This window comes from Papaver somniferum, chromosome 8 (assembly GCF_003573695.1).
Source record: "Papaver somniferum cultivar HN1 chromosome 8, ASM357369v1, whole genome shotgun sequence".
Taxonomy (NCBI): Eukaryota; Viridiplantae; Streptophyta; class Magnoliopsida; order Ranunculales; family Papaveraceae; genus Papaver; species Papaver somniferum.
This window is the reverse complement of record NC_039365.1, coordinates 40,860,483-40,932,571: the sequence shown is the minus strand read 5'-3', so window position 1 is coordinate 40,932,571 and position 72,089 is coordinate 40,860,483. Positions and strand designations below refer to the sequence as shown.

The 72,089-nt window shown below is 36.0% G+C and overlaps 3 protein-coding genes across 6 annotated transcripts; 1 reads left to right on the top strand and 2 right to left on the bottom strand.

Moving 5' to 3' along the window:
- The first annotated feature begins 15,653 nt into the window (after positions 1 to 15,653).
- Positions 15,654 to 16,359, top strand: LOC113306721 (ferredoxin-like). The gene has a single exon (XM_026555637.1). It carries the CDS (start codon positions 15,730 to 15,732, stop codon positions 16,171 to 16,173), a length of 444 nt encoding a protein of 147 aa, XP_026411422.1. The 5' UTR covers positions 15,654 to 15,729; the 3' UTR covers positions 16,174 to 16,359.
- Positions 16,014 to 20,006, bottom strand: LOC113306720 (MLO-like protein 4). 3 transcript variants are annotated; one of them, XM_026555633.1, is made up of 15 exons: positions 19,709 to 20,006; positions 19,538 to 19,595; positions 19,169 to 19,425; positions 18,966 to 19,082; positions 18,828 to 18,885; positions 18,587 to 18,678; positions 18,366 to 18,440; positions 18,132 to 18,217; positions 17,995 to 18,044; positions 17,850 to 17,890; positions 17,563 to 17,736; positions 17,433 to 17,468; positions 17,246 to 17,313; positions 17,099 to 17,159; positions 16,014 to 17,019 (listed from the first exon to the last, which is right to left on the bottom strand). In XM_026555633.1, the coding sequence occupies exons 1-15, from the start codon at positions 19,829 to 19,831 to the stop codon at positions 16,594 to 16,596; spliced, it is 1,722 nt and encodes a 573-aa protein (XP_026411418.1). In that variant the 5' UTR covers positions 19,832 to 20,006; the 3' UTR covers positions 16,014 to 16,593. The 3 variants fall into 3 exon arrangements, with proteins under 3 accessions (XP_026411418.1, XP_026411420.1, XP_026411421.1); XM_026555635.1 differs by having other exon boundaries at positions 17,566 to 17,736; XM_026555636.1 differs by having other exon boundaries at positions 19,169 to 19,377.
- An 18,474-nt stretch (positions 20,007 to 38,480) lies between these two features.
- Positions 38,481 to 47,025, bottom strand: LOC113306719 (TOM1-like protein 5). 2 transcript variants are annotated; one of them, XM_026555631.1, is made up of 11 exons: positions 46,578 to 47,025; positions 46,370 to 46,437; positions 45,547 to 45,708; positions 44,727 to 44,805; positions 42,790 to 42,888; positions 42,586 to 42,699; positions 41,870 to 42,033; positions 40,937 to 41,012; positions 40,194 to 40,279; positions 39,596 to 39,757; positions 38,481 to 39,222 (listed from the first exon to the last, which is right to left on the bottom strand). In XM_026555631.1, the coding sequence occupies exons 3-11, from the start codon at positions 45,645 to 45,647 to the stop codon at positions 38,877 to 38,879; spliced, it is 1,227 nt and encodes a 408-aa protein (XP_026411416.1). In that variant the 5' UTR covers positions 45,648 to 45,708; positions 46,370 to 46,437; positions 46,578 to 47,025; the 3' UTR covers positions 38,481 to 38,876. The 2 variants fall into 2 exon arrangements, with proteins under 2 accessions (XP_026411416.1, XP_026411417.1); XM_026555632.1 differs by lacking the exons at positions 46,370 to 46,437; positions 46,578 to 47,025 and adding an exon at positions 45,858 to 45,917.
- Between the last annotated feature and the right edge of the window lie 25,064 nt (positions 47,026 to 72,089).

Genomic DNA, 72,089 nt, shown 5'->3' with positions numbered 1-72,089 from the left:
TGTGTATTTTACTTCTAATTATAATAAAATAATTATAATTGCGGAAATAGAAAAGTAAAAGACACAACAAGATTTTGTTAACGAGGAAACCGCAAATGCAGAAAAACCCCGGGACCTTGTCCAGAATTGGATACTCTCAGGATTAAGCCACTATACAAAATAAAACCAACTTCGTATAGTTGAGACCAAGCAACTAAACCTATAGTTCACCTAGTTCCATCTGTATTCCCACGCCTCCAACTTATGAATAAGTCACGTACTTGGAACAATTCCTTTGGTTCGTATTCCAAACAGTAAAGTAACAACAAATCTGTTTGGTATCAACTCTTTTCAACCAAGTGATGTGAGTTCGACAAAAGGATCTTCCGTTTATCTCAATAAACTCCTTTGTCAGGTCCGTAGATCTATCCACTAACGACTACCAAAGTAATCGCATAGATTTTGCAATCAATACCTTGAATCACAAAGAATCGTATTGATGCCAATCTACTCAACTAATTAATCCAATCTACCACAAGGGTAAACTGATTATAGTTGGACCCTCTTTAGCCGAAACAAGTATTGTGCACACCAAAGATTATGAACCCAAATCATAAATCTTCAAAGTTTTTTTTGTCTTCAAATCTTCTTAGATCTTCAATAAACACCTGCACACAATCAACTTGAATCTCTTGTGATCAATCACGTACAAAACAGAGTCTGTTAACAACGGATTATGACAAGACGTCTTTAGATCTACAAACAGTCTAAAGATCCCCGTCGAAACTTCGATCTAGTTTGAGTGAATCTTATATCAGAAAAGAAGATTCTCAAGCATATAGAAACAAGGTGCAATCAAAGTTCAACAACCGTTAGTCAATCAAATCAATCAAAAAATAATAATAAACAAGTTTCCCACCAACGGTACTAATAGAGCTTCTCAATCCCGAATAAGTCTTTAAACTGAACGGCCGTATGAGATTTCGCCTAATTAGGTTACTTTCCTCTCCGAATAGGCGGTTCCACCAGTAACAACACAACTAGGTAGTTTTGCTGGCTCTGAGGATTAGTTTGCTCGAAATGCAAACTTTGGTATTATAGACCAAGGAAGTTTGGACACCAAGGAATTCCCAAAACCGAAAATATTCTCAAGATATGCAATATATTCCAGATTCGGTTTCCATAATTCTTGGAAATGCTTTGTACAAACAATGACCGAAAATCTCTTAGAAAATCTCCAATTAGTAAATGCACATTACCAATTTTCATTTTTCTAAAAAATAAAATTAACAACCTTAATTAAAAGATTCTTAATTTATATTTCGATCCAGTATTTTCCTTTCGCTATTAAGAAATATCTTTGAACAATAAAAGATAAGCGTTACTGCACATGTTCAAAGAATGTCGACATTTTTACTTTGTAAGTCCTCTTTCATACTTACAATCTTGAAACCGATTTGCCACACTTCCAAACAAGTTTAGAATTGGTTCATCTGACTTTCAAGAACTATGTGATTCATTAAGAACACTCAATCACAAATCATGGGTTTAATCGTTCTACCAAAACATGTTTCGGTTCTACCTCCATGTGAGTACTGTGCATAGTCACACTAGTTACCAAAAATTCAGTTGACTAGGTACTAAGATCGGTTTCCCACATACTTATGGTAACTACTTGTATTTACTGCACATGTCCATAGGATCGGTTCCCCTTTCACTAAAAACGTGTTGCACATGTTCATAGGATCGGTTCCCCCATATGCTAAAAACGTGTTGCACCTCTTACAAGGATCGATTCCCCTTTTGTGATCGGTTTCACCTCTTCATAGGATCGGTTCCCCTTTGCCTAGAGTTGGTCATACCAATAACACTAAATCGATCATACCATCTCAGGTGATTACTTAAGATCGGTTTCACTAATAAAAGTCATACCGATACAAAAGTCAGGCCTTGTGAATAGTTTTACCAAGAACATAAACAAGTCATGAGCGGTTATACTAATCACACATATTGGTAGTTCAAAAGATATGCAATGAATCAAAATACCAATAAGCCTAGCGATATTCCTTTCGATTCACAAAATGAGTTCATGAATTTAATTCCTTTAAACGAATGTAAAACATTGTTTCCTAGGATGAAATCTTCACCTCATACCCATACATAATCACAATATCATTCAAACGATTATGTCGATGTCTTATATACAAAGTTTAACGGTTAAGCAATAAACCTCGTATTGTATTCCTTAATAATACGTCTAACTAGAGTATAATCATTCATGCTTCGCAGTTATGTTTTCAATATGCACGACTTGAAAGATACGTTAGGGAATGAAACAGTTCAAGTCAAATATCACTAACCTCAAGTGGAAGGATGATGTCGTCGTTGTAGCTCCTTACTTCTTCACTTCTTCAAGTCTTCGAAATACTTGTAATGTCTCATATCCTAATACTTTCAAGCTAACCTATACGAAGTTGACTCTAGTACATAATCAAGCGACTCTTTAAATGAGTTTTGGTTCACTAAAATATGATAACCAAACTTGACATACCGACGCTTGGTGGGTTCAACCGATCTATGCTCTAACAATCTCTCCCTTTGTCAATTTTAGTGACAAAACTCTTACATCATATGGATAAGAAAATTACAAGAATTCATTACACATACGCTTGATTCCGAATTTCAACAGCACAATTACCTGTATACATTCAATCCATAAATGCCGATGTTGACATTATAATAACAAAGTTAATGCCCCCCCTAAAGGTAAGATAGGTAGATTTTCAATCTGCACGTCTTTGTTATTCCTTTGTAGTCCATATAACTACAAGTATCATATGATATGCTACTCCCCCTTAGTCTATGCTTTACTCTTTTCGTTAGATAAACGTTTAAGCACCATTGTCCTTTCCCTTAGTGATACCAATCAATGTAAATCAATACCAGTATCACTTGTTTACTCCATATATTTGTCCCCCTTTTTGTCACAAAATGACAAAGAAATGAAAAAATAAAAGACAAACCGAAATGATCTTACAAATCTCAAAATAGACTTGCAAACCTATAAGAGTTAAGCACGAGGGTTCCACACACCAATTTTGATAACCAATATCAAAATCGAAACTACAAAGTAATTTTGTTTTGATATGTTACCAAGGAAACTATTGCTCGAAGAAATTTTCCCTAATAGTTTAGAAAACCAAAAATCGACTAAGCACCTTAGTTCCTTTGCTAAACCAATTGTACAAATACAATCGCTTGTTCGACAAGACCAAAATAAAGATAACTCTATTTTTCTCATCAGGTTATAATTATCCATATAACTTAGACCTTTCAATTTTAAACAAGACAAGTACTAGGTTAGTTAACTAGCATTCCTTGTTAAGGCATTCGATTAGACTTGAATAACCGAAACCTCCACTTTGATAAGTCTAACTAAGATCAGAATTAACTTAGTTTCTCTTATTCGGAATCGAATTGGACTAAACAATTCATCCCGTAAACCTTTTCTTTCGTTAGGCCATAAACAATTCATACAAACTAAATAAATCAACTTGTATAATTATTCACCTCAACCGGAAGCAATTGAAACAACATAGACATTGAAGCACCGCAATTGCACCGAAATTTTGTAAGCCTAAACAATTGACACCAGACAATAAATCAAGATAACAATAGTTTTTCTTAACCTAAACCAATTGAATCACACACACATCCATACACAAATAATGGAATAAAAAATCAATTGTACCGAAATTTTGTTAAGCAAAAGCAATAAATATATGCAATAAACTCGGGCTTTTCTTAAACAGGAAAACGATTAACTAACAAAGTCGTTACCTCAAATTTCACATCCACTTCTCCAATATGTTTGCATATTCTTCTAGAGAGAACTGATATCGAAATATCATTATGTTGTCATCCTTATGCAAAAAAAAAGAATAACAACAACCAACCTTTACCAAAGAAAGGTTGAAAACCGGTTTTAACTATTGCAAGCAAAAGTTGAAAACCTTGAAACACATATGCTTTTATGTTAAACCAAACGATTCAACATATTGTGAATTTTTCACATATTGTTTCAATCAGAACCCCTCATGATCCTTTGATAAAGCCTACCAACATGGGTTAGAACTTAATCCTGCTAAACCAAAAAGTCACCTAAACCATAAGGGTTCACAATGTATGTGATCGAATATCAAGGTTAGAAAACCGAAATCAAACATCCCATACACATACATAACAATAAGATAAAGCATTCAAGCACAAGCTATGTAATCATAAACTATCAAATAATTTTATTCATAAGATAATATTATTCATAATAGACCTAATACAATCATTGAAAGAAATCAAAAATTGATGTCTATTTTCTTGCAACTCAGTCCTTCATATCAGTGCTGAATGAAGGCGGATTATTACTTTCAGTCCCCAGCTTGTGAATTTCTTCAAGTAGATAACCTTGTTGCTTGACCATAATTTCTTGCAGGTGAGAAATTTTCGTGAAGGATTCTGCAAGAGCATGCAATTTTGTCTTTGATTGAACACAAAAGTGTGTCAAAGCTTCAATACACTGATCTTTTTTCAGCATATTCTCTCTTTCCTTCTTGCTAAGCCAATCTCTCTTTTTTGATTTTGCTCTTAATATCAAGAGAAGATCCAGACTTAATCTTAAGTTGATCTTTCTGATCTAGCATCTTACACAGAGAAGATGTTGGATCCGGACTCATGGTTCGGACAAGAAATGACCAAAGAAGGAGAATGATCTTTTTATAATTTTCATACTTCCGAAAATATAATATTCCTATAAATATGAATATATCAAATATTTTTCAAATACTAGATTTTATTTTCATAATATACACATAAGTGCCTTGATGTTTCTTCGTCCTCACTCAAAATTCAGCACACATGGTGAGGAAAGAATTCTAATACCGATCAGGTGGTATTAGTATGAGATTTTCTCTCATTATGGAATTTTGAACAACCAGAGTTTCCTTGATCAGTATCGTATGAGAAATTATCCTCTTGTTACCTCGAACCAGCGAAATATCTTGAGATTGACTTAGGTTGCCTATGCAACTTTTAGCAATTCTGTTGTTGAGACAGTTTTTGCATCTTGTCTTACTTCTCCCTTTACCATTAGATGATTTAATATCATCTGAAGACATGTCCATTTTTAAAATGGGTAAATCACTAATGGAGGAGGAAGAAATAAGATTGAAAACTAATGCAATATTAGCTGTTTCCTCTTCTTCTGAATCATATGAATCAGAGCTCTCATCTAGAGTTAAAGCCAGAGCCTTGCTTCCAGTGTATTTCTTAAGATTGGCACAGTCTTTAGCAATATGACCAAACCCTTTACACTTGAAGCACTGCGGATGACAATCATCATCTTCTTCATGATCCTTTTTGACAGGAACTCGATCATGTGGACGAGAAGATCGATGAGTATCCTTAATGAATCTCTTATTTTTTTTCTTTAAGAGATCTCGAAACTGTATAGTAATCAATAATAATGATTGTTCAATTTCATCATCATAATTTTCAGCAATATGTTCATCTGAATCATCCAGCTGTCTATTCCTCTCCATGGGAGCTTTTCAGAATGTTGGAGCTTTAAAAACGATTCCTTTACCTTGAATAGACTGTGATTCATGATCAAAGATCTTTAACTTTCCAACGAGTGTGCTTCGTGAGAGAGTTGAGAGATCATTTTCTTCTATGATTGCATGCTTCTTAGAATCGTATCTAGATGGCAACGATCTGCGAATTTTGCATATTATATCCTTTCCAGAGATAGTCTTTCCAAGAGAGAAAGAAGCATTAATTATTTCAGAGAGTTTAAGATGAAACTCTTCAAAATTATCGTTGTCATCCATTCGAAGGTTTTCCCAATCGGACTAAGAGTTTGAAGTCTAGATTCTTTCTATGAAGTGTTTCCTTCGAATACGATCTGAAGATTATCCCAAGCTTCTTTCGAAGTTTGACATGTTAATACATGATATTGTAGATCACGGCTTACAACATGTATTATAGCATTCAAACCATCTGAATTATGCTTTGCAAGAGCCTTTTCTCCGTTTGAAAAATCTACTAAGCATTTAAACTCACTTTTCGAATTTTCTATCTTTGGACGAATATAACCATCGACGACTAATAGCCATGTATTAAAGTCTCGTGATTGAAGAAAATATCTCATAGAAGATTTCCACCATAGATAGTTTTTTCCGTCAAATCTTGGCGGTACGTTAATTGAAGTCGATTCATGAGAACTCGAGTTCATTCTTACAGGTTGGATCGCACCAAACACATATTGTTAGATCTTTTCGTGTTTGCCTGCTCTGATACCAATCGAAAAGACGAGGGTACCCAAATATATCTCAATCTAAAATTTTTCCTCTTCTTCAGAATCATATGAATCAGAGCTCTCATCTAGAGTTACAGTCAGAGCCTTGCTTCCAGTGTATTTCTTAAGATTGGGACAGTCTTTAGCAATATGACCAAACCCTTTACACTTGAAGCACTGCGGATGACAATCATCATCTTCTTCATGATCCTTTTTGACAGGAACTCGATCATGTGGACGAGAAGATCGATGAGTATCCTTAATGAATCTTTTATTTCTTTTCCTTAAGAGATCTCGAAACTATCTAGTAATCATTAATAATGATTGTTCAATTTCATCATCATAATTTTCAGCAATATGTTCATCTGAATCATCCAGCTGTCTATTCCTCTCCATGGGAGCTTTTCAGAATGTTGGAGCTTTAAAAACGATTCCTTTACCTTGAATAGACTGTGATTCATGATCAAAGATCTTTAACTTTCCAACGAGTGTGCTTCGTGAGAGAGTTGAGAGATCATTTTCTTTTATGATTACATGCTTCTTAGAATCGTATCTAGATGGCAACGATCTGCGAATTTTGCATACTATATCCTTTCCAGAGATAGTCTTTCCAAGAGAGAAAGAAGCATTAATTGTTTCAGAGAGTTTAAGATGAAACTCTTCAAAATTATCGTTGTCATCCATTCGAAGGTTTTCCCAATGGGACTAAGAGTTTGAAGTCTAGATTCTTTCTATGAAGTGTTTCCTTCGAATACGATCTGAAGATTATCCCAAGCTTCTTTCGAAGTTTGACATGTTAATACATGATATTGTAGATCACGGCTTACAACATGTATTATAGCATTCAAACCATCTGAATTATGCTTTGCAAGAGCCTTTTCTCCGTTTGAAAAATCTACTAAAGCATTTAAACTCACTTTCCGAATTTTCTATCTTTGGACGAATATAACCATCAACGACTAATAGCCATGTATTAAAGTCTCGTGAATGAAGAAAAGATCTCATAGCAGATTTCCACCATAGATAGTTTGTTCCGTAAAATCTTGGCGGTACGTTAATTGAAGTCGATTCATGAGAACTCGAGTTCATTCTTATAGGTTGGGTCGCACCAAACACATATTGTTAGATCTTTTCGTGTTTGCATGCTCTGATACCAATTAAAAAGACGAGGGTACCCAAGCAACTAAACCTATAGTTCACCTAGTTCCATCTGTATTCCCACGCCTCCAACTTATGAATAAGTCACGTACTTGGAACAATTCCTTTGGTTCGTATTCCAAACAGTAAAGTAACAACAAATCTGTTTGGTATCAACTCTTTTCAACCAAGTGATGTGAGTTCGACAAAAGGATCTTCCGTTTATCTCAATGAACTCCTTTGTCAGGTCCTTAGATCTATCCACTAACGACTACCAAAGTAATCGCCTAGATTTTGCAATCAATACCTTGAATCATAAAGAATCGTATTGATGCTGATCTACTCAACTAATCAATCCAATCTACCACAAGGATAAACTGATTATAATTGGATCCTCTTTAACCGAAAAAAGTATTGTGCACACCAAAGATTATGAACCCAAATCAGAAATCTTCAAAGTCTTCTTCATCTTCAAATCTTCGTAGATCTTCAATAAACACATGCACACCACAACATGAATCTCCTGCGATCAATCACAAAGAGAACTGAGTCTGTTAACAATGGATTATCACAAGATGTCTTAAGATCTACAAACAGTTCTAAAGATCCCGACGACACTTCGATCTAGTTTGAGTGAATCTTATATCAGAAGAGAAGATTCTCAAGAATAAACAAACCAGGTGCAATCAAAGTTCAACAACCGTTAGTCAATCAAATCAAATCAAATCAAATCAAAAACTAATAATACTGCAATTATCTAGTTTTCCACCAACGGTACTCGTAGAGCTTATTGATCCCACAGAAGTCTTTAAATGAGCGGTCGTAAGAGATTTCACCTAATTAGGGTACTTTCCTCTCCGAATAGATGGCTCCAGCAGTAACAACACAACAAGGTAGTTTTACTGGCTCTTAGGATTATTTGCTCGAAATGCAAACTTTGGTATTTACAGACCAAGGAAGTTTGGACATCAAGGAATTCCCAAAACCGAAAATATTCTCTAGATATGCAATATATTTCCAAATGCAGTTTTCATAATTCCTAGAAATGCTTTGTCCAATATTAACCGAAATTCTACTAGAAAATCTCCAATTAGTAAATACACATTACCAATTTTTATTTTCCAGAGATATGTATTTTAATTGCTGGTAATTAAAAGCATATAAAATTAACAACCTTAATTAAAAGATTCTCAACTTATTTCGGCCTGAGATCTCCTTGAGTTATTAAGAAATATCTTTGAACAATGAAAGATAAGAGTTACTGAACATGTTCAAAGTATGTCGACATCTTATTTCTTTGTAAATATTTTTTCATATTTACAATCTTGGAACCGATTATCTATACTTCCAAACAAGTTTAGAACTGGTTCATCTGATTTCCAATAACTATGTGATTGATCAAATCAACACAATAATCATGGGTTTACGGTTCTACCAAACACAAGGATCGGTTCTACCTTAATATGGTTACTGGGACCGGTTACATCAGCAACCAAATTGGTTACATCAATTACTAGGACCGGTTACCATATTCTCATGGTATTACTTGTGATCGGTCACACCAGTTACCAGGATCGGTTACACCAATTTCCAGGACCGGTTACACCAATTACAATGATCGATTAAAACTCTTTTGTGATCGCTCACACCAATTACTAGGATCGGTTACACCAATTACTAGGATCGGTCACACCAATTACAAATATCGATCATACCATCTTAGGTGATTACTTAGGATCGGTTACACTAATAAAAGTCATACCATTACATAATTCAGGTACTGTGAATAGTTTTACCAAGACACATAACTAGTTATGATCGGTTCTATTAAATCACACATATTGGTAATCCAAAGATATGGAATGAATAACCATACCAATAAGCCTAGCGATTTCTCTTTCGATTCATAAAACAAGTTCATGAATGTACTTCCTTTAAACGAATGTAAACATGGTTTCCTAGGACGAAATCTTCACCCATACCCATACACATAATCACAATAACATTCATATGATTATGTCGATGTTATATACGAAGTTCAAAAGATAAGCGTTATACTTCGTATTGTAATTCCTTAATATTATGTCTACTAGAGTATAATCATTCACAACTTTGCAGTTATGTTTTCAATATAACACGACTTGAAAGATACGTAGGGAATGAAACAGTTCAAGTCGAAATGTTACTTACCTCAAGAGGAAGGATGATGTCTTCGATGTAGCTTGTTACTTCTTCACATTCTTCAAGTCTTAAATTAATACTTGTATGTTTCATTATCCTAATCTTTATAGTCTAACATATACGAAGTTTTCTCTAGTACATAATCAAGCGACTCTTAAATTGTGTTTTGATTCACTAAAATATGACAACCAAACTTGACATACCAACGCTTGGTAGGTTCAACCGAGCTATGCTGTAACAAGGAGGCATATTGGTTTTAAAGTCTTTAATGCAACTTTTAGGTTGTCAAGGACGTCAGCTAAGGGAATCAATTGCGCGGAGTCCTGCTAGGATTCAAGAGGCGTAAGGAGCGCGACTGTAACTGAATTGCTATGACGGTTTAATTCGGTCTCAATTACATTCCAGACTGAAGTTCTAATAGTAGGCTAGTGTTTGTAGCGTATTCATACATTTTGGTGTTCAACTTGGACTAGGTCCCGTTTTTTTTTTTTTTTTGCATTTGCATTTGCGGTTTCCTCGTTAATAAAATCTCCGGTGTCTATGTTATTTCTTTTTCCACATTATATTGTTTATCTTTATAATTGAAATATTACAGGTTGTACGTTAATCAATCAAAATACATATATCCATCATTGTTTGTTGGATTCGACTTGATTGATTTTTGGATATTGATCTTTGGAATCGTCCAAGTACTCTCAAACATAATCAGGTTCACAGACTTGCTTCTGTAAACATTCTGGTTGTGATATAAAGAGATATAAGCTTTTCATATAAGTCCTTAATTGAGATTCATTAAGTTGAACTCTCGGAATTGTATTCGAGTTTAGTCCATACTCCATATAGGTTACCTAAGAAAAAGTTGGTGGTGTATTTTGGTACCCCCACGTTTTCAATGTTGTTTTCATATCTGAAACCAAAACTCATCATGCTAAAACTAACTCTTTTATTATACATTTTTACTATCCTAATTATTGGTCGCAGTCCTCAATTGGTCTCACAGGGGTATTGGTATTACTTTGGAAAGATGGCATGGGATTGAAAATAGTTAATGAAAATAGAAATCGAATTGAAGTATTGTTCATAACTAGTCCTCAAAATGTGCAATGATTACTAACTTGTCTCTATTGAAGTCCAAGATATAATGTGAAGAAGACTATGTGGGAATCTATTGCCTCAAGAAGTGAGAATGTGACAATCCTCTGGATAATCATATGAGAATTGAACATCACCATCCACTCTCAAGAAAAAAATTCAAAGTCAGCACCTCCTCAATCCCACATCAACAAGTGTATTAAGGATATGTTTCTTCAAATCGATCTAATAGCTGTGAAATTCTCGGGTTATCCTTATACAGTACATGGAATAACCACAGACACAACATCCCACGTTTCTACAATATCTTCAGTAGTATCAGTACCACCATCATGGTGATTTTTACGTACACGTGATTTTTATCACCCTGACGCTGATTTGAAACACCACCATCCATGTGCTGATTTTCAATAGTTGTATTTTCATTTTTCTCATCAACTTCCATCTTTTTACTCAGTTTCGATTCATGTTTCAACTTCTTCAATTGCACTTTAAAAACCTTCTTTTTAGTTGGGTTTGTTAATTTACTCTTTAACTTTTTTTTTCCAGTCATAGTCAGCCTGTTTGCACCCACCAAAACAATGTATGATAAGCCCACATTGACTATAGAATTTAGGTCTGTTCAAAATTTCAACATTATTGCCAGAAATATACTTCCCCTTCTGGTATGATAAGGGACTTACCTTTGATATCTTCATAGAAATCGATATCTACCAAAACACTAGCGAAGAAACCATATTCATAACCTATTGTTTTAGCATCAACAACAACATGCGTGCCTAGAGTTCGACAGATACAAAGTAAAACCTCTTCATCCTAGATACAAAAACGGTAAACCATGGAATCTACACAAAACTGTTGCCCTTGAAAATTTCAGCTTCTCAGGATCAAACCTAGATGACCATTAATTCACGAATCTTCAGAGTTTGCTTTCTGTGGAACCATGGACCATCATAACTAATCCTCCTTCTATCGACTTTATTACTTAATTAGATTATGAATTAAACTTTAACCAAGGTATGTGTTAGAGCATTACTCGGTCGAACTCTCACGCGTTACCATCTCAAGCTTGTTTGTCATATTTAGTTGATCAAAACTATAGTCTTGATTTCTAGTCTACCTATAGGAGTTTAGGTCTAGGATACATAATATAGTTGAGCTTTAGACTTCACGACACTCACAACTAAAGACGAAGATCTACTGAAGAACTCAGAGGAACTTCATCAACAAAAGGTATGGGGTGACTAAAACTTATCTATCCTCAGAAGTCTATTATATTCTTAATTGTCTCCTATCGAGACAAAAGTTGTATACGATATAGTCTTTCGTATCATACATATTTGATATTTCGAGACGATTATAACTCGCTTATCTATTTATCGAAATACGTGTTGGTATATTTCTATCTTAGCTACATTCATCATTATTCTTGACTTTATGTCAAATATAATCATGTGGAAATTTCCTTGAAACATCTTACATGATTTGTGTGAGACAGTCATTTGATGTCGACTTGGAAAGTTTCGTATTGATCATTCGATCACTTGAAAATTGCTTATTAGATAATGGTGTGTGTGAGACATCCATTGTCGTCTTCTAAGAATGTTTCAATGATTGAAATGGGAGTTAAGAGCTAAAAACCATGTCTAGATACATTACGATTTGTGTACTAAGTGTCCGAACTGTTTTGATATAATTCAGGACTGGAAACTAAGTTTGCATACCCGTTCGCAAATTGTTTCAACTGTTAAGTTAGGGTACTTAAGTTTGCAAACTGATTTAACTGTTGAAGTTCGGGAACTAAGTTTGTATACCCGTTTGCGAACTTACTCACCTGAGTTTGGTCCGTAACTAAAGTTTGCGTACCCGTTTGAAAACTGTTGGTTTATGACCAATGTTCGGAACTTAGTTTTGCATACCCGTTTGCAAACTTAAGTGGTTCAAGTTCTAAAATTGGCAAAGTATGATTTCATACTCATGAACAAATAAATTTATATAACAGGGAATGCAATCTTTGCAAACCGTGGCTTAAATGTTCATGAATTGATTCTTTTGAATCATTCCGATTTTACTTCAATTGGATCATATATACTTCTATGTGATTGCTAACAATTGAAAAACTCTATGAATAACACAATTAGAATCTTTGATTATCATTCATGATTGATTGATCATCATAATTGATCTAGATGTGTTAGATGAATGTTGATTAGACAAAAGTGTTCATATGGCTAACTTTGGTTAACTACTATTAAACCAACCTTATGTACACGTTTAGGTACGGTTAACCATATCTAAATGAAGCATATTTCATTTGTGTGTGACAAACTAAGTCCATCTAACAGCGGAGAGGTATTGCTTTGGTTTCAAGAAAAACTTAGCTTGCATCTTAAATCAGGATTTCATCTAACGGTGAATAATGAATGCTTTGTTTCTAAGCTAACTAAGCAAACCCTGATTTGAAAGCTATATAAAGGAGAACTCTAGCAACTGGGAAACCTAATCCCCACACCTCCTGTGTGATACTAGTTGCGTACTAGAGTTGGTTCTCCATTAACCTAGGTTTTTCCTAAAACCATTTAGGTTAACGACTTGAAGACTTCATTGGAATTCTGAAGCCAGATCCAACTATTTTCTCTGTAGTTGCATATTCTGATGTTACTTGTTCAACCGTATTGAGTACTGTCTTCTCTAAGATTGGCTCGAGATTTATCTCCAATAGGTAAGATATAAAAAGAAATCACAAAGCTCTTTGTCTCATTCTTTGTGATTCCACAATAACTTGTTCTACTACCATATAGTTAAGTTATTGGAAGTTGATTGATATTTCTAGGCTGTTCTTCGGGAATATAAGACTGGATTATCAATTGGTTCCTGTGCACCTTGATTTATTATAAGACGGAATAAAACTTCATAGGCATTTATGTGGGAGATAGATTTATTTATCTAAATAGACGTTTCTGTGGGAGACAGATTGGTTTGTAAGTCTTCGACTTTGGGTCGTAGTAACTCTTGGTTGTGGGTGAGATCAGCTAAGGTAATCAAGTGCGTAGGGTCCTGTTGGGATTCAGAGGCGTAAGGAACACGACTGTACCTTGATCAGTGTGAGATTGGTTAGGGCTCAACTACATTCCAGTCCGAAGTTAATCTTGTAGTAGGTTAGTGTCTGTAGCGGCTTAATACAATATGGTATTCAATCTGGACTAGGTCCCGGGGTTTTTCTGCATTTGCAGTTTCCTCGTTAACAAAACTTCTGGTGTCTGTGTTATTTCTTTTCCGCATTGTATTTGTTTATATAATTGAAATATCACAGGTTGTGCGTAGTTCAATCAATTGGTAAATCCAACCTTTGGTTTTTGATTGAAATTGATTGACACTTGAACATTGGTCTTTGATACCGTTCAAGTTGTTTCTCATAATAATCAGGCTCACGGATTCTATATGTTTGATTTGATGATAACATTGAGAAACAAAGATGTAACTCTTGGATATATTTCCTTGATTGAGTCTGAGTGTCTAGTTAATTCTCTTGAAATTGTATTGGAGTTGTCTATACATATTTCCAAACGAAATATTGGGTGTGGTTGTTAGACCCCCGCTTTTTCAGTATGAATTAATCATGACATGTTAGCTTTTGTTTGTTTAAATTTCGTTCTAACATCTTCAAAAGCTAGGTTTTTAAAATCCAAACGACCAGCCAAACTGGAATTTCATTGTTCCCTAGCCCTAACACGACTAGGTTTTGGTAGCTTCATCCAAAATAACCGGCATGATTCACCGAAGGTGGATAAGACAAAGAATCAACATCAAACTTAGATAAAACATGTTTACGCTTATAAAAAAGAGACGCAAAAGACAGACCTTCACCATTTCTAGGGCTTGAACTAGTATATTTGTTAACTTCATCTTCTTTCCCATCCATGGAAGAACTAGGTTTAAGAATTTGTTTATCATTACAAGCCTTTCCAGTACTTTGAATGTGATTGGATTTAGCAATCCAAGCACCATTCTTTGTCGTAATCCTGTTCGCATCAGGTGGTTTATCACCTAGATTCACCATCATGAACCAGAGCAATGATCCAAAAGACAAACCAGTTAAGAATTTTCGCAAACCTAGCACCGAAGAAACCGAAACTCTAAGGATTGTTCCGCTAACGATTTTTTAATGCGCTCTATGCGAAGCAACATATTTAGAGGGCCTACATATGTTTCTACTCTTTTGCGTTATGCATGCAGATTATTGGTTCTAGCTAGGCATTGTCACCATGGATGGCAGTCAAATGAGAAATCTCACAACAACAATTTCGAACCATATACTAAGTGACTCTATGGATATAGCATATCCTTGGTAATTTTTCTCTGTTGACTAAATGATTTTCATGCTTCACAAAGAAAAAAAAAGGCAATATGAAATTTGAATTCTTGAAGGCGGAATATTTCTTTTTTCATGTTTGAGTTTTTTTTTTTGGGTTATTATATACTCCCTTCGTCTTAGTTTATTTGCCAAAATATTATTTTGGAAAAACTTGAAACAAATTCAAATTACTTTCACATATGCCATCAATCTTCCAAATTATTTGTTTACTATATTAGTTTTTATATCCTAGTTTTTATTTCTTTCTTAATAATTAGAAAATTTTAGTGGAAAATATTATAATTTCTTGGTACATTTTTGCTAAAAAAACTCCATTTTGACAAGTAAACTAGGACGGAGGAAGTACATTTTTTAGTGAAACCAATATGTTTGATTTTATTTTAAAATTTTTAAAAAAATGGCCAAAATGTAATTTATTGGATAATAAATGGACTCACTACGAGCTGCCACCTCGGCAAGATAAGGTTTCCAAAGAAATTGTACTTAGGCACTGTTTTCACCAATGGTGGCCTTATCATTATCTACTACTAGTAAGCACTAGTACATTACTTGCTCTCTCCTCACAGTTCATCATTGTTCAGATTTCAGTCCAACAAAGAGAAATCAGCAATTCATCATGGCAGCAACTTCAGCTACATTTTCTAGCACCATTAATCTTAAGTCCTCATTTATCAAGCGCAGGCCAGCAGCCAGCCTAGGCTCCTTTGCAAATGTCGGCCAAACTCTTTTCGGATTAAAAGCTGACCATGGACGTATAACTCTAATGGCAACATACAAAGTGAAGCTGATTACACCAGAAGGACCTCAAGAATTCGAATGTCCAGATGATGTTTACATTCTTGACCAAGCTGAGGAACTCGGTATTGATGTTCCATACTCTTGCCGTGCTGGTTCTTGTTCTTCTTGTGCAGGTAAAGTTGTGGCTGGGAAGGTAGATCAATCCGATGGTAGTTACCTCGACGATGATCAGATGGACGAGGGATGGGTTCTAACATGTGTCGCATATCCACAATCTGATGTCACTGTTGAGACTCACCAGGAAGAGGCACTCATGGGTTAATTCTGTTTAAGTTCATTGTGTTCTTTCATGGACGCCAAAAGATGATTAGGAGTTATGCTCCATATATATATGACTTACTCATTATGGTTTTGATTTCTTGTTCAAACTTAAGTTTTCAAGGAATTGATTTGTATGTTTGGAAATAATTGGCAAATGATGAGATTATTGTGTTATTTCTTTTGTTCATGTAATTGCTATTGTAAAGCCAACTTGTTTCATCCTTGTATGCCATACATGGTATGCAAATCATTTGGCTAACAAAAGCTGTATCGCGAAACTGGAACACGATTATGCGCACTTCATATTATAAGCAATTCAAAGTTGCCATAGTTTTTTGGCAAAAGTTATGAGAACATAGCAAAGTTCTGCACATATAAAGAATGAATTCCTAAATCCTAACTCAATAAAGAACGTAACAGTTCATGTCTTCTTAAACAATTCAAGAAGAGTATCCGGTTTACACTCAATTTCGCTCTTGTTGCTATCTGTATTGCCAAAAGGAAGATTATCCGATTCTCTCCTGTCATCTGAATGAGATGAATATTCTGGAATTGGAGAGGAAACATCAAATGTTGGGTTATCTGTTATCTCAAAAGCTGTTTCGTGTTTTTCGTTGCTTATTTCAGGGATGTTGTCTAATGAAGCAATTGAGCTAGACCGAGATAGAGTGCCGGAACCAAGTGTTATAGTTTCGTCTCGTTCATCTATTGTTGAGTCTAGTGAACAAACAGACCGCGTTGTTCGGGAATGTACAGATTCGCGTCTAGTTTTCGCTCTTTTACACCAACTGTGCAGTGATTCTCTTACACTTTCAGCTACTAAGGCTTTTTTACACCTGGAACCCATCTGGAAACACGATCACAAATGTTAGAATTGAATGAATCACAAGTATTGAAGCACATATTGTCGTGTTTGCTGGGTGAACCTGCGTGATAATGACGTTCAGCGGCACTGTGCTATAGCTGCACCAAAACTGAACAAGTACCCTGCATCTCCCAAATGTTATATTGTTATTCATTTGCACCGCGATCACTAAAAAGCAAGTTATGTCGGAAAAAGAAATCAAGATTACCCCGAAACCAAGCGAATTGTGACCATTGCGTGGTTCTTCATGAAACAATCTCGCTGCTTTAGTCCCCACTAGAAGAAGAAACAAGATTTGTTCAATAAGACTACATTTACTAATAGCAGATTGTTGTGTGTCAGATATACGCGTTATAATCAACTTGATAGCACAAACAGGGCGTCCATAATCTTACCAGAGACCATAGAAATGTCGCCATTTCAAAGGCATTCTGCATAGACAGAGATGAAAAATCCATATTAGAATGATGCAACAACACGCAGAATGAATAACAGCGAAACGTATCAAAGGCGCACATTGAGCACAACCTGAAAGGAGATAAACTGTATCAACCATAGCAAAATTTCAGGTTTTCTGAACCAGAAGTGATCGTCACGTGGTTTTACTTGCCCCGTTCCTGCAGGACCTGTTGCCTCCACGATTTCAAGGGCTAATAGGGACACAACATGTCTCAGTTTTGTGCCCACCAACATGACCAGCTTTATCATATGAACCATACATAACATGGAGAAGTATTAGCAGAAGCTTTGAGAGAATCAAACAAATTTTACTTGGTTTACAGGGAGAGAACGAGTAAGTTTGTTGCGCTTACGATAACAGGGATGAAGGAGAGCCAGAAGTAGATGTTAAGTCCTGACGGAACATATAGAGAATTAGTTGCATTCTGAACTGAAAAAGAGCTAGAATGTGAAGAAAATGACTGAAGTTTCAGTTAGGCGAACTAGTGATAAACTTACCATGGATATTTACAAAGATGCATAGTATGACATAACCCCAAAGAGGCCAACTGCAAAACAAACAAAGAAAAATCTGAACTTGTGAACTAGAGGAAATTTTATATGTTGAACCAAACCAAGTCTTTGTAGAGCGTTACCTGATACCCACAATTCCATGAAACTCGTCCTCCATGCTTCGGACCATATACTTGTGGAAGTCGTAAGAGAGTGGCAATTTGTGATTCTGAATGGTCATATTAAGAGAAAATGAGACATTGCTCCAAACTAGTTTTTCAAAATGTTCGGACACTTATGAACTAGTGAGTGAACCTAACTCCAGGAGAAACTCTGGTAAGCAAATATGAAAGGATTTCAAAATAAAAGACACTTACAGTGACGAAGCCCAGTCGTAATGCAAAATAGTCTGCCTTCTCTATGGAACTCTTAAATTGCCGAAAAAAGCAAAGCTGCATCACAAGTCATTTCCCTTAGCAACTTTGGTTTACTAAACCTCAAATATTCATCCATTCAACTAACACATAGAACTGAGCTGCATTTTGATACGAGAAAAACAGAGAACGGAATGAAACAGGCACAGGTGTAAGAGTTTCACCATCCATATGAGAATGCTGCTCCTACTCCATGGATGAGATGTCTGATGGGAAATAAACGTAGACTGCCGCCTCATTATTTTGTACCTCTTTGCTAGGAGGGGAAAAAAACACACTTTCAAGATTATAACGGTCAAGGCATTATACTAGATTTGAGTGATTTGGTATAACAATTTTCTAAGGAATTATCAGATAGCTCAAATGAAGCTTCAATTAGTGTTGGTCTCTTCAATTTTTTCTCACCTTGCATCTCCACGGCCAATATGTATGCCTGGCTTTCCCATTTCCTCCAGCTATAAATCTATTTGAAAAACAGAAATCTTCATAACTTTATTACACTGTAAGTGAGTTTCATAGAATAGCCAAGAACAGATAACACACCTTATACATAGCCAAACCAATTGCCACACCACTATAGACTACATGTGTTATTCCGAGAACAAACAAGAACCGGTGGAGTTGCTCGAGACCTTCGTACGAAACAAACGGTTCACGCCCCTACACAACAAGAATAATGGAACTGAGTATCACAACTGAAGTAAACGAACCCGTGAAGAAAGAAATTAAGCACAGAGAAATTTTACCTTACCGCAGGTATGTGACGGTGGTACTGAATGAACAATATGTTCTGATGGATGTTTACTGGCAACTGTATGATTTGAATGATGTGCGTCTTCTTCACGGATTAAATGCTGAATTGGTTTAGGTTGATGAAGTCCATAGTCTTCTTCTGAGCAAAGATAAAACCGACTATCGAAAAGAGATGAATCAACGCATATCTCAGATATCCACCCTGCCCATTGTACCAGCAACAAAGATATAAGCCCAAGAAACATCAATTCTGAAAACAAACATGAAAAGGCAGGGAAAATTTAGAGGTGAGTATTGGAATCCAATTCGATGATCCAAAAAACAAATGAAAATCACTAGTACAACTGTACAAGTAGAATTACCTTCTTTGATCTTTATTAAAGATGTTAAGAGAGCTTTCCTCCTTGTCCTCTTCAACCACTACAAGAGGGACAGCAAAGAAAAAGAGAAACAAATTTGTCAGTTGACTGAGAATCCTAAACTTCATTCTATCAAATGCTTGTCTCTAAATTCTAACTTAAAAACTTGCGAACCTTTCCGCATCGAATAATAGATCTCTGGGCAGCTAAACAAACAAAAACCATGACAGTAGTAACAGTAGCAACAGCCCATGTAGGAGTTTCTGCTAAAGACCTTCCTTCTAATGAACTCTCCATTTTTTTCCAACTTTCACAAGAACACTCGCTTCCGTATCAATCACTTGAGGTAGTTAGATTCATAAGGTACTTAAATCAGACAACCATTTCTATTTTTTGTTTTTTAGGCACCACCCCGGCACCCCCTTTGTCTCTGACTTCCCCAAATCTCCATTAGTTATATATTATCCTTCTTCTTGATATTCATTGAAATTGCTGCAGAAGATGGTGTCTTCTTTCTCTCTCTGATTCTTTGCAATAGCTTACTGCCTTCCTCTTGTCTTTTCTCTTAATTGTTACGTGCAAAACCACAAAGAACGGCCAAACTCACATGTTTACTACTAAGAAAAAGTAATTAAAAATGCTAAGTCCAATTAGAGAGAATCAGAACAAATGAATTCTTTCTTATTTAAATGAGTTTCAAATATACAGATGGGAGATTATTTGATTATGTTATATGTGATGAAGGCAGCAAGGGAAACAATACTTGGGACAGTTAGTGATAGACAAAGCAGTGAGGTCTCCTTACAACTGTTCTTTTTTTCCTTCCCTCAAGTAATGTGGGAACTGCTGAGAGGTTCTTTAAAAGACAAAACAGTCATGGGTTTTTGTTATTGGCCATGGTTAGTTATTGGGTATCGGGCAAAGGTTGAGATTTATCAATATTTTCATTTGTTGTTTTATTAATTTAGTACAAAGGAGTATACTAGTTTTATTTCATTTTGTCATGGAAAATCGTAAATGTGGATCCCTCATCTTCGCAACTGTGATGCTTTTCATTTTTAACCCACATTTTAATAATATGAATTCACTTAATATTTTGTTTTCTCAATTTTTACTCAGAAGAGAAAAGATCTAACAAATAACTTGTTAACGATATTTCTAGAAAATTTCTTAATTTACACGACTGCATTATATTTGAGATGCAGACGCCCAAAAATGGGAAAAATATCGTTAGGTCCTTTTTTAGGTTGGCCTATGTCAGTTTAGTCCTTTGGAAAAACACCTTTACTTTTTGGTCCATAATTATTTAAAAATATTAAATGGACAAAAGTACCCTTTCGTGTTAAATTCTACTTATTTTTTTTGTAGCGGTTCATTCTTCAAAATGAACTCCTGTTAATTTCTACTTATTTTTTCAGAAATCACCTAAAAAAAACCAGAGTTCATTCCAGAAATGAACTCCATATAAAAGCCTAAAAAAACGACGAAAAAACATACAAATCTTCATCTTCTTCGTCGTCTTCAACAACAGCAACAACAAGACAAAGATCTAAAAATCAAGATCTTCAACACCAGCAGCAAGACAAGATCGTCATCTTCATCTTCAACACGAGCAGCAAGACAAGAGTTCATTCTTTTCAGATCTGATGTTAGTTCATCCTTCGCAGCAAATATCAATATCGTCATCTTCATCTTCATCTTCAACACAAGCATCATCTTCATCATCTTCGTCGTCTTCAACAGCAGCATCACCAAACAAACCCTAAAAACTCCGTCGTCTTCAACATCACGAGTTCGTCTTCAAACATCATCATGAGTTCATCTTCAAACAACAAAAAAAAAACATCATCACGAGTTCATCGTCGTTTTTATAAAGATTCATTATCTTCAACCGCAGTAGAAGATCAAGAAAAGCAAGGTTCATCTTCAACATCAGCAGGGAAAAGAAAATTCTAGAGCAAAGAGATTCTAGGTCTGAAAAACAGGAAGAGAGAGAAAGTAAAAATAAAAATAAGATATTTTCAAGGATTTTTTTCTACATATGTGGTCCCAAAAGGATATTTTTGTCACCACACAATGACAATTACATCATCCATGATGTCACCCTAGGACCAAACTATAATTTCTAGGACCAAACTATAATATATTTTACCAAAAAGGACCAAACAGACAGTTGACTCAGTCAACTGGACTAGACTCATCCTAATATATTATTTCCAGGACTAATAGGTATTTCCTACCCCAAAAATATGACCCATCCGTCAAAAAAATCTGCATTGACTTGCTTGCATGATCCATTTTAGTTGTGCTGCAAATTTTGGTTCCAGAGTTAAATCTGGAATTAAAGTGACAAATTTACACTCTTTCGTCCTAGTGTAGTTAAAGGTTCATATATTTTCTAATAGATTAGGAAAATGGAGAGAGACTTTATTTTCCCCTAACATACCCTTTAATATAATTTTTCTAAAATATTTAAATTTTATAGTTTTTTCTTTGTTTCTAGCGATTGATTTTGTGCAAGGACAATTTAAGAAAAGTTTGGAGAAAATATAAAAACCTTAATTTATTTAGGGACTAAAAATAAACCTTAAACCTTAAACTAAATGGATGCACAAGATATAGTACTCCTTCCGTTCCAGAAAGATTGTACGCTTTGGCTTTGTCAAAATATTAAGGAGACCATAGTATTTTACTTGATTACCCTTAGTTACTTGTCTATTCTATTTTAATAAAAATGCTAGCAGTAAAAACTGCCTAAAATTATTAAGGGGATTATAAATACGAAATATAAAAGGAAGATTAATATGATATCAAATTTATGGAGTATAAACTTTATATGGAATTTAATTGTTGGAGCCAAATATATATTCTCTTAAAAGGAATAAATGATATATTTGTTTTCTTAATTATATAGTTTTCTTTAATATCTTAGATCAAGTCCCGTTAACAATAAATTTATGAATATAAAAGTTTTAAGGGTATATTAGAGAGTTCATTAAAAAAAATATGACCACAAACAGAAGCTGGACACAATTTTGAGATGGACGAAAATGGAATAGAGGACAGTCTTTTTGAAACGGAGGGAGTATATTTTTTGGGTCAGGAGCAAGGTAGTCAACATCGGTTGTATCAGACAATATTATAGGTTTTTACCGTGTATCGGGAAAAACCTTTACGACATCTAAAATATCGGCGATACAAGAGTGAACCATAAAAACGCTCATATTGGCCGGTACAAACCCGAGACACTGATAGTATTGGTAAGGGTATTTGCTACAATAAATTATATAAATCTCAAAAAATGTAAAAAATACCCTCCCTCCTAATAATATCCTTCTTTTGTACCCTTGAGAACTCGATCATTTGAAATTTTCAACAATTTCATTCTTTTAAAATGTTTCTTTTCCTTGAAACAACTATGGTATTTTATTGCTCATTCTATTTTTTATTCAGAAGTTGCCGCTTCTATCTTTGTTCTTGAAATATTTTGATCAATTCTTGCTACTGATATTGCGGATTTGTTTGTCAGAGAAGCTCCCAAGACTGATGCTATGATCTTTGAGTTGAATACATAGCTTCCTTCTTTAATTTTGGTTAGAATTCTAAGCCGCTGATAAAATGAGGGCACCTAGTACACCACTAATTTTTCGTTCGTGAACCTAACTATATAGATAATCTTTAGGTAAGCCTAATATGTACCCGAATGTTACAAGAACCGAATTCCAACAAAAACAAGTCTTGCAATCACTATTTCAAGATACGAATTTAACGAGAATGAGTCTTGTAGGTTTTTTTATGGTTGATCTAACCATATCTAGGTTTTACGATGCACCTGTGATATTTCAATATAAAGATAAAACAATATATTGCATAAAATAAATAATGTACACCAGAAGTTTTGTTAACGAGGAAACTATAATCTTGTAGAAAACCTCTAGCTAGATTGAACACACACTGATTTAAGTTATCGGTTTTCTACACCTCTTGTCTACTATCATACTTCATACTAGATGTAAAAGAGATTGTTAGAGCATTACTCGGTTGAACCCACCAAGCGTTGGTATGTCAAGTTTGGTTGTCATATTTTAGTATCAAAACTCATCTAGAGTCGCTTGATTATTTACTAGAGTCAACTTCGTTTAGGTTAGACTAGAAAGTCTAGGAATGTTGAGACGTACAAGTATTACTCTGAAAACCTCAAGAATGTGAAGAAGTAATGACTGCAAGGAAGACATCATCCTTCCTCTTGAGGTAGTAATATTCACTTGATCTTGTTTCCAATCCTAACATATCTTTCAAGTCGCTTTATATTGAAAGTGTAACATGCAAAGCTGTATTTTTAATACTCTAGTGATTAGACTTGGTCATAACATTATGATCAAAGTATCAAAGAAATATATTACTAAGTATAACGCTTATCTTTTGAACTTTGGAAATACGACATCAACATAATCTATGTATTTAATTACTTGATTATGTGTAGATATAGGTGTGATATCATCCTAGGAAACTATGTATTATTACATTGGTTTAAGGAAGCAGATGTATGAACTTGTTTTATAATCGAAAGGGAAATCAAGTGTGTTAGTTCGGTTCTTTATTGAATATCATTTGAATGACCAATAAAAGATGACAATGTAGAACCTATCTTGACTTATGTTAAGAATCAAGGTATAACCGGTCGTAACCTATAGTGTGTAACATGTTGTAATCGGTCACAAACTAATTTGGAAAGTGTTAGAGTATTGCTCGGTCGAACTCACTAGTGTTTCTATATCAAGCTTGTTGTCAAATTTAGTTGTCAAAACTATATCTTGATTTCTGGTATACAATTAGTCAAGTCTCGGTATAGGATGTAGGTAGTTGAGAAACGAGCCAGTCATCATTTGCGTTCTACCGTTTGAAGGGGAAGATCAATCGAAGCTTTTGGAGAACTTCATCAACAAAAGGTAAGTGAAGACTGAACCACATATTTCTCAAGTTATATTAACTTTTCTATCCTTGAGACGATTGTCATATAACTAATTAGACTAGCTTGCATAGACAAGAATTTCAAGTCGAGAACTAATTATTTAGTTTACGAATTTCTCGAAATATAATGACTAAGCTTAATGAACATTTGTTCATACTTGATCAAATTCGGTGGAGAATAATTTATTGTTCGGAACCAAATCATGATTCAAGTTTATCAATTGAAAAATAACCTGGAAAATGATATTTTTCATTGATGTTATTCAAGAATGTTTCAAATTTATATAGAGAAATATAAAATTACTACATTCGGAATACATGACAGTGTTATCAGCCTTTTGAGAAAACTGTTATATGTCTGAAGTCGTATTACATGTATTCGTACAGGTATCGGAGTAGCTATATATCGACTTTTATATATTTGTGTTACATATATTCGTATGTACATCATGGGAAAATCTGTTTGTTTCGTGATCCGGATAAGTATGTATTTTTATACAAACCATTTTAAAAATGTGGTAAGGGAACCAGGTTAAAATAATCAAACCGGTATGCAAGCCAAAAAAGTTCTAAGTTGTAGAACCAGTTTTGTACCCAAACTGGTATGTGAACTGAAAGAGTTTTGCGAACTCTGGAACCGGTTAAACGTCTTAAGTTTGCAAACTGGTACTGAACTGAAAAGGTTCTGTCAAGCACCTAAGTTAGCAAACCGGTACGTGAGCTGCAAAAATTCTGTCAACTCCGGAACTCGGTTATTGCAAATAAGTTTGCAAACCGTTCGCGTACTGTGACTCAGACGATTCACTAACGATTCAAGTGATTGTACTTTGTAAGTTTACCAACTATGTTGATTCAAGTGTAATTAAATTATTTCTATGAAGTGATTTCCATTTGATGAATTCTCTAATCAACACTAGACTCATTTGATCACATAATTGTGACTCAATATTAATGTCTTAGTGAACATGAAAATGAATGTTAAGCTTTTAAAGTCCAAATCGAATAGCTTCGGCTAACCATGTTGGTCATAGTCTTTATACACGGTTCGGTTACGGTTTACCTAACCAGAGTGTATATCTTGTATATGTGATAAAGATTCAAAGCTTTCATCTAACGGTGAATATTCTTTGCTTAGTTCCAAAGCTATCTTAGCTTAAACCTAAAGCAACCTAGGTTTTGAAGTCTATATAAGGGAAACTCTTGGAAACTGGGATCTTTGAATCCTGACACTACTTTTTGGTGTGTCCTAATTGTATCTAGAGTCGTCCTCTCCAGAAACCTTTTTAGGGTTAGCAACTACAACGATTTCATTGGGATTCGTGAAGCCAGACCCAGTTACCTTTTATCTTGATAACTCGAGTAACCTGATCTTGATTGTTTGTTGAGCCTCTGCTCCAACGATCAAGATAGATAGTAATAAACAAAGTCTCTTCGTCTCATACTTTGTGGGAGGCAGATTTCCAGGACACACCAAAAAGTAGTGTCCTGGAAATCGGTTTAAGATTGTTTGTTGAGCCTCTATCCTGGAAATCCGTTTAAGATAGTAATCAACAAAACTATTTCGTTTAACGATCAGGATTGTTTGTTGAGTCTCTGTCAAGTTGTTATCGATTTCCATCACCTGGATCTTTCGTTTAATTTGATCATCCGTTTAGATCATAAATCAGGAAATCAATTACAGACTTAACATGTGGGAGGAAGATTTGGTTCAAAGTCTTCAATTGAGTTGAAGAAACTCTTAGTTGGTGTGAGAACCTCTAAGGGAATCAATTGCGTGGAGTCCAGCTGGGATTCAAGAGGAGTAAGGAGCGCGACTGTACCTGGATCAATAGGAGACTGAGTTCGGGCACAACTACATTCCAGACCGAAGTTAACTGGTAGTAGGCTAGTGTTTGTAGCGACTTAGTACAGTTTGGTGTTCAATCTGGACTAGGTCCCAGTTTTTTTTTTTTTGCATTTGCATTTGCGGTTTCCTCGTTAAAAAAAAATCTGGTGTCTGTGTTATTTCTTTTTCCGCATTATATTGTTTATCTTTATAATTGAAATATCACAGGTTGTGTGTTGATCAATCACTATAGCTAGGTCCAACTTTGTTTGTTGTATAAGACTTGATTGATCCTTAGATATTGGTCTTTGGTACCATCCAAGAACTCTCTTTGTAGTTAGGTTTTGTAGAAAGAGAGATATAACGCTAGATACTTTCCTTGATTGAGTGTATGCTCTCGGAGTTGTATTGAATTTTTCCATACAGATTGCCTACAAAAAAGTTGATGGTGTATTTTGGTACCCCTAATGTTTTTAGAAAGCAAGGTGTAACTGATCACAAGCTACATTGGGAAATAAGGTGTAATTGGTCACAAGCTACTTCGGAAATAAGGTGTAACTGATCACAAGCTACATTGGGAAGCATGGTGTAACCGATCACAACCTATCTTGGGAAGAATGGTATAACCGATCACAACTAATATTGTGAGTCATGGTATAACATGTACCAAGAGCAAAACCGATTTTCCAAAGTTCACACATATCTTCATGTTTTGTGTGAATTAGGAATTAGGGTTTGCTAAGAGAAACTTCTAGATGTCGACATCATTTGAACATGTGTACAACTCTTATCATTTATTGTTCAAAGATCTTTCTTGATGCTTAAGGTGATCCCACACCGAAATATTGAAAAGCATTTAATTATGATTTATTGGAAATAGGAAAACCAAAATTAGGTACTTGAATGCATATCTTAAGAATATTTTCGGTTTTGGAATTTCCTTGTTGTCCAAACAACCTTGGTCTATAAATACTTGAGTTTGTATTTCTTGCAAACTATCCTAAAATCCAGGAAAACTTCATTCGTGTTGTTTCTGGTGGAGCCGTCTATTCAGAGAGGAAAGTACCTTGATTAGGCGAAATCTCTTACGACCGCTCGTTTAAAGACTTATGTGGGATCAATAAGCTCTACGAGTACCGTTGGTGGGAAACTAGATAATTGCATTCTTATTTTAGTTTTCAATTATTAATTTGATTGACTAATGGTTGTTGAAGATTTGATTGCACCTAGTTTGATTATTCTTGAGAGCCAACTCTTATGATATAAGGGTCACTCAAACTAGATCAAAGTATAGACAGGATCTTTAGAACTATTTATATATCTAAAGGAATCTTGTGATAATCCATTGTTAACAGACTCTATTATGTGCGTGGTTGATCACAAGAGAATTCAAGTTTGTGTTGTGCAGGTTATTGAGAAGACAATTGAACATTTGAAGCCAAAGAAGATTTTCATTAGTTTTCGTATCTTGTAAATTTGTGCACACATCTTGATCGGCAACTTAGATTAGATTTTTATAATTAAAAATTCGTATACATCGACAACTAACATTTGGTGGTATTTTTCAATATCCGAATCTGATAGTTGTGAATTTGAATCTAAGTTACTGATTCAGATTGATCTTACCCGACAAAGGAGTTTATTAGAATAAACAGAAGAGCCATTGTCGACTACTCAACATATCTTTTATTCCAAAGGTAATTGAAGTAGTCACCAAGCATATTTTTTCCTTTACTGTTTGGAATAAAATTTAAAGGAATTGAGTACATAAAGACATTACCAGGTAAAACAACTTGATATAGTTCGGCTTTTGTAGCTTAAAATCATCAAAAGTTTGTGTTTTTTCTCTAAGGTTCGGCGAGTCTGGATGAACAGTTCGACTAGCTGAAAGTGTTATGAATAGAAGCCGAACCTACTTTATAGACCATAGTTTGGCTTGTTTTAAATTGTCATAAGAAGCCGAACCCTACACTGAAACTTTTGGAAGAAAAGTTGTTAAAGGTTCGGCTTATATTGAGAAAACGTAAGCGCCGAACCTTTTGAAAATACATGGTTAGGCTTTTTTAATAAGTAGAATACAAGCCGAACCTTATCATTTATATTCCTGAGAATTGTTGGGTTAAGAATTTTGTATTGGTTCGGCACATATTGTGAATATCGTAACATCCGAACCTTGTAAATGTTCTAGGTTCGGCACGTATTTAGATTTTCGTAATAGCCGAACCTCACCATTAATATTTAATTGTAGTATCTTACCTTGTGTTATTCTTTGTAGATCGTGCTTGATGGACCTGTACCGATGGAAAATCAACCTGATCCCGTAGACATAATTCACGAAGATACTAAGGATCACTTCCAAAATGATTTGGTATGTAAGAACTTGTTGTTTACCTTAATGTTGTCGGAATATTCTGGAGTTTTTCTTACTAATTATTTGTGTTTGAATGAACGTAGAGATGGAAAAGTAAACCCGAAGCAATGTCTTGGGCTGAGGAACACACGATGAAGATAAATTACGTACTAGCTAAAGGACGACAAAGCCGAGGGGATCGGTTTGAATTGATATGTGAGCAAAGTGGAACCGGCGACAACAAGGTTAAAAAGGGTTATGTATATGTTGGGAAGACCGGGAGAAAGAATAGGACAAAGACGAAGAAAACAAAGTGCCCTTTCAAGATCGTTTTCAACCTCAAGAACAAGAATAAGTCATTGAACAAAGATGATGAATATTGGGTTATGAATAAAGATGTGTATTGTCATCATAACCACCCACGTCCACGTGACCTTCATGGACATGCGAAAGTAGCTGGACTCAAACCCAACGAATTGCTAGAAGTGGATAAAATGACACGAGCACGTATGACACCGTATATGATTCTTAGTAAATCGAAGGAGGACGAAAAGAATAACAAGCCGACTATGCAAACTATCTACAACGCAAGAAATAAGAATAAAAGACTCAATTTGCAAGGTAGGATGGTGATGCAACAAGTGATGTGGTTAGGGGTGAATAACAAATACGCTTGCCAAAAGAAGTATTGGATGACTTTGGTCAAGTGACACACCTTTTTATTTCCCACCCAGAATGCGTCCAATTGGGTCTATGCTTCCCACAAGTTCTTATATTGGATTGCACGTACAAGACTAACAAATATGCGATGCCGTTGATGAACATTTTTGGGCATACATCCACTAAGGCACCGTTCACCGTGGATTTTTGTCTCTTGAAAAACGAGAAGAAAGGGAGTTATGTTTGGGGGTTAGAACAATTGAAGTTAATCTTCCGGGAGGGTGATCTTCCTAAAGTATTAGTATCTGATCAAGATTCATCATTGATGTATGCTATAAATAAGGTATTTCCGGATGCTTTCAACTTTCTTTGTACATTTCATATATGGCGCAATGTGAAGAAAAAATGCCAACCGACAATTCAACCACTTAAGATGAAAGAATTAGATAATATTTCTAAACTATCGGAGGAAAAACGAGTAGTGAAAAAGAAAGAATTCTTGAAATAACATGAACACAATGATATGTTATGGGCTTCTTTCCATGGAGAATGGGAAGCTTTGGTACGGTCAGTTATCGAGGATGTCTTTGAAGAAATTGTTAAAATGCATATTCGTTATTGAAGGACCGACTACCCCGACGTCATTACTTATTTACTCAAAGATGTGTTGGAACCTAATAAAGAAAGGTTCGTGTCTTGTTTCACAAATCGACACAAACACTTCGAAAACCAAGCCACAAGTATGGTAGAGTCGGCTCATTATCTGTTGAAGAAGAACCTTTTTGGATGTGTTGACACATTTGTCACGGTATTTGATGCAATTGATGAATATTTTAAAAGTGATGTTGTGAGAATTAAGGCGTCGTTCGAACATAACATTATGTTCAAACACAAGGATTACAAAAGTCCTTGGCTACGAGGATTAACTTATAGAGTCTCCCATTTATGCATTGACTTATTGATGAAAGAAGTGGATTTGATTGAGACATTTGGCGCCAACTTGGAGGAAGAGTGTGTTTGTAAAATGAAGACATCTATGGGACTTCCATGCCGCCACGACATTCTTCGGTACAAGGATGGTATCATACTATTTGAGGATATCGATCATGTTTGGAAACAATTAAGCTTCGATCCTCTCCCAACCGAAGACGACGAGGATGATCTAGAGATTTGGTACACGACAAATGGGAAAAAGTTGGCGGAGATGTATAAGAAGTTCCGAGATAAAAAACAAATACTATGGCACAACATGATGCCGGTCATGTATCCTTTCACCCAAGAGAATATTTTGGAACCGGAGAAGGGGGTTCCGAAAGGTCGGAAGAGTAAGAAAATGAATAATTTTGAAACTAAACAAGCAAAAAAGGAACTTTTAGCTACCCATAGGGATCTATCCGGCATTGAATACCATGATGCAAGGTATGAAAATGCAAAGAAGGAAATAGAGAAGGTGATGAAGTAGGAAGAAGTAAAAGTTCCAAGAAAACGCGGTCGTCCGAGTATTCAAAAAGCCGAAACAAGTAACAAAGAGGTCAATGAGAATGATTGTCTGTCACAAGCAAAGGATAGTAAAGAACATAGTAAAGATGACGTTAAGGGGAAGAGTAAGATGCATCCTTCACAAACCAAGATAAAGGAAAAAAGGACCGTACATGAAGTTGGTAGGATGAGAGGACCCAGAAGAGATAAGTCCGGTAAATATTTGCGGCCTATCAATTTTATATACGATAACTACTTGGCAGACCTACCACCGGTAATTCATGAGAATATTATAGCAATGGACGACGTACAAGGTGATGGAAATTGTGGATATTATGTCACGGTAGAACAACTTGGTCCTTTTAAAGAAGGGAATAATCTGGTGCCCCGAGAAAATGAAGTCAACTATATTAGGCAACGATTGTTACAAACCTTACGCCGGAATAAAGAATTCTACAAGACAATGATGAGAGGAAGTCCAAGAGGAGATGCATGGGTGGTATCAGAGTACATTGCATTTGAACGTCGTTTACATGGGGATTCAATCATCACCCAAGAACATTGGATGTCAATGCCCGTTTGTGGGTTTTTAATAGCGGAGACATTCGATTGCGTCGTATATTGTTTAGGGTGGACGGGTAATAGTTTTACTTATGCGCCTCCAACAAAACCTTGACTTAAACCCGGTTTCCCATTACCTCCCTTGATGAGTGCAGCCTTTTGGCCTAGATTTGAAAATAATTACTCGATGGATAGGTTGTAAATTATACGATGGAAATGGATCTTTGGAAAGCTTTGAATGTGCCGCTCGCAAGTGGTTCAGTAATTATGTTTTCAAGTGATGAGGATGAAGATGATAAGAAAGAGGTTAGTGAAGAGGAGAAATAGGTTAGTGAAGAGGCGATCCGTCTAGGATCTCCATAAAATGACACTATCCAAGTGTTGTTTGCTTTTTGTGGTCCATTAAATCTATTGTGGATTTTGTTTTTTTTTTGTAAACTAAGAAATGCACTTAATTTTACCTTCTAGACTCTCTGTATTTGAATAATTTAATTTTATGTTATGGAAGGCATTTTAATGAACTTGTTCTTTAATTTTGCGAAAGAGTTGTTAAGGTTCGGCTGGTCTGTAATCATGGTTAGAAGCCGAACCAAAGTTCGTTAAAGTATATACATTGTACATGATGTGGTTCGGCAAATACAAAACAAGCCGAACCCAATATATAGTTAGGTTCGGCCCGTATTTTAATTTACATAACTGGTCGAACCTGACAAAAAAAATTAGAGTTTTCAGTCAGGTTCGGCTTATAATAGATTTTATGTTTTAAGCCGAACCTGACAAATCCCAAAACCCCGAATTCCCAATCAGGTTCGGCTGATTATCCTTAAGTTAGTATTAAGCCGAACCATATCCCGTGTTAATAGTTTCGTCATTTTGAATTTTTTTTATCATTCATACGATAAAGGATTACATTCCAAATAACATTCCCATTACATAAGAACATGGTAGCAATACAAAAGAAAGCCATCCATCAAGTATCCCAAACGGGTTATGAGAAACTTTCTAAGGATGCGGTAGTTACCTTCGTATTTGAAATCTTTCCTTTCCATCTTCGCCATTCCTCTAGCGCTCGCACTTCAATCTCGGAGGTTGTTTCACCCTTGAGTCGATAGTGATTCACAACCCAAACTAAAGCTATAAAGTCGGTAACTTTTTCCTTAATATATTCAATTCGAAAAAACAAGGATGTCGAATCCCGGTTGTAAGGATTACCTGTTTCAGTGGAGAATGCTTCATGAATTCGAACCAAGTAGTACATACTCATCAGACCCTTCACTCGTCGTTCTTCATCCTTCTTTGGATAGTATGCTACATAGTTCGTGCAAAGAGACAAATCTTTATCTAGAGTAAAATTAGGATTAGGGGGTGCCATATTTTTCAGGAGATGTGCTTTCTTATGTGAAACAATAGGTAGGTATAAATAATTTAGGTTCTCAACGGCTATATTTTTCCAAAAAAAAAAGAGTCGTTCCTTGATATTTGAGAAAATCTTACAAGGTTCGGCTAGTACGATTTTTTGAACACAAGCCGAACCTTGATAAATAACGGATAGAGTTCTTACTAGTTCGGCTTGTAGTGATAGTGACACGACCAGCCGAACCTGACAATTTCCAGGTGAAATTTTTTTCAGGTTCGGCTTGTAGTGATAGTTACAGGACTAGACGAACCTGACACTGAACATGTGCTTAACACAATAAAAACTGAAAATTATCTATAACACGATTAATACATAAAAGTCAAATTGTCGATAACACGAAATAAACTAGGAAACACAAAGAAAGTCGAGTTGTCGATAACAAGCAAACACAAAGTGTACTTAATCAAACATAGAAAACATAATAGTTCATTGACCACCGCCCTTTTTGCCGGTTCCACGGCCTCTTCTTCTGGCACCTCCACGTTTATCTTCCGCCACACGGTCATCACCGGTTGGGCCGCTACTACTACCTCCGCTTGTGCCTTCACCAGATTCTCGACCCCTCTACTTCGTCGGCCTTTTTATGGGTACCCGAGGTCCTTTTCCTTTGGTTATAATAGCATCCAACTCGTTGATGAAATAATGTTGTTCACCAACTGCCAACGGTGTTTTGCAACTAGCTTTTTTCTTCATTTTCTTCACCAACTCCTTACCCGCCGCAACCTAATTTCATTTGTCAACAACTTCTAATTATGAGTAACTTATATAATATCTTATTTATGTTATAAAAAAAATTCAAGAGTAAAGATTAATGCAATTATTACCATTGTCTTGAAAGCCTTCGATAGTTCTTCATAAGTGGGATTTTTGGAGATGATGGTCGCCTTTTGTTTCCCCTTCGACTTATCAACTATCTTATGACTTTCCTTATTGATAATAAAGGGATGAGAAATTTGGTTGTACCAATTCATGTAGCCCGGATCAACTTCACGAGGATCATCAGGCACGGGTGCTATCAAATTCATATTTAATATGTTGGCATCTAAATTCTTCAAATGCTCATTGCTCGGATCGGGATCATACTTTGGAGTTCATGAAGAAGTGGTGCTTTTAGTTCCAGTAGAACTCTTTGGCATCAATGTGAATTTCTCGTCAAACAATGGGACCTTTTGGACGGATCCTCCTTGACGTAGTACTCTACGAGGATCAGAAATTACACAACCACCAGGATAAAACAATGGTCCATAATACATACCCACCAGTATGTCTTCATCACGAACAACTTCATCACGTTCATATTCCACCGGCTTGGAATATGGATCAAAATCAACATCATTGACCTCCAAAGAGTGTAACTTCTCTCTCAAGTTTTCCACCAACTGCTCTTTATTCCTTTCCATCTCCTCTTCAAACTTGTACCGTGTCGTTGTTGGAAGTGTATCAACCCATTCGACATCCTTTTCAAGTGCTTTGGCCAATTTCAAAGTCGAGAAATGGTCATATACCCACACCTAGATCCAAAATTAAAATAAGAAATGATGTGCAAACATTTAATTCTGTAACATACAAGGTAAGGTTCAACTTGTATTGTAATTCAAACATAAACCGAACCTAAATTTTTTGATAAGGTTCGGCTCATAATGGCTATCACACATAAGCCGAACCATACACTGAATATAGAGACAGTTTCATTGTTGAAAAAGGATAAAGAATAGAAATTAGTCGAGAATCACCTGAAACAAAGTGAAGTTCCCTCCAATGTTTGTACTTGTCAACCTAGAGGCGGTATTTGGTCGAGAAGGTAAGCTAGAGTGGCGGTACCCCAAGAGTGTTGGTTAATGGTTGCAATATCCTTTAACAATATAAGATAATTGGCATTCACCTTGTTTCCAGATAGGTCCGGGAAGACATCTCTGCCAAGAGTATAAAGCAAATAGGCTGTTGCGGTTTGCTTCACTTTGATCTCGTCCATTACCAACTCCCCATTCTTTAATTTCTCGGCTGTATTCTCAAATTCCTTTTTCAAATTAGTAAGCTTCACCTTCTTGAGATTCTTATTTGTCTCACCTGGAAATTTAACAGAATTTACATCTTTAACGGAACGATAAAAGTCGATTTCGGTCTTATAATCATCCCAACCAAGACATTCCTAGTACAACTTATATAGCTCATCCCAACTCATATCATAGTAGTCAGCATCCACGCTTCTACCCCTCACTTTAAGCCATGTAATCTTGTTCGCGTCATCGGGAGTGATTGTCATCTCCCCAAAGGGTAGTTGAAACGTATAAGTATCTAGACAAAATCTCCCGGAGAAGGCAGAGGCCGTCATACTATCAAATTTCTTATGTCCATATTTAGTGACATGCCATAAAGCAGAGGATTGAACATAAGCAATCACCTCGGGAACCTCTTTAAACAATTTCCATTCCGTTGCCCTCTGATGTCTCAACACTCGGACCGCATCGTTGTGATCAGGAGTCTCATATATTTTCTTGGCCAAAGATTCGGCGTAACCGATCAACACCCTTCCTCCATCTTCCGGAAGTCCATGGGGCAAACCATCAGCTCGAGCTGGGATTACGTTATTCTCATCAGGAATATGCAAACCTTTAACCCGACGTTCAGCAACATGCTTCTCTTTCGGTTGATGTTGACGTTCTTCATTAACATTAATACCATCAACTTCTTTTTCTTATCTTTGTATCTCTGGAAGTGGTCACGAGTTTTTAATGCTGCGGATTTGTCAGCTCCTCTCCCTTTAGCTCCCAATAGCTCCTAATTTTTGTTACCTCCTCCTCGAGGATCGGGTGTTTTAGAAGTAGAAGGTGTAACCTCCATCCTCCTCCTCTTTTTAACTTCGTTATTCCTAAAACAAGTTTAAAATTTTATTAACATATTGAAAGATGGTGAATTAACTAAAGTCTAGGATCGACTACCCTGTAACACCTATTATGAGACGAACCCAATAAATAGAAGAACACCTTGTAACACAGTGTTATGTTCGGCTTATAATAAAAAAAATCATAACAAGCCGAACACATTAAGTCAGGGTTCGGCTAGCCCGACAAGCCCGTTATGTGCCGAACCTACACCTAGTCTATGTACACTGCAAACTAGCGGAACATCGTTCGGCTTAAATTCAACATTATATAACAAGCCGAATCTATAATGAAACTCCTAATTAAGACTAGGTTCGGCGTATATTGGGTATATTATTTCATGCCGAACTTTTCATATATATTTCCAGATTAAAATTTTGAAGAACAGTTCGTCTCAAAACGCACCTACAACATGCGCCGAACCATGTTCTGTAACCGTCTAAAACCCTAAGTTTTTTGGAATTTACCCTATTTAATCGATTAAAAACATCAAATAAGAGATTGGGTTTGTAGAACTTACTTTCTTATCCTCATTTCAGGAGTTGGTGCTTCGATTGGTTGATTTTGTGATTCAATTTCAGGTTCAATTGGTTCTTCTTCTTCAATTGAGGGATTTGAAGACGATTTTGAACGCCTACCATTTGCCTTTTTTTTTGTACGACCCATTATATAGTTGAGTTTAATCGACGATTAATCACGGCGATGAAAAAAAAATCTCGCGAGGGAGAGGAAGGGTTCGTCTAGAGAAGACGAAGAAGTGATATAGAAACTGATTTTGATTTTTCTTAAAACTGATTTTAGGTTTTTATATTAGGGGTAAGGGTAGATTAGTAATTAAAAGAGTTGAAGGGTATATATGTAATTGAACTATCCAAGGGATACCCCTTATAAGGACACCTTAGATGGGATTATTGGTTTGTATGCCCCGAAAGTTTTAGGAGTATTATTAGACTTGGACTTGACGCCTGCCTTAGTGCTAGCCCATCGGGCTTACGAGGTTATTATGGAATATGGCACAACTATATAGAACCGCAACATTTAAGCTTAGGGAAACATTTTGGGTTGGTACTGTGGACTTTATTTTGCCAACTTTAAGGTGATATAGTTGTCCATAATAAGGATCGTCACATTATCATCGAAACCCTGATTTTGGGCATATTGAAATCTTACTAGGCATACTGCATAAAGACAAAAAAAAGGTTGTGAAATAGCAAAATCAGATTACCCCTTAACCCAAATTTTTTTTAATGGCAAATCTGTCCTTTACGTGTTAGCGTTAGTAATATTGATTAGTGATTAAATATTTTGTTTAGTGATTAAGATAATTTTCAGAATTATAAAGGTTGTTTAGATGATTTTTTGGATCATGGTTCGACGAAACAAGTTGAGGTTCGGCTCACATCTATGAGCCGAATCTACCAATTGATGAACGGTTCGGCTCACTGAATCTGTTTACTGGATGCGCCGAACCTATAATTTTCAATTTCAACCCTTTTGCTAGACACTAGTTCGGCTTATATGAAAGTTTCATAGTAAGCCGAACAACATCCTGAATAGCCCGGAAAAAAAATAATTACTGGTTCCGCTTATATTTCGAAAATCGTATGAGCCGAACATCAATTTGTTATTTTTTGGGTTAAAATATTGTTATTGGATCGGCACATATTGAGAATATCGTAAAAACCGAACCTCGTAAATGTGCTAGGTTTGGCACATATTATGATTATCGAATACGCCGAATCCCTATGCATCTATATCTGTGACTAGGTCCGGCTTGAAATTTCATGCTGAACTGTTCATATACACTTACAGGAAGCTTTTGTGAAGAACAGTTCGACTAAAAACACAACTCAATTTTGAGCCGAACCCAACACTGTAACCGTCATTTAATCGATGAAAAACAACAAATAGGAGATTGGGTTTGTAAAACTTACTTTCTTATCCTCATTTCCAGAGTTGGAGATGCTGTTGGTTCAATTTCTGGTTCAATTGGTGGTTGATTTTCAGTTTCTACACCTTCATCTTCAATTGCTTCTTCTTCTTCAATTGATGGATTAGAAGACGATTTGGTTTACCTAATCCCTGTTTTTCTTTGTACGAGTCATTATGTGGTTGAGTTTAATCGACGATCAAATTTTTACGAATCAACAATTAATCACGATGATGATTTTTTTTTTTTCGCAGGAGGGGGAAGAGTTCAGCTAGAGGAGGAGGAGGAAGAAATGTTAAGAGAAACTGATTTTGATTTTTTAGAAAACTGATTTTAGATTTTTGTATCAAGGGTATATAGGTAATTGAACTACCGATAGAGTACCCCTTATAAGGTCACCCAAGATGGGACTATTGTTTTGTATGCCTAGAAAGATTTAGGTACACCCAAAATCTGGGTTCTTATCATCAACATTTAAGGTGCTATATTTCCAGATTTTGAACTGAGCCTAAACAGTTTGTTGATTCATTGAGAGATACAAATTGATGTAACTAATCAACATCACCTACAAATTTATAACAAATTGACATCCAATATCGAAAGAACACCACCATGCTGCATAGCCAATCCTATCTTCAATTTAATAAAAAAAACAAAAGAACTAAACCATCATCTAAAGAGTGAAACATCGGAATCAGTACAAGCAAAACACAGGCAGACAAAAACTGTCCAAAAAAGAACGAACAAGAATGAGTAAGAATTCGTGATTGCCAACTTTAAAAGACGGAAACATAAACCATCCATGGTTACGGAAAAACCATGCAGCATTGATGGAATTTCATTTGCATCTTCAGCTTCTAATGGATCACTATTTTATGGCACTATATAATAATACGTATATTCCATCAGAATGGTCCAAATTACAAAAGTTAATTAGGCCTGTGTGCTGCAACACCTAATACCCTCAGAAGACCCCCCACAGTTTTTCTATATAAATTTGCTAGCTCTCACATAAATAGAAGTTAGATAATCCTTTCTAATACAAATTAGAGCTTTCATTAAGCTACCACACAACTGAACACAGATTTCCTATGACAACACACATGACACCTACTGAACACCACCACCACACCACCACAAGTGAAAGCAACCCTATGCTATCATTGTACAAAGACAACCAACTCCTCGTGAGCAAGTATAAAAAACTAACCTCCTTCACAGGACAAACATCTTTGTAGCTTCTCCAGTATCAACTCAAAAACCACTACTAAGGTAAAGATGGAAATGCATCACTAGAGTCGATACTTCCACTGTTTGAGCTACTTGCATTACGGCTATGAAAGGAGAGGTCCCTCATGTGACCTGCCAATGTTTGACCATCTACTTTTTTTTCCTGAAAGAATTTCTCCCTCTCCACGTGTTTGGCAGGTGGAGGAGGGATTACAACGGCTACAGGAGCTGGACCTGATTCCTGTGATACTGGTTCCGGACATAGTGGACGTATAAGCGGACGATTCATCTTTTCTGCCTGAATGGATTCAGTCATGCCCAATGGCCGCCGCTCAAAATTATCTTCGTCTTCGGGTCTCATGCAAGCTTTTCCTTTACGAATTCTGTAAGACGGCAAACCTAAATGATCAAGAAAGTAATCAAGGAGGTAGAGCTCGAATAGGACATCCATTAGGAGGTAAAAACTAAGCTGGCTGACAAAGAAGCCATTGCTTCTTCAGAAGATCATTTAGTTACAGGTCAAGTGTGATACTGATAACTTGTGAAGAGTAAAATGCGGAAACTTGGAGAAATGTGATCGGAAGTTGAGTAGAATCATCTAGGTCAGTCACTACCTGCTTTGAAGAAAAAGCATGTCCTGATCTCGACAGTTTTAAACACATTGAGTTTGAGGAATGACCAGTCAGCTGGTGTGTATCATGAGTCCGCGGAAACAATAATGTGCAAGATGAGAAATATAATCAGGAAAGAAAGTACCTGCGGAAAAGCCGCTCAGCCTCTTCTTCCTCATCTACTTCATCACGAGCAAAATGATTGCCACCAATGGTTTGTCGGGGTGAGAGAAGTGCATCATGTCTAGAAAGAATTTTATGAAGCTGCTCGTTCAGTTCAATTGCCCGAGAAACCACTTTCTCATCCCTGAAAAAAATACATACCAAAGTAATTTAGACACATGGCAGGACATCTAATAGTTTATAACATTATAGTTCAGTAACTTGAATTCAAGTGATTGAAAATGTCTAATTGGTGCTGAGGTAACACAGATAACAAGTATATCTTTCAATGTTCCAAAGAGGGCGACCAACATGAAAGGTAGTACCTTGCAAGATACTCCATTCCTAGGATACATAGACATAGAATGGTGCAAATCCTAATTTTGTAGGTAACACTAACAGGATCTTCATTAGGAAAGATATGCTTTAATAATTTGATTGGATCACAATTCATGATAGAGTTTCAACCTTATGGTTCATAAAAGATTTCTATTTTAGTAATACCATTATCAAGAAAAAAAGAAGGAAAAAACACTTGAGTAGCATAACGTGAAGGGCACACCAGGGAAAAGAAGCCTTACTGAGAAGTCATGACAAGATGCATTACTCGTTGCTTTTGGAATGTGCATTGTTCCACAAGATCTAACGTGAACTCCTCCTTTGCTCCCTACCAAATGAAAGCATGGTAATAACTAATCAGAAGCGAATCAGGTGCTACGCATTATTTCTTTGTGAATCCTAAAGATCATCAACCAGGTACTGGTACAATCTAAAGCGTGATTGTGAAACATCTTTTGATTAAATTTCTAGAGAAGGCAGTTTGTTCTACATTAAGAACGACTGGTCAACTTAAGGTTTTTTAACTTTTATTAAGCCCAAGGGTTTGAATGCTGGATGATATGTTGGGCAATTCCTATATTAACTTGCAAACGTAGGAGTATCAGTTTTTTAATTAGAAAATATCGCGATTACAGCATTATAACTGTTAGGTGGAAAAATTAACATGCATTAGATTAATTACTTCTACAAGTTTCTGAAAGGATGATATGCTGCACGAACAAAATAAATCGAAGTCCAAGCTACACTATAGCAGATTAGGTTGCACATACAGCAGTATCAATTTCCTAGTCATGAAGAAAAGAACCAACATTCATCTAACTTCATTTGGAAACTACTACTGTTTAAGTAGAAAAATGAACATGTAATAGAACTAATACTTTCACAAGTTTGTGAAAGAACGAGGTTCTGCAAGAAAAATATCTATTGAAGTCCACTACACCAGTTTATCTTGTCATAATATGTATGAAGTGTACCAAACTAATACCTCGGGATTTTGAGTATCAATAGCGTCCAAAACTTCTCGCAAAACCTCCAACGTGGACCCAGCCTTCTGGATTATACTGAAAAGAAATGTAATACGTAAAGCAACACAAAGAAGACAAAACTTCCTTAAGAGTTGGTGCATCAAGTAATTACTGTTTATAACCATATATAAGGAATGACATAGGCAAGGCAAACCATAACCTCTAGAACTTCTAACAAGAAATGATCAGTTGAGGATGAAGAGGAATGTTGTGCCAATTGAACTGAAACTGAAATCATGGATAATAGAATTTTTAAGGCCAGGTAGGTCTTAAGAGATAACACTACCATGTCACTTGGAAGAATAACACACACAGGGTAAACGGTAGCTCGGAACTATATTTAAAAAATATCTATATACCTGGCAGTGAGTGATGGTTAACGTGGCTCAACCTACCAACAGGACCTAAGTTTAGCTTGCCGGATATATAGAAAGAACAGAGTTGGTTAAGGTCTGAGTGGCTAGGATCGCCACAATAAAACCGTTTAACTTGTCACTTTGTGGAGCACAAAAGTAAAATTGCAAACCCAACAACTAGGACTTGTTTGCTAGCTGTTTTTCATATTTGTTTATGACGATAGCTTGATATTATTTTGGCTATGGTTGTATAACTAGGTCTGTCTGTTCGACTAGTACCTTCAAATGGTGGATAAAGAAAGTGGCATGCTTGTTATTTGTTAACTTAGAGCTAGGTGAGGTTTCGCTGAGTCCAACAGTTTCCCGGACAGACATGGTCCACAAACTGTGAGCTGTGAACTGATCAGCAGCTAATAACAGAACAAAAGGAAGAATAGTGGAATGACAACAGAGCACATTTTATGCAACATTTACCGACCTCGTCATATTGGAATTTATGAATTTAGCAGATTAGACGCATCTAATATCTAATGGTACCTTGATTCAGGCAAAATATGGGAATCAGATTGCTCTCTGACTCCAACATCTTCACGTTTTGGAGAGACGGGCTTTCTTTCAGAAGCATTAATTATAGGTCTTTCTGATGTAGGAATATTTGAGGGAAGAACTCGGTGTGTTTGAGTGAACTTAACCCCTGCACTCTGAAAACCACAAATCAAAAATGAATTAGCATTTTGTTATTAATTAAAGAATCTAAATAGATCAAAGTTTCCAAAGAACACAATGGCATTGCACTTCTTAAAAAAACAGTATTAATGCTAACTTCGATGATCTAAGAAAGAGAAAAAAGAAGAAGATAGCTCGAGGTTTAGTTACATCTCTTTAAGGTGACTACTGCTAATATAAAATTTGCTAGATCAAATCCAGCATTACTAAATGATACATGAATCATGTACTATATGTTACATAGTACTGAGAAAATGTGGAAGTAGTGCCTGTGAAATTGCTATTTGAAATCCAGTATTATCGCATTATACAGGGATCCTGTTCTAAATCGTTTCCACAGTCCTGAAAACTGTGGAAAACTGTAGTGCGTGTGAAATTTGCTAGTTCATATCTAGCAGTCAGGCTTTACATGCGTCCTGTATCAGATAGTCGGACAGTCCTGATAAACTCTGGGGACTAAGCTGCATAAGGATGAACAGAAACAACTCAGTGGAACAGAGCCTTATAGGTTAAAGTACTGTACCTACCACCAACTCATAATATGCAGCATAATACTGAGGGAACTTCCCAGTGGCCCCACCATGGGATGTCTGCATGGCATCTAGAAGAAGAAATATCTTCTCTCTCACCGGCAGATCTGACTGCAATAGATACGCAACTAAGATTTATAAGAAGAGATCATCGAAGTAAGGGTTAAATTAAAGGCATATCCATAGGCTAAAAGGATTAACCTTCTTCTTAACTATCTTCACCAAATTTGGAAGAATTCCTGTATCAATGACCTGCTTGTGGATATGCTCTCCACAATTATTCATCAACATCTCCAACAACTGCAAAAGACAGTTCCATATAAAATAAGCTCATGTGGACCCACAGAGGGAACAAATTCATAATTCATGAAAGCATATCTATGTCTGAATGGAGTCGAGCACGAGATGCTTACCAAGGTAGAAACAAGATAATGTCAGCACGGAAATGCATAAAATAAGAACCTGATCATTATTTGGCTATACTAGAGAAATTGCACAATCAAATAGAACCTGAAGGTGCATGACGATAACAATTAAGTGCAGAACTTCCTATTGTAATCATCCTCAAAGTTACTAAAACAAGAAACCTCAGCTAGGGTCTGACAGCAGAAAATGTTGCATTCTAGATCTGACCATGCAATCCAGGTTGAAAAGACTGACTGAGCAAATTTTGGCTCTTTCTTGAAGATAGAAGATAGCAAATGAATTTATGGAATTAGCAAATTAGGTCTCTGGTGAAGCTTCTAAGAATTCATAACACTGGTGTAGTTTGCTGAATGAAAAATTAATACCTTCTAGATTAACATAAACTTAGACGAAGACAACAGAAAAACTATATTCCATCAAATGAAAGTGTCACCATAAGCATTCAAATCATATAACAAGATCTTAGCACTTGTTTTGCACAGCAGCAACAAGAAATCGAAATTTTAAGCCATTAAAAATCGCATGTTTAACGTCTGATTTGTATCATCTTGCTGCTGCAACCTCCAACTTCTTGGTTGAAGGGTCAGCTTTGGGAATGGGATCTTCTATATTTAGACAGCTCCCTGTTGCTTAGTAAGGAAGTTCAAAATGACCTGATCCCAAGTAACGAAACCATAACCTTTCTGGACCTGATTCTGGATCTTGTTAGTCTACTGGTGCAGGGACTATGGTGCATTGGGGGAAGAATTGAAGAGTGGGATTTCATTGGGAGGCTTTGATGCAAACATTGCTGTAATGATTCAAATACCAGGGGGTCATTCCTTCTAGTACTATAATAATTTTTCATTTTTCTACAATTGCTTTTGCACAATTAACTGTTACAACATCTCAGGACAAGTATTAGAGCATCAAAGATATTATTCCTAGTAAACTTACTAATGACATACGGAACTGATATTTGAAACTCCCAAAACAATTTTTTTCAAAAACTTTATTCTCAAAGAGTAAATTACTATAGAGATCAGCGAAAACCCAGCTCGCTTCTATTTTACTTCACATCCTTCTGGAACAAAAAATAATCAAAAATAGAAAAGAAACAGCTTTTTTATTAGCCATAAGGTGGAGGATCCTAGAGACGGTCTGCCACTTTATGGTTCTAACTTCGTAGAGGACAACGAGGAAGGAGACAGAGTCACAGAGGTTACGACTTTGTTGAAATACTGCACTATCCTAGAAATTTTGAACTGTAATTTTCGTTTCATTCTCGTAATTGTAGATCCAATTTTTCTAACAACTACAGCTGATAAGGGTAATTGAACAACAATGTAAGAGAACTGCAGGTCTTAAGACGTCATCTACTCATGTACTGAAACAACACAAAGAATTCGGCAAGACAATCAAGGTAAGAAGCAAGTTACAAATCTATGAGAACAGATTAATTTGACCATCAGCTTGGCACCATTGTCTAATTTTCAAAGAACAAAATCGTATTTAGGTATCAACTACAGAAGTGATGTCCACACCTTAGAGTTAAAGAAATGAAATGCATATCCCCAACATCTCAGACACATTGCATTACTGTGTGCATGTAAAACAATATTTGTGTACAACGAGGAAATAAGCAGATTGCATATACTATAATATCCCCACCTGTTAAAGAGATCCTTATACTGAACATAGATTGTCATAAATATTATTGAAATTACACTCACCGAGACAGCCAAAAGTTGGGTATTTTGGTTTCTGTTCCCCACACGCTTTTTTATAGCTTTCACAACATCTCTCGCTTGTCTGCATCCAAAAAAAACAAAACCATGGTTAGTGAATGCCTGACGCTCTTGCTTACGCGGAGTACACATTCTATCCACATGTTCTTCACTGGATTTGAACAATTATTCCACGTTCTGCTAAAGTAATAATGCTTGATGATATCCTAGAAAAGGTTCTCTCAATCCTGACTAGGTTGACAAAAACTAGTTACTAATTGCCACGTGGCTGTGGGTGAACACCTAATAAGTTCAAGCTTTTGGATGGATAGGGAAACCTCGACTAAACTGTTAACAGATTGCATGCAACAACAAAAAAAAGGGTGATATTTATACAAATACAGTGTGCAAAAGACTTCTTAAAAATATCCCAGGACAAACAGCAAACTGAGCATATCGGGTAGTATTGTGATTCGGGTGCAATTTTTGTCTAATAAATATGTGTTAATTCTGCACGAGTTTTATGTTCTGGAATCTTACACCTTTCCTTCTTCGAACTTAGCCTTATTCTTAGGTCTTATATAGCATAAACCATAGAGAAGAAAATTAACCTAATTCTGCATGATGCGAGCAAATGCCATATATAAGAAATGTTAATTCATAATTCCATATACGAAATGTAATAGCGACAAATTATATAAACTGAAAATACCAATCGCAACCTCAACCTCAATAGATAAATCTTTGCAGAACACATGAATGACAACACAAATGAAACTAATGGAAACAGAAAATAAGAGTAAGCACAAAACAGCGAGTAAAATACCCTGGATCACGTGTGACCATTTCACAAATTTCAATATTTTTCATCCAATCCATTTCCTTCAATTTATCACTTGTAGCTGAACTGACAAGCTGAGCTGCCATTTCACCTCAATTGTAAGATCTCTCTAGCAGAATGTGATGGTATGTAACTCAGTTGCTGCCCCTGCAGCAACAATAAAGCACCACAAGTTAATGGCTAAATCCAATCAGACATCATCTTCCAGGAAATTATAGATATAAAGAACTACTCCATCTCCACAATAAATTATTTTGAAAGAAAATTGATTGAAAAGAATCAACTGACAAACAGACATGTTTAAGAAGAGGAAGACGAAGCCGGCCACACAAATAGATAACCAGAGTATACAAAACTCCTTAATTAAACGTTAATAAAAGAGAGGAAATCTATCAGAGGAAAGCGTATAAACGACAAACTCATACCGAAACTTCAGTTAAAACATTAAAAGTAGTGGTGAGAGAGTGAATGTTAGGTATAAACTCAAAGAATTAAACTTTCAGCAAGGTTTGAAATAGATCATCAAACCAAAACATCCATACAGTTGTAGAACCAAATTTTCATAGTCCAGCTGTTTCCACTTTCCTCTTATAAATTTAGGTAAAGACAAGTGACCTTAATTTCTGTCTATTAACGGTAGAACTAAAACAATTTACATCTAACAAGATTCTATCAAGACTTCAATTCTCAGACCTTATACACAAGATGATCCACCCAATAACACTAGTAAATGATCATGTTGGAGCTCAAAATTAAAAGACTGTAGACAACACAGAACTAAAACCAGGAGTGTTGACTCAAACTTTACCAGGAAAAATCTCTGATCCCAACCAAATAGAGAAGTAATAGATCTCCTCCTAAACTAAATTGATAAGCCTGGAAAAGAGAAAAAAGACAATCAGATAATTTTGTTTTTACAAGAATCAAAATCAAACATTCTTAACTCAAATCAAACAATGTTCAGATCTCAAAAATCAAGTAAGAAAAAAAAAAGGTAATCAAAATAATTAGCGTACTTGAGAAGATTAAAAGCACATGATTGCTTCGACATTTGTGAAAGTTTTCACGATCTTTTATCAGCTGTTGGTACTAGTAATTAGTAAGTAGTTCCCTAGATTTCTACGAATCTAGGGTTTGCCTTTTCTGCTACTGATGTTGTTCTTCTAGTTCTACTTCTGGTTATGCTGCTTATCAGATTTCTAGAGAGAGAGAGAGAGAGAGAGAGCTAAAAGTGTTCGGTTTTGAGTTTGAGTTCGTTTTCAGAGGCTTCTTTTGCAGTGGCCGGTTTGGTGATGACTGTATTTATAATTCCACACCAAAATTAGCAGCTAGAGAATTTTTAGAGAGAAAGAAAAGACTAAAGAGTAGTTGATAGAATTCTCACCGCCTACGCTGAGAAAATGCGAAAAAAAGAAAGAGGAAAATTGATTGAATAAAGAAAGAAAGATTCAGAGGGTACACAACCAGGCACATGACTAGATGAGTCGACCGCCTTTAAACGCGCCCGCTTGGCCCCAGGGATACGAATCATTTAAGGGCAGAGGGAGTAACTGGCTTATCCAAATATTTTTTAATCAACAAATCATAAAAAAAAAAATCTCCTAGTACTTTTAATCAAGGTTTGAAAAACGGCCGTTATAACGCTCACGCCCATATACCGTGCCCGTGAGGCTCACCAACACGCTTACCTAAATAACACCGATAAATAGGAAAAAATGGCGTTATTTAGACCCGTTATAACCGTTTTCACACCTGTGATTACCGTTTTTCTAAAATTAATATTTCAGTTTTTTTCTTCTAAATAACATTTTAACACACGTTTTTTACACCGTATTTTCCGTTTTCATACCGGTTAAACCCGTTTTTAAGGAAAAAAACTTTGAGTTGGAGAAATTCTTATACAATTTTTAATTTCAAACTTACAACTAAAATTTCATAAATAATCATTAAACACTTCAAATTTTATAAACTTACAATAAGTAACCTAGTGACAGTAGTGCTTGAAATTTTAAACTTAGACAAACCAACTTGTACCGGCATTTTTTTTCGACTTATTCAAGTATTTTCTGTTTTCTCGACGATTCTCAGTTGATTCCTCCTCCTCTTCCTCCGCCTCATATTGGTTCGCGTAATGCATTTGGCTGTCGTAGTTAACAGTATCGTCATCTTCATAACCATAGTCTTCTTCCTCATTATCATTACGATTATCTACTTCATTATTGATATTAATATTGGAATTATACTCTTCATTAATTCCTCGGGTATCTTCTTCTGGACGATCTTCAGTGTAATGAGAATTGTATGTGGGATTTTCATTTTCATGACCTTGTGTATTGTCTCCAAATGTTAGGTTACCAAAGTCATAAACAAAGTTACTCACTGGCAACCTTTGATATGAGATTTCAACTTCTGGATCATGCCATTCGTATGGTGGAGGGAGAGGCTCTGGATTATTAGCTGCTTCCTCTTCCAATTCATTTAACCAATGTTCTTCCTGAGGTAAAACTGGTGTTTCATCATCCCCTGCTATCCAATCAAGCATATTTTCATCTGTCAGCAGGCTATGAACATCGTGGACATCGATGTTATGTCGCTTTGCTTTACCTTGAACTCTTTGTTGCTCCAATCTTAAATTGTACTGAACATATACCAAATCGTTTATTCTTGACGAAACTAAACGGTTGCGTAGTTTGGTGTGAATTCTTTCAAACACACTCCAATTCCTCTCGGATCCAGACGATGTGTTTGTCTGGCTTAGTATCTTTACCGCGATCCTCTGGAGTGATGGAAACTGAGCACCGTATGACAAACACCAGCTTACAGGATCACCTTGCAGAGCAGCCAATCTTGCTGATGGTGATGCAAATTGGCCTTGCATCATTTGCATTCTTCCCGCCTAAAAATATCAAAAACTGTGAATAGAAATTCATATAATTACGAAATTAATTGTTAATAAAAATTCACACCTCTAGCATGCATGTCGCTTGTTCTTGAGGGCTACTAATCATTTTTGATATAACTTCACTGAGACAAATTTGGGGCTGAGAAATTTCATTGTTGATGAGATTGGCTGTTGGGTTGTAGATATAATATGGATTCAGAAAATGCGCTGCAGCATGAAGAGGAGAACTCAACTGATCTTTCCATCGTCGGTTAATCACACCTACAATAGAATTATTTCGAGTTTTACCCAAACCCCTTTCTATAGTTTCCACACATGTAGCAAGTGCATGAAACAAATAACCCATGGTAGGTTTATCTGAATCCAAGAAACGGATCATTTTCAATAAAGGACCAACCATCATGCATGCATTTTGGCATGTGTGCCAAAACATCTCATTCAAAATAATGTTTTTCACATCTTTAGCCGTACGAGTTTTTCCTTCTGGCGAGTTCACAAATTCTTGGTCTACAAAGGGGAACTTTTCAGTATCTTCCAACATTAAATCCAACACATGAGCTGCACAAGGTACCCAAAAAAATGTACCATACTCTATGGCCAATCTCATACCTATTAAAACAAAATGAGAAATGAATTAATAATATATAAAAATAAACAACTGTAATTAAATTAGGTTGTAATAGTTACCTGCGGCTTTGAATTGGGATCCTTGATCAGTTACTATTTGAACAATATTTGTCGGACCAATATCTTCTATAACCGGTCTGAACAAACTCATCAAATACTCTGCTGTCAACCGATTATGCTCGATGTCAACGCTTTTCAAAAATGTTATCCCATGGCCACTGTAAACTAAGAAGTTTACAATCGTATGGTTATTTTTGTTTTTCCAACCATCTGACATGAGTGTACACCCATACTCTCTCAAATAATTTCGTTGGACCGACACCACATCCTTCTGAATCGTTTGTTTTTCCTGCCTTAATAATGGGTTCGACAACTTATAGGAAGACGGAGCTCTGTATGATTTTCCGAAATTTGCAACTGCATTGAATGCCTCGTGGTACTGAGTTGAGTTGGCCACATTGAAGGGAATATCATTAGCATAGAAAAAACGTCCAACAGAAGAATTAACTTTTTCCCGGCATGTTTTACTTCTCCCAAAATTCGCCATGCTAGGTTGAGAATCCCTATTAGTATTATATTGTCCTCCCATATCTACAGACATCCTAGGTGCTTGGTGTGGTGTACGCATTGAAGAACTAGGTATGTCCATAGAGGCCTGTGGACGCTGTGATGTACCTTCTCCGGCATTAGTATTCTTACTTTTTCGTCCAAAAAGGTTCTTCAACTTCGATAACCCGCCCATTTTCTTTTGTGTTACCGGCGCTTGTTCTTCTTCATCTATATCATGCACAGGGTTCCACGGTTCATTTTCATACATATCTTGAATTTCTGTATCTTCATATTCAGTTTCTGGTACTCGTTGCTGTTATTTTTGTTTCTGTCTTGCACCCATACTTTTGCTAAATTTTTAATCTCAGGTGGCACATGCATGCAGGGAGTAATTGTACCTCTTTGTTGTGCCAAATGCATTTTGAAACGCGAAATTCCCGCAGACACTTCTTTTTCACAAAATTACACTTCAACTTTTTACCATCACTCATTACAGTACAATATGCATGAAAAACATCTCGTTTTGCAGATGTTGATCCTTCCATTATATTCTGTAAGTAGGAAATTTCACATAGCAATAAGTGACATATATCAATTCATCATGCCATTTTTTTTATAAAGAAACAATGATTTTTTACGTGCCAACTGATTCAAGTTGATGGACTATTTAATTATGAATATTAACATTTATTAAAACATTTCTTAAATAAATGATAATAAAATGAACAAAAAATCTATATTTCTTAAAACATTTCTTAGATAAAAATGAAACATTTATTAAGTAAATATACGTTAATAGAATGAAACATTTCTTCACTTAACATTTCTTAAATATTTCTCAAACATCATGAAAGAAAAAAACATCGATATTTCTCAAACATATATTCACTACTCTAACATCATGAAAGAAAAAAACGATAATAAATAAATTAATAACGTATTAATAAATTATATCTCTAATTGAATGAAAAATCTACAAAAAATAATTAATATTACCTCTTAAACTTGTATTTGAGAAATTCAAAATGTAAAGCATTCCTTTGAGCAAGAAGCAGAGAACCAGAGGTATTGATTTCATTTCAATTCTCTTCTTGTCCTTTTAAAGCATTCCTTTGGGCAAGAAGACATAATAGCTAGCAAATCGAAATATTCTTGAAACATTTGGAATCTCGTTGCATGCGTATATAAGCACAGGCTAGCTATGTCTTTGATCATGAAACCAACTACTCTTTTTATTTTTTTTTTGTTTTATTTCTTGAACTTTTGAGTCTGAACTCTAAAGTACAGACCACATGTAGCATATACTGTACACACCTCCAAATGCAAAAGAAAAAGATAAATCGACTCCCTGACTTCCCTCTCTCACTCTCTTTTTCTCTAGCTAGTCTCTGACTCTCTTCCTGTTGCATTCCTTGTTGGTTAGTCTTGTAGCAAGTAGCTAAGAGCCTAGGAGTATTATTTGACAACAAAGTTTTGACTGCTTTTGAATCCGAATATGCATTATTGAAATATTGGGGAATGCATTGAACTATTCGAGTGACAACTTGAACATATCAAGTGGATAGTGATAGTATGCGTGTATAAATATTGTCGGTAGACGATAACTACAATGCATTGTTATAAGCCATAGACTTAGGGTTGTGAATTTTACTAGATATCCATAAATTTGTACGTTAAAAACCCATAAACAAATAAATAAAAAATCAAATAAATAAATTAAACCAAAAAAAAATGAAAAAACGTAGTAACAACGTTATTTAGACCCGTTGTAACCGTTTTCACAACTGTAATTACCGTTACATAGGAAATTCAGATCACAAATTATTTATTTTTCTTATTTAACCGTTATCACACCCGTTATTTTAAAAAAACGTCAAAAAAGCGCGTTTTATTCCTATATAACGCGTTTTTGACCCAAAACGTGCTCACACCCGTCAAAACACGTTATAACGGTCACGCCTAGTACCTGTGACCTGGGCCGTGACCCGTTTTTCGAACCTTGCTTTTAATCCCGATTATTTGATAATGGAGAGTTTATAATAACAAGTTAATCACCTGTAACCCTAGTTAGTAAGTTCGCGAATGATTCACGAATCATTCACGAATTTTTCCGTATCACGAATTTTACCGTTTTATTCGCGTACGTTTGCAACTCCGAACCCAAGTCGCGTATTATGTGGCATTCCCGGATTATTCGCGAACCGTTCACGAATTTTACGTATTCCGAATGATACGTCCGCTTAATTCGCCATAAATTCTTTAACTTTAACTTTTCAAAGACTCCACTTTTTGGGCTTTACTGCCTTCCGAGCATACACGACCGAATATTAGACGTGTTGTAATTTTTATGAAACAAAAACGACTGAAGAGATTTGAAGGTGAAGGTGAGAGAGATCTCAAACTCACTAACCAAGCATCTAAACCACCATACGACGTCATCTTGGATAACTAATGTTGTATATATTATTAATATCATCATATTAAGTTTATTTTTTCTTTAAATAACTCACACATATGCATAAAAATTGGTCTATGACCTTATAAATACAAATTATTTGTTATATATAGATACCGAATTTTCAGAGCCGAACTCACATTTATAAATCGAATTATACACGTACGTATGCCGTTCCGAATTACTGACGAATCACGTCCCGTTGACCGAATTTTGGACCGAATCTGGATTTTACAAAACCGTATAATACTCGTACGTTTACCGTTCCGTACGTTTGCCGAATCCCGAATTGCTAACTAGGCCTGTAACAGTGATGATGGATAGAATATCCAAAGCTTAACGAGGAAACTATAAAGTAGAATAAGATAATTCGGGGAAGATAAAGTTTGAAAGATGGGGACAGTGTCCGACAGGGTGTTTGGTTTTTAGCTGATATTACAAGGCTGTGCTGTATTGGACTCGCACTTGCTTGTTTCCTTTCTCACTTGTTCTAGCTTTTTCTTATTTGTCTATACATTTTTCCTTCATGGGGAATCAGACTCATTGCCATTATGTCTCTGTATTGTTCATCATGATGGAGTATACTAAAAGTGACACATTATTTGTAGGACCCCTTCCCCTTTCTAATGGCATATTATTTGTAAGACCCCTTTCCCTTTCTAGTCAGATTGTAGATTTAAAACAAGACTGTTAGCTAGTTTTAGCTAGTTGTGAACTGGTTCTGGTTTTGACAATCAAACGGTGAAACAGTCTTCTCTGAACACGCGTCGCGTATGACTAGATTCTGTTTTACTGTTTTCTGTTTCAAAGAAGAGTAATAATGAAGCATTGACTGCCAACAGAAGCTATTTTTGACTTGTTTTCTGTTTAAAAATTGATTGACCATTTCAAAAAGAAAACAGAAGGATGTTTTTCCAAGCAACACAAATAATATGACACGCAAAAGAAAACCAAACCGCAAGAATAGAAAGGACTCTTCTGGTGGATTTTTTTGGCACTCAACTTGGAATTGAGCCAGAGTTTAGCAAACAGCAAAAATAGCAGCCCCTATCAATCCAAAGAAGAACCGAGTTGGAGCTTGATCTCCCAATAAACAGAACCACCTTTGAAGTGTATATAAGATAAAAACTGAACCATACAGAAAAACCTGCACATAACACAACGTTCAGCCATGAAGCATCACAGTAGTACTTCATCACTGGCTCCACCCAGACCTATTACAAGACTGGAGCACGGAGCATTACACAACACGCTCTAGTATATTTCAATCACTAGCCTAGGCTTGTGGTAATATCTACTTGCAGAAAAACTGACTTCAAAAATTACAAAAGCCGACCTACTACAAAAAAAAACAGCATTAACAACCCAAAATTCTTCTGAAAATCTCCTGCATGCTCACCACGGATCGTCGTCATTAACATCAATGTGGTGGATCATCATTTAACAATCTCAAACATCCCAAGTAAGAACCATGAGAGCATCCATTGGATTTAGCAGGAAACATATAAACACTGAGCCAAGTAATTAATATGCCACGTAAGAGCCATCATAGTCAGAATGTTGAAGAAAGCCGAGTATCTGTTCAGTTTTTTCAGCCTCTGATTCAGTTGCTCTATCTCATTGTTATCCCTTTCTCTTGCTCGCATCTCTACTTCTTCCTCATGTGATCGCTCTGTCACAAGCTCTTCGGTTACTTCTTCACCAACTGCAGTTCTAGCCCGTCTAGTTTCAGTCCTCACCCGTGTCTCGCTTAGACCATGAAGGCCTCTTCCTTCCTCCTTTTCCCACTTCATTTTCTCCAACATCACCTGATACAAGAAAATATATATTTTTAAGATCCCAGTAATCCGAGTTACCTACTGAGCCGAGAAACTGAAACTACTAACAAAACGTAGAAGCTACAAACTAGTTAGTTGATATATGACTAATGTAGACATGTATGTACTACTATACAGATTCTAGATATCAACCTAAGCACTTGAGAACATCCAAGAGAATGCCACTCAAGTCTCCAGATAGGTACCAAAGTGAAATGCAATAGTAGAAACTATCCTGGAACAGCACATTTAAGACTTTGTCTTGAATGTGTTTGTCAAGAATGCTAGTTGCTCCTCTACATACACATTCAAGACAAAGTCCTAAATGTGCTACTCCAAAATGCTATCCCTTTTGAGATTCAAGAGTAACTTAATGCTAAGTTTCAAGTCTGAGTAGCATTTTCTCATTAAATTGGACTTGGGAAAAGTTAAGATTTTTGTGTTAGAATTCTCAGATGATTCAGACTACCAGAAGTTCCTTTTGAAGCAACAAAGGAAACTTCCTGCACTAACTTGTAACAGAGGGAAGTATACAGCGCTATCACTTTGAGCAAGAAATTTTTTCCTCACTGACACATTAAACCTTTTTCCCTGAACTATATACCACAAAAATCATAGTACTGATGCTTATAATAAATGTGCCATCTCTATAACAACAACTTTTCACCCGCATGTATGTAATCCGATTCACAGAACTAAATAAAATACAAGCTCACAAATGTAAATTAGAACCAACGTAATAATGACACATACATATAAATCAAGTAAAACGAGTAGCAACTAAGTATACCTTAGTAGCTCGTAAATTAGAACTAACATAATAATCACACACATATATATAAATCAAGTAAAACGAGTAGCAACAAAGTATACCTTAGTAGCTCGAGGCTCCAAGAAAAGCGAGTTAATGAGAACAAACACAAGCGCCATACCCAAATCGTAAGCATGAACTTTCTCTCCTTTCCTATATTTAGTTCGAGGACTTTGATATCTACGCGTTAACATTTGACCCAACATTGAAGACCCGATACTATAACCAATGAGCCGAAAATAAACCGGATATATCTTTCTCTGCACTGCTGCAAATTGTTGTCTTGGTAATACCCTAGCTAACAAGTGACCAGAAACAAATGAAACCCATACTGAAGAACCATAAGCTGTACCAAATCCCACCATACGTATAACCCCTAAGCCCCATTTAACATTTTCCTCAGCAACGGCCATCTCCCATCCTCTCTGAAATGCATTTGTGAAATTTCTTGTACCTTCTTTAAACAGCATAGTTGTTTTTTGATGTTTACTTCTCTTATCAGTAATAGCTGATTCAGTCATTCTTACTTTTTCTTTTAGGTCTCCAACAACAAACCCTTTCACTGATTCTTTAACATTTCCAGCTCCTTCCTTAATTTCATGAGCCCTATTTAGGATCTTATCTTTTGCCATTTTGATCAGTGCTTCAGAATCTTGCAAAGCTTCTTCCTTCTCATCTGTTAGAAGTTCTTTAGCTGATTGTTTCAAGTCATGGGCTTTCTCTGCAACTTTCTCTTTTGCTTTGCTGCTTTTATCTCTAACGGAGTGGATTTTCTTATAAACCTTGTCTTTTGCTTGTTTCAGGGTTTCAGGAATGTGTGTCCCAGTCTCCTCTACTGCATCTTCCAAATCATGGGCTTTATCCAAAATATTCTCTTTCGCACTCTTGGCTTTCTCAGTTGCAGATTCTTTTGCTTCTCCAATGGCTTCTTTCACAGATTGAGCTCTATCGATAACCTTCTCTTTCGCATCACTTGCCGTTTCCGGTATTGATTCTGCCAAACTATCTCTTGCATCTTCAAATTCTTCTTTAACCGAGTGAACTTTATCCGAAACCTTTTCTCTGGCAGGGTTTACCGTCTCAGGCATTCCCTTCATATACCCAGCTGCAGTTTCACCAGCATCTTCAAATGCTTCTTTCACATTGTGCGCCTTCTCCGAAACCTTACCCTTAGCATAATTTAGTGTTCCAGGCATTCCATTTATATATCCAGCAGCTGTTTCTTTCACATCTCCAAGTGCTTCTTTAACATTGTGCGCCTTCTCTGAAACCTTACCTTTAACCTGACTCAACCCTTCTGAATCTTCCACTGCTTCTTTCAAGTCATGTGTTTTTTCCAAAACCTTGTCTTTGGCATGATGTACTGCTTCAGGAATTCTCTTAGTAACCATCTCCGCTGCATCTGAACCTTCAACTGCTTCTTTGAAGTCGTGGGTTTTATCCATGGCCTTCTCTTTAGCTTGATTTACAGCTCCATGAACTCTTCTAACTGTAGGTGAATCTTCAATTCCCTGTTTAACATCATGTGCTTTCTCCATAACCTTCTCTTTAGCTTGATGTATAGTTTCTTCAGCCCTTCTAACAGCCGGTATATCTTCAACTGCTTGTTTAACATCATGAGCCTTGTCCATAACCTTGTCTTTAGCCTCACCAAGTGATTCACTAAGACTCCTGGATATCTGTGAATCTAGAACAGCTTCTTTAGCACGAACAGTGGTTTCAGGGATCAACTTAACTTTCTCAACAGTGGTGTCTTTAATATTACCAATGGCTTTTCCAAAAGAATCAGCGTTACCAATATCTTCAGCTTTTCCTTTAACAGCTTCAGCAGTATGTTGAACACCCTTAGCTGCAATATCAGCTAAATGACCTTTATAACCGATACACTCTTTAGCTCTACAAACAGTTTCATCAACAGCTTCTTTAGATTTCTCATACGCATCACTTATTGATTCACTTGTTATCCCAGTTTGACTTAAATCTGGCATTGAATGTTTTAGTTTCTCAATAGCTCTTCCTAACATTGACGAAGCTGATGATAAACCATGTTCTAACGGTTTATCATCATTTTCCTTTTCCTCATGATGTCGACTCCTTGAGGATTGATCTTGAAGTTGTTGTTGCTGTGGATGATGAAGTTTGTCTTGATTGGGGTTTATAGTTTCTCTTTGGTATTCAACTACTATCAATCTATGACCTTCTTTTACTATTAAATCATCATTTTTTTGCTTCTTCTCATGTGGTGAAAAAATCCCTCCTGCTGCTATTGATGTAATGACCAGAAATATTGCCAAAATGTTCATCATCTTTACCTCCCTCTCCCTGTCTCTCTAAATTTTTCCTCTCTAAGCTTGTTTTGTGGTAATTTTTCAGGTGGCAAGAAATGAAAATCGAAAACAAAAACAGAAGAAAAAAGAGGAACACAATGGAATAAGAAGGGTTTTTGAATGTTTTGAAATGAGGGTGAGAAGTCCACGTAGGTTGGTTGCAGTCAACAAGAAGACACTTGTTTGATATGCATGTCAAGTGCAGCTCAACGTGTCTTTCAAAGGGACAGCGTTGGAAGAAAAGCGGTGGAACATTTTATGGGATTTGATTTGATGAAGTCATTCTGTAATGGAGGAAAACTTTATTGCGAAGTTATATACTTACTAACGTAAGAAAGAACATCAATTCTGGTGGAATCTATGTTGGTTTTATCCAGGTACAGGTGTGATTATTAACAAGCTGCCCAAGTGGCAGAAAAAACCCAAGTGGGCAAACAAACATCAATCCACGCTTGAGCATACATAGAGAAACTACTCTATTATTTATTTATTTAGTTTTTTCAAGAACCATCTGTTCTCATGCTCTTTGTTTTTGAGGATAGGGTTTGTTTCCTGGACCTTATAGTTGCTAGGAATATCTATGAGTCACTAGCTTATCACTGTTTGTGTTAGAGCACTGGTCGGTCGAACTCGCAAGCGTTGTTATCTCAAGCTTGTTTATCAAGTTTAGTTGCCAAAATTATAAGTCTTGATTTCTAGTCTACTTATAGGTATGTCTCGGATTAGGATAGTAAGTGTAGTTGAGCTTTAGACTCCACGGCGTTCATCGAATGAAGACGAAGAACTACTCAAGGGAACTTGTGGAACTTCATCACCAAAAGGTATGTGGAAACTTGAACTTATCTATCACCCAAAAGTCTATCTATTTTATCTCATATTTTGAGACAAAAGTCGTATTGCTATATAGACTTCAATTATACACACATTTGCTATTTCGAGCTGAGTTTAACTCACTTATCTATTTCTCGAAATATGTGTTGGTAAGCTTTCGCTTTAACCAAGTTCATCTTTACTCTTGAAGAAAGTCATATTGATTATTTCAATAACTTGAAAATCGCTTTGATGTTAATAGTTTGTGGATAACAACTATTGTCATCCTCTAAGAAAGTTTCAATGATTTAAATGAGAGTTTAGAACAAGTAACCATGTTTGGATATAAGCATAGTATGTATTCACATTTGTGTAAATGTCCAAAACCGGTAACCTAAGTATGCGTACCCGTACGCTAGTGGTTAGTTGTAGGAAGTCCGGAATCTAGGTATGTGTACCCGTACGCGTACTGGCGGAAGTTTGGGTTCCGTGAATTTCTGATGGAGTTTGGAATGTGAATTGGTGTGCGTACCCGTACGCATACTGGCGTAACCAAACTCGGTCTGGCTACTTAGGTATGCGTACCCGTTTGCATACTTAAGTAAGTTACTTTCTAAAATCGATTTGATCGTGAATTAATACATTTATATAATAAGGAATGCAATCTTTTGCAAACCGTGGCTATGATGTTCATGAATTGATTCGAGTGAATCAAAATCGATTTTGCTTCAATTGTGTCTTGTATACTTCCATGAGATCTAAGCAATTGAACAACTCTTTAACTAGTTTCATTTGAGTCATTTGAACTAGTTATAGTGAAGATGAATAAGGTTGGTATAAAAGTACTCATATGGCTAACCATTGGTTAACTATTGTTGAACCGACTAAGTGTACACGTATAGGTACGGTTACCCAAACCTAAATGAAGTTACATTTCATTGTGTATAACAAGCTAAGTTCGATCTAACGGTTGAAAGATATTAGCTTGAATCTAATCATGTTTTCATCTAACGGTGAATATTCAATGCTTTGTTACCAAGGTAACTTAGATTGCAAACCCTGATTTGAAATATATATAAAGGAGAAATCTAGCAACTGGGAAACCTAATCCCCACACCTCCTGTGTGATACTAGTTGCATAAGATAGAGTCTATTCTCCTTTAACCTTAGGTTTTTCATGAAACCATGTAGGTTAACGACTTGAAGACTTCATTGGGATGGTGAAGCCAGACCTAACTATTTTCTTTGTAGTTGCATGTTCTGATCTTGCTGTTTTCTATCATGATTGGGTACTATCTTGTCTAAGATTTACTCGAGATTTTATCTCCGGTAGTCAAGATTGAAAAGCAGTCACAAACACCTTCGTCTCATCATTTGTGATTCCACAATATCTTGTTTCGTTAATCGATTAAGATTATTGTGAGGTGATTGATAATACTAGGTTGTTCTTCGGGAATATAAGTCTGGTTTGTTAATTGGTTCATGTTCATCTTGATTTATCAATCTGTGGGAGATAGATTTATCTATTCAATAGACTTTTTTGTGTGATACAGATTTGTTTATCAAGTCTTCGACTTTGGGTCGTAGCAACTCTTAGTTGTGGGTGAGATCATCTAAATAAATCAAGTGCGTAGTATCCTGTTGGGATGAGAGACGTAAGGAGCATGACTATACCTTGAATCAGTGTGAGATTGATTAGGGTTCAACTACATTCCAGTCTGAAGTTCATTGGTAGTAGGATAGTGTCTGTAGCGGCTTAATACAGTATGGTGTTCAAATCTGGACTAGGTCCCGGGGTTTTTCTGCATTTGCGGTTTCCTCTTTAACAAAACTTTCGGTGTCTGTGTTATTTCTTTTCCATATTATATTTTGTTATATAGTTGAAATATCACAGGTTGTGCGTTGAATCGATCAATTGGTAAATCCAACCTTTGGTTGTTGATTAAAATTGATTGATCCTTGAACATTGGTCTTTGGTACCGTTCAAGTTATTTCTCTTGAATTCAATCAGGCTCGCAAAATCCTATTTGTTTGATTGCAGATTGAATCGAGAAATTGAGATGTAACTCTTTGATATACTTTTTCTTAAGATTGAGTCTGATGGTGTGTAAATGGGGTTGCACACAAAACTTGCAAGTATACAAGGTCAAGCTTTATAATATAGGGATAAGAAAGAGTTAGTCCACAGGGAGCGGGAGCATACAAGAATTTTCCTAAGCTATCAATGGGTGCAAAGCACTATGGCAGTGAGCAGTGATGGATGAAGGCAGATACAAAGAACTAAAACAGTTAACACAAGATGGCAGCACAGCAAGGATTAGATGGCAGATGATATAAAATAACAACAGCAAGGAACCAAGGCTGTAAGCCAAGGGCAGGGGTGAGATTGTGCACTGACTTCAGTGCACACAGCTTCAAAATGCAAGAACTAAGCAAAACAGTAAAGGAAAGTAACTAAGCAGTGAATAAAAGCAGAGCTGGAATTGTAAGTGACTGAAGAAAGGAATTGTGGCTAAGCTAATAGCTTAGAATCCACCTTGGTGTCCTAGCCAAACAATGTAGTTCTAGGTTGAAATTAAGACCCTAAGCATACAATTGGAATGGAAAGAAAATCAGCTTGCTCAACTAATGTGCTCCTAGCATTGACTGTCTTTTGACAGTACAATCAATCACAAGCACACAGATGAGCACTAATCTCTCCCATTGCTCAAGAAAAACAAGCATTAAGGCTCTAACCTAGCAATTCATCATCCAACAATGCACTAAGGCTTCATCTGATCCTTAGCTGCAGTAACTTAGTTCATGAAAAACATGTTAACAGCATCAACATTCATCACATATGCTAATTGAAACAACATTCTCAACATTGAAGATAAAAATCAAAACATCATATAACATTCACTATCAACTGTCATGCAATAACTGAAATTGAAATTGTGAAATAAAACAGAACAAAATGTTTTTCTGGCTAGTCCAGAGATCATCCCCCCTACCCCTCTACATCACCCCCTATTTATATCACCAAATACCCAATTTTTCCGAAACCCTAGAATTGAAATTAGGGTTTTCAATCTCCGAAATTTACTCACCAAAACTTTGAATTGACGTCGCCCCATGTCTTCTCTGCCTCTCTCGGTTCTTCTCCTGCTCTCAATCGCTACAATTGCTCCCTAATTTGAGGTGTTTTATCAACCCTCACCTAGGTCAGTTGGTGAGAGAGGTTAAAGCGCTTCGAATTAGGGGGATGGGTCGTGTCGGGTAATGATGGAGATGGTGGATTTGGTGTAGGTAATGGTGGTTGTGGAAGTGGAATAGGTGGTGGTACGGCAGGGTATGGTGGTTCTGTTGCAGAGAGGGGGAGAGGAAGAAGAAGGTGGAGGTCGATATGGGTTAGGGTAGGGAGCTGTTTGGCTAGGTCATAGGGTTAGAGTATTAGTGTGTTATGCGGGTGTATCAAGATGTGTGTACCACGAGCTGAAGCCGCTAAATATGGAGATGGTAGGTGGATCGGACGGCTAAGAAAGAAGCAGCTTGTAGCGACCGTAGGATGTAAAATACAACGAAGTCTACGGTGCGAGATTAGGTTAGGTGTTGTAGTGTTTAGCGGAATCATCGGGATTTGATGCACAGGCATAGGAGCGACCGTAGGATGCTGAAATGCTTCGATCTGACGGCTGAAATCCGAGACGGGCTTGGATATAGAAAATGGGTTTGGGTTAGGGTTTTGGGCCTTGGGTATGCCAGGCCCATGTCTTCTTTAAGAACAATTCTTCCTCTTCAAGCCCACTTCTAGCCTTTTGGTCTTGTGCACGACATTCTTCGCGGCTTCCTTGTGTAATTCCTCCCGTCTTTTCACTACTTTTCTTCTCTTTTCGCTCCGCAATTCATCCAAACTTTATTTATTACCTAAAAATGCAAAATTAAGTAAGAAAAATATTTATTCTTGAAAACAATGAAAATACAGAATATGGGATAAAATGTAGAATTACTGCGCAAAAGATGAGTTAAATGCCAACAAAAAGGGATAAATATATACAATATTTGGCACTCATCATCTGACTGTCTAGTTGATTCTCTTGAAAGTATATTGGAGTTAGTCCATACAGATTGCTAAGCGAAATATTGGGTGAGGTTGTTAGACCCCCGCTTTTTCAATTGGTATCAGAGCAGGCAAACACGTTTAAGACCTCATAAGTCTGTGTTTGTAGTGATCTTACTCTATAGATAATAAAATCTCATTAAACGCTTCACCAGGATGTAACTCATATTTTAGAGAATGTTCTGAAGAACTGGTTATTCTCCAGAAGAAGTTGAATGAACAAATCCGGATCAATTCTGATCTTATTGCAGAAATTGCTTTGCTTAGGGATTTGAAGTCTGTCATAGTTCCTTCACTGGATTTGAATAACTCCTTTAATTCTTCTCTGAGGAATTTTCGCAAGTCAGGGGTATGCGAGGTCTAGGCTTTGAGAATCCCGATGCGACTCAGAACAACTCAGATGAGTTTAAAGATGTTGATTCATGTATGTTATGTGATTCTCATAATCATTTTCAACATACATGTACATCTTTCAAGAAAAGGTTAAAGGTTGCAAGTAATCTTCATAAGAAAGCTGAACAATTGTTTACCTCTCTAAAAGGATGTACAAATCTAACAAAAAACCCCAAACGGGATAGTAGTGTTAGTATGAGAGCTTTTTCTCTAAAATCAACATCACTCTTTCAATGTTTCCTTGATAGTGGATGTAGCCGAAATATGACGGGGGATCTTTCATGGTTTGTGAATTCAAATGGCTTTGAAGGAGGTCCAGTGACATTTGGAGATGGGAATTGTTGCTACATAAGCAAAAAGGGGACGATCAAACTGCCTGGCGTTCCTGAAATCCATGATGTTGTATACGTTAAAAGGTATGACTGCAAACCTTCTTTCTGTAAGTCAAATTTGTGACAAAGGCCATAAAGTTGTCTTAAATGCTAATGGATGTGACATTGTGGACAAAACTGGAAAAGTAATTTTTCAGGGTACTCGTGGTAAAAATAATTGTTATCTCCTTGAACTCAGTTTAGTAATTGTTGCAATTTGACTAAGGTGGAATATACACATCTTTGGCATGAGCGTTTCGGTCACATCAATTATCGCCTTCTAACTAAGATCATTAACAAAGAACTTGTTATAGGCGTTCCAAAAATCAATGCAAAGATTGATGGTGTCTGTGGTGCCTGTCAAAAGGGTAAACAAACGAAAGTTCACCATAAATCATCTCGAGATATTCTCACTAAAGCTCCACTTGATTTAATTCATATGGATCTCTTCGGTCCTATTCAACAACCTACGGTTGCTGGAAAGAAGTATGCTTTAGTTATGGTAGATGATTACACCAGATTCACTTGGGTGGCATTTTTAGCTCATAAGAATGAAACTCTCGATGAATTCAAGATTTTTGTTAATAGAATCCAGAATGAACAGGTTCGCAAACTAAAGAAAATTAGAAGCGACCATGGAACTGAATTCAAAGACACCAAAGTATTTGAATTTTGTGACAAACTGGGGATTATTCAACAATACTCACCACCCATTACTCCTCAATCCAATGGAGTTGCAGAAAAAAAGAACGGTAACATTCAGGAAATGGCCAGGGTAATGCTCCATAACAAAAACTTACCTTTAAAGTTTTAGGAAGAAGCTGTCTTCACAGCATGTTATTTGATCAACCGTGTCTATCTACGGTCAAAAATCTTAAACACTCCGTATAAGTTGTGGTACGGTAGAAAACCCAACTTACATTATCTTAGAGTGTTCGGAAGTAAGTGCTACATTCTAAAAGATCGAGAACTGAGAGGGAAATTTGATACTAAAAGTGATGAAGGTATTTTTCTTGGCTATGCATCAGATAGTCGTGGTTTTCTAGTATTTAATCTCAGGACCCAAGTTATGATAGAATCAACAAATGTTATTATCGATGATTTGAGTATTTTCGTTATGATAACTCACCTGTTGAATTGCCTCATACAGATACAATTGAGAAAGTCAAAGAAATACCTAAATCAGTAGAAGTTTTTCCAACTGTTGTTGATCCTAAAGTTTCTAGTGACGAGGAGAAAAGTCCTAGTCAGGAAATTCCTGTTGAACAAGAAAGTGCTCCTCCTCGGAATCTCTGGGTTCACATGAATCATGATACTAACAGTATTATTGGGGGCAAAGATTCTACCTTTAAGACTAGAGGACAACTTCAAAATACTTGCAATTTTGGTTGTTATCTTTCTCATGTAGAACCAAAAACTATTGGCGAATCTCTTAGTGATCCCTCTTGGGTGAATGCTATGCATGAAGAGTTAAATCAATTTGAAAGACAAGATGTATGGGAGCTCGTACCTTGTCCCCCCCAATGTCAATATTGTTGGTACAAAATGGATATTCAAGAACAAGTCTGATGAATTTGGAACCATTGTTAGAAACAAAGCCAGACTTGTCCCTCGGGGATATTCCCAGATTGAAGGTATCAACTTCGACGAAACCTTTGTTCACGTGGCACGCCTTGAGTCTATTCGCCTTTTATTAGCTCATGCTTGTTTCCTGAAGGTTAAGCTGTTTCAAATGGACACAAAATCCACGTTCCTAATTAAACGGAAATTTAAAGGAAGAGGTCTATGTTGCTCAACCTAAGAGTTTTCAAAATTCTGATTTCCCAGATCATGTCCTTAAGCTCAAAAAGGCATTATATGTGTTAAAACAAGCACCTCGTGCCTGGTTCAAAAAATTAACCACATCTCTTCTTAGGAAAGGTTTTTCGAGGGGTGAAGCTGATAAAACTTTGTTTACCAAATGGAGTGGGAAGGATGTAGTCATTGCTCAAGTATATGTATATGATATCATCTATGGTTCAACTTCTGAAAAACTTGCAAAAGATTTTCAAGTCTCTCTTGGTAAGAAATTTGAAACAAGCAATGTTGGTGAATTAAAATTCTTTTTGGGTTTACAAATTCAACAACACAAGGAAGGAATTTACTTATCTCAAGAAAAATATGTTAGGGATCTTGTTACAAGGTTCGGTCTTGATAAGTCAACTCCAAAACTGACTCATATGCCCACTACTGGTAAACTACATCGAGATTAGAAAGATGTAAATGTAGATCAAAAACTTTATCGGTATATCATTGGAAGTATTTTATATCTCACAGATACTAGACCTGATATTGCTTTTAGTGTTGGTTGTTGTGCCAGGTTTCAGGCCAATCCAAAGGAATATCATCTTGCAGCTGCAAAAAGGATAATATGATACATTAATCACACTATCGGGTTTGGTATATCCTATACTTTTGATATTAACACTGATCTTACTGCCTATTCGGATGCAGATTGGGCAGGGTGTGTAGAAGACAGAAAGAGTACCTCAAGAGGATTTTACTATGTTGGGTTGAATCTTGTGGTATGGCATAGCAAGAAACAAAACTTAAAATCCCTGTCTACATGCGAAGCAGAATATATTGTTGCAGGTTTATGTTGTACTCAACTTCTATGGATGAAACAAATGCTTGTTGATTATGGAATTGACACTGGTATAATGAAGATCTTTTGTGATAACTCAAGTAAGATTTGCATCATTGAGAATCCTGTTGAGCACTCAATAACTAAGCACATTGACATAAGGTATCATTTTATTAGAGATCTCTATGAAAATTGTATCATCAATATGGATTTTGTGCCTTCCGAACAATAACTGACTGACATTCTCACCAAACCATTAGAAACTGCTACGTTTCAACACTTACGACAGTCTATTAGTGTTGTTTTGGTTCATTAGCGTTCTAACCTTTTTCCCCTGGACTCATTTGTATCTTTTGGGAAATCATATTTTAAAACGACAGTGTAGTGTTGTTTCGATTCCGCATCTGTTTCTTTGTAGAAACAGTTATGTGAGGGATCAAAGTATTCTTTTAAATCCTTATTTTCTTGTAAAAGCAAGGTCTCTCTTGTTGTTCCTTTTGGAATGACATTTAATGGGGGAGAGTTCTTAATTGAACTTGTGCTTAATTGCCAAATATTTGTGGGGAGTGCGGCTATGGAATATTATAGGGGTTATCTTATATCTTTATAAACTCCTTGATGAATGCATTTAGTTTCGGCTATATGATTGCATCTAAACAAGTTGATATGTGCTTCTCTTTTGGTCATTAAGTGTCTCTATGAAATAATGGAAATTTCATTAGGATCCCACTAATTTTTGTATCTTTGCCAATTTTATTGACAAAAATGGGGAGAATTAATGTTATTTCCAATTTGTAGTTCACACTACAAATACATATGGTTTACGGATCATTATGTAAGGGGGAGTGGTTTTCATGTGAGATGAAGTATTGACTACGTGGGAGTGATACATATCACCATAGTATTGTTGTCGAAGTTGTGATACAATTGAACTTTGATGTTGTGTAATATTACTATGACACTGTATAACAATGATTAAGAGCTACTGTTTTCTCATTGTTATAGCTACGTATCTTCAAAAAAAATGATGCGGAATTGAACACATTTGAAATCATTGCAGTACTTGGAAGTGACGAAGGTTTTAAGTAATGTTGAAGAACCAAGGAGATCAAGCATTTGGATGAGAAGCTACAAAGTTTATTTATTTTGTATTCCATATGTATTGATAGTTTTGTCACTAAAATTGACAAAGGGGGAGATTGTTAGAGCACTGCTCGGTCAAACTCGCAGGCGTTGCTATCTCAAGCTTGTTTGTCAAGTTTAGTTGTCAAAACTATAAGTCTTGATTTATAGTCTACTTATAGCTATGTCTCGGATTAGGATAGTAAGTGTAGTTGAGCTTTAGATTCCACGGCTTTCATAGAATGAAGACGAAGAACTACTAAAGGGAAATTGTGGAACTTCATCAGCAAAAGGTATTGGAGACTTGAACTTATCTATCACCCAAAAGTTTATCTATTTTATCTCCTCTTCTGAGACAAAAGTCGTATTGCTATATAGACTTTAATTATACAAATTTGATATTTCAAGCTGAGTTTAACTCACTTATCTATTTCTCAAAATATGTGTTGGTAAGCTTTGACTTTAACCAAGTTCATCTTTACTCTTGGCGAAAGTCATATTGATTATTTCAATAACTTGAAAATCGCTTTGATGCTAATAGTTTGTGGATAACAACTATTGCCATCCTCTAAGAAAGTTTCAATGATTGAAATGAGAGTTTAGAATAAGTAACCATGTTTGGATATAAGCATAGTTTGTATTCACATTTGTGTAAAAATCCAAAATCGGGAACCTAAGTATGTGTACCCTTACGTGTACTGGTTAGTTATAGGAAGTCCGGAATCTAGGTATGTGTACCCGTACGCGTACTGGTGGAAGTTTGGGTTCCGTGAATTTCTGCTGGACTTTGGAATGTGAATTAGTATACATACCCGTACGCGTACTGGCGTAACCAAACTCGGTACGGCTACTTAGGTATGCGTACCCGTTTGCATACTTAAGTAGGTTACTTTCTAAAATCGGTTTGTTCGTGAATTAAAACATTTATATAATAAGGAATGCAATCTTTTGCAAACCGTGGCTATGATGTTCATGAATTGATTCGAGACAATCAAAATTGATTTTGCTTCAATTGTTTCTTGTATACTTCTATGAGATCTAAGCAATTGAACAACTCTCTAACTAGTTTCATTTGAACTAGTTATGGTGAAGATGAATAAGGTTGATATGAAAGTACTCATATGGATAACCATTGGTTAACTATTGTCGAACCGACTAAGTGTACACACTTAGGTACAGTTACCCAAACCTAAATGAAGTTACATTTCGTTTGTGAAAAACAAGCTAAGTTCGATCTAACGGTTAAAATATATTAGCTTGAATCTAATCAGGTTTTTATCTAACGGCGAATATTGAATGATTTGTTACCAAGGTAACTTAGATTGCAAACCCTGATTTGAAATATATATATATATATATATATAAAGGAGAACTCTAGCAACTGGAAAACCTAATCCACGCACCTCCTGTGTGATACTAGTTGCATAAGACAGAGTCGATTCTCCTATAACCTTAGGTTTTTCACGAAACCCTGTAGATTAATGACTTGAAGACTTTATTGGGATTGTGAAGCCAGACCCAACTATTTTCTCTGTAGTTGCATGTTCAGATCTTCCCGTTTCTATCGTGATTGAGTACTATCTTCTATAAGATTTTAATGAGATTTTATCTCCGATAGGAAAGATTGAAAAGTAGTCACAAACACCTTCGTCTCATCGTTTGTGATTCCACAATATCTTGTTTCGTTAATCGATTAAGATTATTTTGAGGTGATTGATAATACTAGGCTGTTCTTCGGGAATATAAGTCTGGTTTATTAATTGGTTCATGTTCACCTTGATTTATTATAAAACGCAACAAAACTCGTAGGTTTATCTGTGGGAGACAGATTTATCTATTAAATAAACTTTTCCGTGTGATACATATTTGTTTATCAAGTCTTCGACTTTGGGTCGTAGCAACTCTTAGTTGTGGGTAAGATGAGCTAAGGGAATCAAGTGCGTAGTATCCAGCTGGGATCAGAGATGTAAGGAGCACGACTGTACCTTGAATCAGTGTGAGATTGATTAGGGTTTAACTACATTTCAGTCCGAAGTTCATTGGTAGTAGGCTAGTGTCTATAGTAGCTTAATACAGTGTGGTGTTCAAATCTGGACTAGGTCCCGGGGTTTTTCTGCATTTGCGGTTTCCTCGTTAACAAAAGGCATTATATTTTGTTATTTCTTTTCCGCATTATATTTTGTTATATAATTGAAATATCACAGGTTGTATGTTGAATCGATCAATTGGTAAATCCAACCTTTGGTTGTTGATTGAACTTGATTGATCCTTAAACATTGGTCTTTGGTACCGTTCAAGTTATTTCTCTTGTATTCAATCAGGCTCGCAAATTCCTATTTGTTTGATTGCAGATTGAATCGAGAAATTGAGATATAACTCTTTGATATACTTTTTCTTAAGATTGAGTGTGACTGTCTAGTTGATTCTCTTGAAAGTATATTGGAGTTAGTCCATACAAATTGCTAACCGGAATATTAGGTGAGGTTGTTTGACCCCCCACTTTTTCAGTTTGCCCACTGTAGAGTTAGGGGTTTGAATCCTGTAATTGCCAAAATTCACTCCAATTTAAGAAGTTTGGATGTAGTCCAGGGACCACTAGTCTAGGATTTTAAAGAAAATCACTAATGTTTACCCATTAAAGTAAAAAAAAAAAATGTTTCGACTTTCTTAGACGTTTTAACAATTGTTCTACAGGGAAGACCAGCATTATTACAAGAAAAAAAATTGACTTTCTTAGACGTTTTAACAAACTGTTCAAAAGGGAAGACCATCATTATTAGGAAGAAAAAATCTTCTAGGGGGTGCAAGTAAGTAAAAATGCGCATGATGACCCAATATCTAAAAAAAAAAGGCTTATGAAACAGTTGGGCTGGGTGCGCACTATACCACTGTCAGTATGTATTAAAATCAAAAAAAGGTGTATGTGCGAAAGACTGCGCTTTAAGCATAAATTACATTAGTGTGTTGATCCTGCGGTGTCGAACCTATAGAAATATGTTGCATGTATTTTATTCTGGCTTTCTTGGCTAGGGGTATTCGAAATATCGGAGATCCCAGAAAAATGTCTTTACAACTCGTCTATGGGAGATCGGCGTCACAGTTCAGTTCACTTTGATCACCAAAAGGATTATATCGAAAGTGTGAACGATTTTCGTCCAAGTAGTCATTCAATAAGTATTTATAACATCTTGTCGAACATATTGAAGTGTTTAATGTCATCTCGTAATCGCAAAATGCGTAAGTATTTGGTCGATCGGCATATAAGATAAGGCATTCTTGTGGTGGAAAAATTGGTAGACTCCGTATTGAAATCATTAATTTTGTTCAGGAATTATATCCAAAATCGACCTTGAGAAAGCTTTTAATTGGATTGACTGGTTTAACTTACAGTTCATACTAAGAAGGATGGGTACCCATCCTTCTCATCTATCTTCAAACTCGATTTAAAAAATTATGATGTGATTAGATGCAATTATGTTACTTTACCGCATCATTTGCAATAATTATAAGTGGTACCGTTTTTGGTTATTTTAACTGTTCAAGAGGTGTTCGCCAAGGTAATCCCCTCTCACGTTTACTTTTAGTTTGGCACTGGAGTGATTCTCTCGTTTCTTTGACAATTTAACACATAATAGTCAAATTCATGGTTTTTTTATCAAAGTAAATGAGAAATTTATATCACTTCTGCATTATGCCGATGTTACTACCTTTTATAGACAATGATTGAGAGGAGATCCATTTTGTTATCAGTGCTCTTAAAAAATTCGAATTAGTATGTGACCTTATTAGAGTAAATACTTTAAAAACTCGATTGGTTGTAATTATGTCCGTTCATTATTTAAACCTTTAGGGATAAAGACTAGGTCGTAATGTTTTTAATTTACAAATGTCATATTTGGGTATGCCACTGGGTGCTGAGCCTAGCTCTAAAGGAATTTAGGATCAAATTATTGAGTATTTTGACAAGACGTTGTCTTCATGGAAGAAGAAATTTTTAACAAAAAAAGGGAAAGTTATTCTTATCGAGGATATTTTATCAAGACTATCATTACTTCGTGGTGTTTAGGTTTCCAACTGAAGTCGTTCACTGTTTGGAGAAGAATATGCGTGACTTTTTATGGGATGTTGGTGATGATCATAGTTATTAGAATCGTACGAATCACGATTCAGCTCGTACCATTCGAGCCAATAATTAAGAATTCGAATCGTTGGATGAAATTTTCTTTGTTGAGAATCGGAAAGATTCTCGTAAAATATGCGATTCTTGAGTGATATTTTGTTTGACCAATCAATTTTATACGTGTCTTTGCTGAAATAAACCCATTTGAACTGAAAAAACTAGTTAATAAAAAACTAGTTACCCATTTCAAGGGAATTTTCATGATCCACAAATTAATTCTTAAAACTAATATTGTTAAGGACCTTTGAATATCTTTGCAAAATCATATTTCGAGATTTTTAACAAGACAAGCTTGACTCAAAAATTCTTCTTTGTAAATCTACTAGAAGTAATACGACATAATCTCGATAGATAGAATGATGAGATAGTGGGTAGAATAGAATGGTTCAGTCTTTACATACCTGATACAGAAGTTCTTCAAATTTCTTCGTCGATCTTCAATCTTCAAGGGTGATGTTTGATACTCAACTATAAATTCTAACCTAGTCCGAGACTTGGATTAGTAGACTAGAAATCAAGATATAGTTTTGATCAGCTAATAATGACTACACGCTTGAGATAGCAAAACTTGTGGGTTCAATTGAGCATTGCTCTAAAATAATCTTGTCTTAAAAATCATTGAGTCGAGACGTCCCTATTTTGATGAATGATTTTCTTAAATGCTTTATTATGCTCTCGTGAAGAAACCTGTTATAGTCGGTGAAGTTTTTTTTTATGTTGTACAAACAGTATTGTCTTCGAATAATACTGTGATGACTCGACCCTCCACCGATAGTGTCCCCAATAATCCATTGCGGTCATCTGACAATATGGGGATTTGAACAGGCACTGCTGCGGTTATCCAGCAACAACTTCCTTAGAGGTCACCCATCCCTGGATTACTCTCGCCCAAGCACTTAACTGCATAGTTTTCTGCCAACTCTTGAGCCAATTGTGCTGAAAAGTCCTTAGTGTCGGAAAGGACAAACCATTACTTATATTCTTCCTGGGAAGTTACTGCTGGATAACTGCAACGATGCCCGTTGAAAAGTCCAGAATTCTGGATAATCACAATGGCTAAGTAGGGATAATATCGGTGGAGGTTCGGGTCATTACAAATACTCTTATTGGGTATGCAATGGTGTTCAATACACCGAGGAATTATGACATGGATTGTTAGCTTCTCGAGTTGATTTGCAAAAGTAGTTGATGTAGTTTTCTTAACAAAGTGCTAATACATGTATATGTTACCATAAGTAAAGAAATATCGTATTTTTGATCATACTTTATGTGAATCAGTAAGGACATTCAAATTCCTAGGATATGGTTATATTGGTTTGGTCTAAAAAAAATATAGGCATCCACTAAATAACGAAAATTATACACCCTATTCTTCTCAGATGAACATCGTGTTGAATAAATTGCTTCACTAAAACCTTGCCAATAACACCTAACTGGACAAA

Bases quoted from the DNA above. Each gene is read 5' to 3' on its own strand.
- LOC113306720 (XM_026555633.1), bottom strand. From the start codon at position 19,831: ATGGAGAGTTCATTAGAAGGAAGGTCTTTAGCAGAAACTCCTACATGG. The intron at 18,218-18,365 runs GTAAGTGTCTTT...ATGACCATTCAG, and splicing joins TACGACTGGGCTTCGTCACT to AATCACAAATTGCCACTCTC. The intron at 17,891-17,994 runs GTAAGTTTATCA...ATGTTCCGTCAG, and splicing joins CATCTTTGTAAATATCCATG to GACTTAACATCTACTTCTGG.
- LOC113306721 (XM_026555637.1), top strand. From the start codon at position 15,730: ATGGCAGCAACTTCAGCTACATTTTCTAGCACCATTAATCTTAAGTCC.
- LOC113306719 (XM_026555631.1), bottom strand. From the start codon at position 45,647: ATGGCAGCTCAGCTTGTCAGTTCAGCTACAAGTGATAAATTGAAGGAA. The intron at 42,889-44,726 runs GTGAGTGTAATT...TGTCTTTTGCAG, and splicing joins CCCAACTTTTGGCTGTCTCG to TTGTTGGAGATGTTGATGAA. The intron at 42,700-42,789 runs GTTAATCCTTTT...TATCTATTGCAG, and splicing joins TGAAGATAGTTAAGAAGAAG to TCAGATCTGCCGGTGAGAGA.